The sequence below is a fragment of the Mobula hypostoma genome, chromosome 27 (genome assembly GCF_963921235.1).
Source record: "Mobula hypostoma chromosome 27, sMobHyp1.1, whole genome shotgun sequence".
In the NCBI taxonomy this organism is placed as follows: Eukaryota; Metazoa; Chordata; class Chondrichthyes; order Myliobatiformes; family Myliobatidae; genus Mobula; species Mobula hypostoma.
In genome coordinates this window covers 26365471-26437559 of record NC_086123.1, presented here as the reverse complement: position 1 = coordinate 26437559, position 72089 = coordinate 26365471, and the positions used below count along the sequence as shown (strand labels likewise).

Below are 72089 nucleotides of genomic sequence, written 5' to 3'. Positions count from 1 at the left end.
TCTGGTCTTAACTTGTTTTTAATTTGACTCAGAACAATTCTTAACAAAATCTTTATTATGTGACTCATAAGACTGATTGTTCTATAATTTTCACAGTCAATAGTTCTAGGAATTTTTAGCAGAGTTATAAATACTGATTTCAATAGATTGTTAGGCAATACACCAGACTCATATATGCCATTAAACAGTTCAAAAAGAATATCTATGCCCTGATCTTCTAGGGCTTGTATCATTTCCACTGAAATTTCATCAGGTCCAGTGGCTTTACCATGTTTCATGCTTTTCATTGCTTTAGTTATTGCTTCTCTGGTAATAGTTGGGCCAAAATTAAGGTGCTTGTGGGTTCCCCTCTATTATCCTCAAACAGCTGCTGTATATACTGAATCCACCTCTCACATACTTTATCTGGGTCTGTTAGTATGGATCTGTTTGCTGATCTTATGCATCCTGTAGAGGAGGTTTTCTTAATTCCAGTAATTTCCTTAATTTTCTTGTGCATTTCTTTGTTGTTGTTGATATGGCCTTCTACTTCATTGCATTTTTGATTCAGCCATTCTTCCTTTCCAATATTGCACAATTGTCTGGTCTGTCTGTCTAGCTCTCTGCATTAGATTTCATTATTCTTCACTAACCTTCTTCATTCCATCAGTTCCAAAATTTCTTGGATTATCCACCCCTTGTTGGTGTGTTGGATTTCTTGTACTGGGATTATCTCCTCTGCTGATTGCTGTATAGCATATTTAAATCTGTCCCAAATAGGTGTTGTTTTGTTATCGTTGAGGTGTTCTTCTACAGCTGTCTTGTATTGTTGCTTAAGTATGCTATCATTTTAAGTCTCCCAACATATACTTTTTTCTGTTTTTTCCTCGTTTCAGTTTCTTTAATTTTGTTTTAATGGTAGCTATTACTGGATGGTGATCTGAACCACAGTCTGCTCCTGGGTAGGCTTTAGAATTTGTGATATTATTTCCAAGGCATTCATTGATGGTAATGGAATCTATTTGATTCCTTGTTCTATCTCTAGGACTAATCCAAGTACACAATCTACTTGGATGGTTTTTATACCAAGTATTGGTGATAACTTGGTTGTTTCTGACACACCAATCAGTAAACCTTTCTCCATTTTCATTTTTCTCCCCTAATCCAAAAGGTCCTATGACGTTATCAACCCTTTCCTGTCCAACTTTGGCGTTAAAATCTCCCATGACTAGTTTTATATCCTGAGATTTACATTGCGCATAAGCACTGTCGAGATCTTCATAAAACTTGTTGATATCTTCTTCATCCGCATCATTTGTTGGCACATAGGCTTGGATTATGCAAATGTTAAAAGGGTTACCCCTTAATTTAACTAAAAGCAGCCAGTCGGATATTGCCCAATATCCCATAAGACATTTTGATACTTGTTTGTTTAAAATAATTCCAACTCCATACATATGCTATTGACCTCCAGAATACATTATAGAGAACTATTCTTAGTGAATTTGCCACTGTCGGTCCATCTAATTTCTGACCGGTCTAAGATATCAACTTCCAACCTTCTCATTTCATTTAATGTGTGGTCCAACTTTCCTTTCTGGTAAAGTGTATGGATGTTCCATGTTGCTACCCTTGGCCTTTCCCTATTGCTTACAGTCTCTGGATGACGATCTGGTGTCACCTGCGGCACATAATGACCCCTACCGAGCGAGGTGTTGTTCTGTTGATTAGAATCAACCCCATTCACACTGTTGTCGGGTTTCCTTCTTTTGCTTCTGTCCATGATTGACTAGGCAGAAATTTCAACAGTGGTTTGCCATTGCCTTCTGTTGCCGCAGTGCTCATCTAACTAGAGCATTTCACCTCTACTGGTGTTCCCCGTTGGGAATCATAAAAGACAATCCTCCACCAAAGCTTGGAATCCTTCTGCCTGCTGCAGGAGACTTCAGTGATTTTAGGTGACACCACCACCATTGGTCTGGTTATTTTTCTGGCGCCAGACGCTCGCCATAGACAGAGCTCCTTCAGCGAGACAGGGTGCACCCGGACTTAAGTCTTACGTGAAGGCGGAGTTGTCTTGGGTGGGAAAAGCTATATAATCGCTTTTGGCATTTCCTGATATTTAGTCAGGACCCAACCACCCAATAAAAGTATATTCCAGTTAGAAACAAGGACAATAAGAGTGGCGAGAGCCACTTGTGGATAAGTAAGGAAATAAACGAAAGCATCAAATGAAAAGATCATTCATACAAAGTCACCTAGAGTAATGGGAAATTGGAAATTTGGGAAAACTTTAAAAGGTAACAAAGAAACACTTGGCAAGCAATAAGAAAAAAAAGGAAAATAGATTTCAAAAGGTAACTAGAACAAGATATAAAAACAGACAGTAAACATTTCTATAGTGATGGAAGGAGATGCTGGCAGGAATGAGAGCAGAGCAGCGATGATGTGAATTTCTGGGAAATATGAGGATGGTGGCGAAACATGGATGCCTGCCACTGTTCGGTTGGGGCCATAACAGGCCATTCATTTGTGAAGGACAAATAGAAGATCAGATTATTATTTAAAAGGTGAAAGACTGCAGCATGCTGTTGTGCAGGGGGGACTCGGAGCTTGTGCATGAAACTGAAAAAAGGCTAGTTTGAAGGTGCAACAGTTTATCAAGAAACCAAATAGAATGTTAGTCTTTATTGCAAGAAGAATTGAACTTAAGGGCAGGGACGTTATGCTGCAACTGTACAGGATACTAGTGTGCATTTCTAGTCTCCTTACTTGAGGGAAGATATATTGGCTTTGGATGGGTACAGTTCCCATACCAGGCAGTGATGCAGAGCCAGTGAAGATGCTCTCAATTGTGCCCCTGTAGTAAGTTCTTAGGATTTGGGGGGCCATGCTGAACTTCCTCAACTGTCTGAAATGAAAGAGGCGCTGTTGTGCCATTTTCACCACACAGCTGGTGTGTACAGTCCACGTGAGGTCCTCGGTGAAGTGGATGTTGAGGAACTTAAAGCTGTTCACCCTCCCAACCTCAGATTCATTGATGTCACTAGGGGTTAGCCCATCTCCATTCCTCCTGTAATCCACAACCAGCACCTTTGTTTTTGCAACATTGAGGGAGCTGTTGTTTTCTTGACACCACAGAGATGACTTCTTCCCTGTGGGACACCTTGTTATTGTTTGAGATTAGGCCAATCAATGTAGTATCATCAGCAAATTAGAGCTGTGGGTGGCAACACAGTCATGGGTATACAGGGAGTAAAGGAGGGGACTTAGTACACAGCCCCGAGGGGCTCCTGTATTGAGAGTCAGAGGGGTGGAGGTGAGGGAGACCACTTTTACCACCTGCGGCAATCTGACAGGAAGTCCAGGATCCAACTGTACAAGGCAGGGTCAAGGCCGAGGTCTCTGAGCTTCTTGCTGAGCCTGGATGGAATGCTGAACTGTCGTCCAAGAACAGCATTCTCACATAAGCATCCTTCTTCTCGAGATGTGTAAGGACAGTATGTAGAGCACTGGCCATTGCATCGTCTGTCAATCAGTTGTGTCAGTAAGCAACTTGTAGGGGGTCCAATTTGGATGGCAGCAACTGCACTCATTTCCCTTTCAACAACTAGTACATTTCTAGTGTCTTCCACAGTGAAGACTGATGCAAAATACACATTTACTTCATCTGACATCTCCTTGTCCCCCATTATCTAGCCTCATTTTCTAGCTGTCCTATATCCACTCACATCTCTCTTTTATTTTCTATATATGTGAAAAAGCGTTTTCTGTCCGCCTTGATATTGTTTGCTAGCTTACTTTCATATTTCATCTTTTCCCTCCTAATGATTCTTTTGTGGCTTTCAGTAGGTTTTTAAAAGCTTCCTAATCCTCTATCTTCCTGCTAATTTTTTCTTTGTTTATATGCCCTCTCTTTTACTATTACATTAGATTTGACTTCCCTTGCCAACCACAGTTGTACTGTTTTGCCATTTGAGTATTTCTTTGTTTTTGGAATGCACTATCCTACACCATCCTCATATTTCCCAGAAACTCATGCCATTGCTGCTCTGCTGTCATTCCTGCCAGCATGTCCTTCCAATATACTTTGGCCAACTACTCTCTCATACCACTATAGTTTCCTTTACCCCACTGAAACACTGTTACGTCAGACTCTACTTTCTCCCTATCAAATTTCAAGTTGAACTCAACCATATTGTGATTACTGACTCCTAAGGGTTCCTTTATCTTAAGCTCCCTAATCAGCTCCCGTTCATTGTATAATGCCCAATCCAGTAAAGCTGATCCCCTAGTAGACTCAACAACAAACTGCTCTAAAAAGCCATCTCATAGGCATTCATCAAGTTCCTTCTCTTGAGATCCATTAGCAACCTGATTTCCCCAATCTACCTGCACGTTAAAATCTCCCATGTCTATCAGAACATTGCCGTTTTGGCACATGTTATCTATTTCCCATTATAATCTGTAGTCCACAACCCTGCTACTGTTTGGAGGTCCACATATAACTACCATCTGGGTCCTTTTACCCTTGCAGTTTGTTAACTCAACCGTCAAGAATTCAACATCTTCCGATCCTATGTCATATCTTTCTAATGATTTGATGCTATTCTTTACCAGCAGAGCCATGCCACCCCCCTCTGCCTACCTTCCTATCCCTCTGATACAATGCATATCAGACATTCAGCTCCCAACTACAACCATCCTTCAGCCCCCATTCAGTGTTGCCTACAACATCATACGTGACCTTTCTTCATGCCCTGACCAATTAAGAATCTATCAACCTCCACCCTAAATCTATCTAAAGACTTGGCCTCCATGGATGCCCGTGGCAAAGATTTCCACAGAGACACCACTCTCTGGCTGAAGAAATTCCTCCTCATCTCTGTTCTAAAAGGACACCCCTCTGTTCTGAGGCTGTGTCCTCTGGTCTTAGGCCCTCCCACCATAGGAAACATACTCTCCACGTCCACTCCATCAAGGCCTTCCATCATTTGATAGGTTTCGTCCTTCTGAATTCTAGTGAATACAGGCCCAGAGCCATATGACAAAAATCTCTTCATATGACAAGCCATTCAATTTTGGAATCATTTTCATGTACCTTCTTTGAGTGGACTACTCACTAAAAGAACTCAGCAGATCAGAACATTCTTCACTTCTGACAGAAGATCTTGAACCTTAAACATTAATTAAATCTGCTTTCCTCTCTCACAGATTCTGCCTCACCTGTGGAATGTTTCTTACATTCACCTTTTTTTTCATCTCCTCGCAAAGATTATTTCTTTATTTATTGAGACACAGCGTCGAATAGGCCTTTCTGTCCCTTCGAGCTATGCCACTCAGCAATCCCTGATTTAACCCTAGCCTCATCACAGGACAATTCACAATGATCAATCATCCTTCTAGCCAGTACATCTTTGGACTGTGGGTGGAAACCGGAGCACCCGGAGAAAAACCACACAATGCATGGGAAGGATGTTTGTACTCCTTCCATTGAAAAGCCTCCTCCTGTTCTTGAGGGGCAAAATGCCCTCCTCTTTTTGCTACAGTTTGACAGTTCTGGTCACCGAGTTATAGGAAAGATGTCAACAAAATAGAGAGAGTACAGAGAAGATTTACTAGAATGTTAGCTGGGTTTCATCTCCTAAGTTACAGAGAAAGGTTGAACAAGTTGGGTCTTTATTCTTTGGAGTGCAGAGGGTTGAGGGGGGACTTGATAGAGGTATTTAAGATTATGAGGGGGGTAGATAGAGTTGACGTGGATAGGCTTTTTCCATTGAGAGTGGGGGAGATTCAAACAAGAGGACATGAGTTGAGAGTTAAAGGACAAAAGTTTAGGGGTAAAATGAGGGGGAACTTCTTTACTCAGAGAGTGGTAGCTGTGTGGAACGAGCTTCCAGCAGAAGTGGTTGAGGCAGGTTCGATGTTGTCTTTTAAAGTTAAATTGGATAGCTATATGGACAGGAAAGGAATGGAGGGTCATGGGCTGAGTGCGGGTCGGTGGGACTAGGTGAGAGTAAGAGATCAGCATGGACTCGAGGGGTCGAGATGGCCTGTTTCCGTGCTGTAATTGTTATATGGTTGTATGGTTATACATAACAATGGAGACTCAGAGGCTGAATTATCTTCTGCTTTCCCCATGTCCCAGGCACTTGCGTTATTACTTACTGTTATATTTTCCCTATAGCAGTTGCCAATCAATCGACAATGATATTATTTCATTGTAAGTAATGATGTGTTTGTTTTTGCCTGTATTTATAGTAACAACACGGAAGACTGGAACATTGGAACTGCGAGTTGCTGGTCTCCCGCTCTCACTGTCGCCGGAGTTATCTCTCTCCCTTGCTGATGAACGGGAGCCTGCCTGAGATAGTGAAGTGCTGGGTTATGGACTGTAGTTTTTCATGGACTCTAGATCAAGGTCTCTTTAGGTGTTTTTGCTATTGCTAGTCTTTGACTACAAGTACCTCAGGTCAAGAATGATGAGTTCAGAGAAAGACATAAAGATACAGAAGGCGCTGACGTGGAGGACTATGAACAACATGAAGGAAATCTGGAAGTTGAACCTGACCAGAGGGCTTAAAAAGAGGATTTTCATAGCAGTCGTAGAGTCCATTCTCATGTATGGATGCGAGACGTGGATACTCACCAAGGCTATGAGAAAGTCTCTGGATGGTTGCTATACACAAATGCTCTGGATGGCTCGACGCGAATTGGCAACAACACATGACGGACGTCGAGCTCCATGACGACCTACCGATGCTCGCCACTAAAATCGAGGCGAGAAGACGCAACTAGCGGGGCACTGTCTATGCCACCCTGAGCGACCCGCCAGCCTAGTCATCATATGGGAGCCCAAGCACGGGAGGATGAACCCTGGGCGCCCTCCCAAGACTATGGTCAACATGCTCCTAGAAGACAGCGGCGTGGCTAATGTAGATGAACTGAACACACTGATGAGGGAGAGGGAGAAGTGGAGAGTCCGTCATCGTGTCCGACGCAGGCCCCCTAGGCCTGAGTCGACGCAGTAGTAGTGGTAGTAGTGCTATGCTAGTATGTTGGGCAGGGGGTGCTGCTTCTCCTGATGCAAGTAGGGGGAAGGCTTTTGTTCCTGTTTGTGCGTGGGAGGGGGGAGGGAATGCTTTGGGGTTCTGATGTTACTGTCATTCATTCTTTGGGGTTTCTTGTTTCATGGATGTCTGTGATGAGCAAGAATTTCAGGTTGTATACTGTATATATTCTCCAATATTAAATCGAACCATTCAGCACTTTAACCAGTATTGTTTCAGGGTTACACAGGACAGTATTAAATCCAGCAAGCAGATTGATGCAAGTGGAGTAATTCAGACATCCCACCTCTCCTGGAAGTTCCGGGAGTCTCCTGCATATTAATAGTGGTTCCCTGATGCCCGCAAATTATATACAATGTCACGGAAATCAATTTTTTTTTGAGAGCAAGCGAGTGAGAGAAAGCAAGAGAGAGCGTGAGAGCGACCACGAGAGAGAGAGAGCACGCAAGCCAGAGAGCGAGAGAGAAAGCAAGTGAGAGCGTGCGAGAGAGAGAACGAGCAACCACGAGAGAGAGAGAAAGCGAGAGCGCGCCATGAGAGAGTCGTCCAAAAAAAGAAAACGTAAAACGTACGTCACCCCAGACTACACTAAAGTGTATCCCTGCCTAATAGGGGTCAAAAATAATAACAGTATTGCTCGGCACTGTTTGCAACAGTAACTTTTCTAATGCCCATGGTGGGTTAAGACTGTAAAAGACATATTGAGGTGAGTTTAACAGGTGTCATTCGTTCATTAGCATAGCTAACGTTATTTAAACTAGCTGGCTAGCTGCTAAGGAGCTACTCTATTGCAGACATCCCACCTCTCCCGGAAGTTCCGGGAGTCTCCCGCAAATTGATAGTGCTACCTCCCTGAAATGAGTTTTTGCAGGGTGGGATGTCTGGTAATTATTAGCCTGAGGGTTCACACCTCTCTCTCTCAGTCTATCAAATCAAACAGAATACTGTTGCTTGAACATAGACCACAAATTCTTCTTGCAAAAATCACGGTTTTAGGCCTTTGAGAAATACACCAGTATTAAATCTCTGGAACCCTTACTATCTTCCACCATATCAGACCTGACAAAACTCAGCTCTGCCCTAATGGCTCCACAACCTTCAGAAGACATGCTGTGCAGTTCAGTAAATTGCCGGTAAACATCTCTCTCTGCCTGGTGTTTACATGCTTCCCCAGTGCGGGTAGATTCCACTGACTCATTTCAAGTGCAGTGTGATTTGAACAAAATGATTTTTGGAATGACCTGCCTGAAAATTGAAAAGTCGCTGAATGTGGGAAATTGTGTGAATTAGGCTGTGAATGGGCCAGTTACTTGGAGCTGTGGGTGGCTTATTTGTGGAGGATTTGCAAAAATCAGTGTTTACTGTATGAATTATGGTCCATTTCATATTTAACCAACCACAGAGCTGTGTAGTGATTTTGTAAAAATTAAAGGGGTGATTTGAGTTCCTTCCATACAAATTAATGGGGCAGGAGTGGAATTAAAATCAAGAAGGTTATTTTACCAGCCACTCCTCACTCCACCACATGCTTTCTGGGACTTTGCAGGGCAGCCTAGGTGCCTGAAGTAGCCAGTCTTCCCTAATCCATCGAAACCACTATCCCTCACACCCCACTATAAATTAGCCATATAATAGCTCTCCAAGTCCACTCTACCAAGGCCTATCATTCAGTAAATTTCAATGAGATCTCCCTCATTCTTCTAAATTCCAGCAAGTAAAGGCCCAGAGCCATCAATTGCTCCTCATACGAAAAGCCTTTCATTCCCAGTCATTCCCGCGAACCTCCTCTGAACCCTCTCCAATGTCAGCACATCCTTTCTTAAATAAGGGGTACAAAATGACCCACAACACTTCAAGTGAGACCTCATCAGTACCTTTTAAAGCCTTGGCATTACATCCTTGCTTTTACGTTCTAGTCCTCTCGAAATGAATACTAACATTGTATTTGCCTTCCTCACCATTGACTCAACTTGCAAATTAATCTGTAGGGAATCCTGCACAATAACCCCCAAGTCCCTTTGCGCCTTGGATTTTTGAATTTTCTCCCCTTTTTAGAAAATACTCAATACTTTTATTCCTTCCACCAAAGTACTTCTTGACGCTGTATTCTTCCATTTGCCATTTCTTTGCGCATTCCTAATCTGTCCAAGTCCTACAGCACGCTCCCCCCCCACCGACCCTGCTTCTTCAACACGACCTCCACCTCCACCTTTCTTCGTATTGTCTGCAAAACTGGCCACAAAATATTCCGTCTGACCCAGATTAAACTGACCTGCTACCTGTTCGTAATCTTTCCTTTTACACTTTGGCCCATGTGGTATTATTTTTTTTTCCCCTCACTGACCTTCCTTTCCCGTCAAATACTTTTCTCCCCCCGTGGGGCAGTGAAAACACGCTGCCCATTAATCTGTGCCAACCCTCTTCTTCACCCTGGTAGTGGAATCTTCAACAGGCATCCACTGTCGGCTTGTCCTTGAGTTTTCACACTCTGCAGTCATTAGTCTGAACCAAAGTGTCCAGGTTGTGGGCCAGATGCTTGCCATTTCCTGCCAGCATGAGATATTTACTGTATACTAGAATGTGCACGAGAGGAATACATTGATACATGGGACAAGCTGGTAGGATGTTGTACCTGGCAGGACATCACTCAACAAGTATTGCCTATAGTCCTGAGCAGAATATTTTATTCATTTTCTCCTTCAGCCAAAAGAACACAAGTACTGTATCTTCAGAACGTAGAACACATGCAGCATTAATAGGACTTGGAACATTGGAGAGAGGGAACAGTACAGCTCAGGAATAGTCCTTTCCGCTCACTATGTCTGTGCTGACTATGATGACAATCTAAGCTCATCCCAACTGCCTGCTTATCATCTGCCCCCTCTATTCACTGCAACACACACCAAATCCTGAAGGAACTCCGCAGATCAGGCAGCATCTATGGAAATGGATGAACAGTCAATGTTTCGGGCCGAGACCCTTCTTCAGGACTGGAAAGGAAGTTCAAGGTTCATTGGAAATTTATTATTAAAGTACATATATGTCACCATATAGAACCCTGAGATTCATTTCCTGTGAGCATACTCAATAGATCTGTAATATAATAACCATCACAGAATCAATGAAAGACCACCCAACAGAGTGTTCAACCAGAGTGCAGAAGACAACAAACTGTGCAGATAGAAAAGAAGAAATAATAGTAATAAATAAATAAATAAATAAATAAATAATATTGAGAATGTGAGATGAAGAGTCCTTGAAAGCGAGCCCACTGGTCATGAAAACATTTCAATGATGGGGCAAGTGAAGTTCATTGAAGTTATCCTCTTTGATTGAAGGATCGTTGAGGGGTAGTAACTGTTCCTGAAGCTGATGGTGTGAGTCGTGAGGCTCTTGTACCTTCTTCCTGATGGCACCAGTGAGAAGGGAGCTTGTGCTGGGTGGTGGGGTTCCTGATGATGGATGCTGCTTTCCTGCAACAGCATTTCATATAAATGTGCTCAATGGTTGGGAGGGTTTCATCTGTGATGGAAGTTGGAAGGATGCCAGGATAAAAAGGTGGGGGGGGGGGAGGGAAGGAGGATAGTTAGATTAGATTAGATTATGAGGACACTCAGTCCTTGTTTATTGTCATTTAGAAATGCATGCATTAAAAAATGATACAATGTTCCTCCAGAATGATATCACAAGAAAACACAGGACAAACCAAGAGTAAAACTGACAAAACCACATAATTATAACATATAGTTACAACAGTGCAAAGCAATACCGTAATTTGATAAAGAGCAGATCATGGGCACGGTAAAAAAAAGTCTCAAAGTCCCGATAGACTCATCATCTCACGCAGACGGTAGAAGGGAGAAACTCTCCCTGCCATGAACCTCCAAGCGCCACCAACTCGCCGATGCAGCACCATTGGAAGCACCCGACCGCAGTGGACTCTGAGTCCATCCGAAAACTTCGAGCCTCCGACCAGCCCTCCGACACAGCCTCTTCGAGCACCGTCCTCTGCCGAGCGCTTCGACCCCACCCCAGCCACCGAGCAACAAGCAGAACCGAGGATTCGGGGCCTTCCCCTCTGGAGATTCTGGATCACACAGTAGCAGCAACAGCGAAACAGGCATTTCAGAAGTTTCACCAGATGTTCCTCCGTGCTCTCACATCCATCTCCATCAAGTCAGGATTGTGCACGGCATCCTACTTGACAAATAACAGACATCACCACTGGAGTGGCCGCTGCGAGCTGTGTCGCGCCGCCATCTTCTCCTCCTGCAAAAAGAAGGTGATAGGTGAAGCTGGGTGGGTAGAAAAGGTAAAGAGATGGAGAAAAAAGAAGCTGATAGGAGAAGAGAGTGGACCTTAGGAGAAAGAGAAGAAGGAAAGGATCCAAGGGGAGGTGATAGGCAGTTAGAAGAGTTAAAAGACCAATGTGGGGAATAGAAGAATAGGGGAGGGCAAGGGAGAAATACTGGAAGGGGAAATCAATATTCATGCCATCAGGTTGGAGGCTACCCAGATAGAATACAATGGGTTGCTTCTCCATCCTGAGGGTGGTCACATCATAGCACAAGGGGAGGCCATGGACTGATACTGTCAGAACAGGAATGGGAATGGGAATTAAAATGTTTGTCCACCAGGCTGTTCAGGAATCTGTGTAAATGCCTGTTAGACATTGGCATTATATTTGCTTCACCCACCTTCCCTGGCAGTGACTTCCCAACACATACCACTCTCTGTGTAAAAAAATACTTACCTCATGCATCTCCTTTAAACTTACCATCTCTTACCATAAAATTCTGCCTTCTTGTATATGACATTTACATTCTGAGGAAAACTCTATCTACCCCATTTATGTCTCTCATAACATTATATACTTCTATCATGTCACCCCTCAGCTTTTGATGCTCCACAGAAATCAGTCCAAGTTTGTCCAGCATCTCCTTAGAGTTAATACCATCCAGTCCAGACAACATCCCAGCGAACATCTCCCAAGCCTCCATATCCTTCCCATAGCATTGCCAACAGAACTGCACGCAATTCTCCAAATGTACCCTAAGCAAAGTTTTATACAGATGAAAAATGACTTTCTATCTCTTATGGTTAATGCTCCACCAATAAACACAAGCATATTATGTACATTTTCTACCATCCTACTCATTTAAGGTGCTACTTTATGAGAGCTACAGGCTTGCACCTGAAGATTCCTCTATACACCAGTGCTCCTAAGGGTCCAGCCATATACTGCATATCTTTCTGTTACAAAAAACCTCCCAAAATCTATCATGTCACACCCATCTGGATTAAACTTCATCTGCCATTTCTCTGCCCAAATTTCTAACTGATCCATATCCTGAGGTATACTCTGATAACTTTTCATGCTGTCCTCAACTCTGCCAACTTGTGTGTCATCCACAAACTTACAATTTCATCTAAACCATTAGAAACAACCTAAGTTCCTGCACGAATACTTGCAGAACATCACTAATCACAGATGCCCAGTAAGAAAAACAGCTTTCCACCGCAATTCACTGTCTTCTAAGGCCAAACCAATTTTAGATCCAATTAACCAACTCACAGTGGATCCAATGGAACTCATATAAAGAAACAGCTTATCATATCAAATGCTTTATTAAAGTCCTTTAAGTAACATCCACTGCCCTTCCCTCTTCAATCAGCTTTGTCATTCCTCAAAGAATTTAATCGAATTGTGAGATCGGTCTCTCCCAATCAAGGGCATAATGACCAGTCCCAGTGAGTCCATTGTTTTCCAAATATGTGTAACTCTTATCCCTAAGGAACTCCTTCAATAATTTGCCTACCACTTATGTAAGGCTCACCAGACTATAATTTCCCATTTGTCTACTTTGCCCTTCTCAAACAGAGGAACACCATTGGCTATTTTCCAGTTTTTTGGCACTTTGCTAGTGGCTAAAAGAGATACAAAATCTACATCAAAACCCCAGTATTTCTGTTCCCTTGCTTCCTTCAGTATCCTGGGATATATCACACCATGCCCCAGTGACCTTAATGTTTATCAAGATGCTGTGCACTCCTATTTCTTAATATCAACATGTTTCTCCCTAATCTCATCACCATCCACCTCATTCTCCTGGTAACTGCCTATGTGAAGTACTCAGCAAATACATTACCCAATTCCTCTAATTCCTTGAATGGAATTATTCTCTGCCTAACCACCATTTTATCTTAATTTACATAAAAAACATGATTGTCAAGGATAATTAATGGCCCCTTTCAACCCTCCTAATTTCCTGTGTAAATCCTCTCCTTTGTCCTTTATACTCATCAAAGTTCTTGTCAGATTTCAGCTTCCTAAGTCTTGCAAGTGCTTCCTTTTCCCTTTTGACTAAACTTACAGTATCTCTTCTCATCCAAAATTCGTGAATCTTATCTTCCTTATTTTTGACCTTCACTGGTATATGCTGGCACTGAGCTCCAATCAACAGTCCTTTAAAAGACTCCCATTTGTCACATGTGGATTTGCCCTCAAACAACCACTTCCAATCTAGGTCCCTCAGACCCTACCTAATACCCTACCTGATTGGCAATTAAACTTTTCCCATTTTAGTATTTTGACCCATGGATCCATCTTATCTATCTTTAGCTATCTTACGACTTACAGAATTATGGTCACTATTCCCAAAATGCTTCCGCTGGCTATTGGGGAGCCCATTACAGTGACTGCACTTTTCTTATTCCTGTGTTCTACGCATTAGGTCTAGCTGGATGTATCCTCTATGATGTACTCTGTTAGTGCAGCCATGTCATTTTGCTCAATCAGCATTACAACCCGTCTCTCCTCACCTCTTCTATATCTCTCCCTGTAACATCTGAAACATCCATATGCTGGACATTGAGCTACCCGTTCTGTACTTCATTCCAATGAGTTTCTTTAATGACTGCAATATCATAACTCTAGTTACCATTCCAGGCTCTAAGCTCACATGGTTTACCCATTATACACTTTGCATTAAATACACTCAGTGACAACCTGACTGCATGTTCATTTCTTCTGCTGCTGTAGTCTGTTTATGTCATGATTTCTGTGTTGTGCATTCAGAGATGCTCTTCTGCACACCACATACTTATTTGAGTTACTGTTGCCTTCCTGCCAGCTTGAACCAGCCTGGCCATTCTCCCCTGACCTCTCTCATTTACAAGGTGTTTTTGTCCACAGAACTGCTGCTCCCCAGATTTTTTTTTTTGTTTTTCACACCATTCTCTGTAAACTCTAGAGACAATAGTGCGTGAAAATCCCAGGAGATCAGCAGTTTCTGGATACCCAACCCAGCCTGTCTAGGCATTAACAATCATTCCACGGTGAGAGACACCTAGATCCCTTTTTGTCCCCAATCTAAAGTTTGTTCTGAACAACAACTGAACCTCTTGACCACATCTGCATGGCTTTATGCATTTGAGTTGCTACCACATGATTGGCTGAGGTCATGTCCCTCTTCCCTCCGGGAGAAGGCTCAGGAACTTGAAGACTCGTACGGCCAGATTTGGGAACAGCTTCTTTCCAACTGTGATAAGACTGCTGAATGGATCCTGACCCGGATCTGGGCCGTACCCTCCAAATATCCGGACCTGCATCTCAGTTTTTTTTGTACTACCTTAAATTTTTATTTTTTCTATTTATGACTTATAATATAACTTTTTAATATTTTTAATATTTACTATCCATTTGTAATCTAGGGAGTGGGAAGCACAAAATCAAATATCGCTATGATGATTGTACGTTCTAGTATCAATTATTTGGCGATAATAAAGTATAAAGTATAACAAGTAGGTGTACAGGTATACCTAATAATGTGGCCACTGAGTGTTGGTGTGCTTAGACCAGGGGTGGCAAACCTTTTACATTCCATGTGTCAATTTTTTTCACTCATGAGTTCAGACGCGCCATACAACTCTTGTAGCCCCATTCAATTCTTGTAAAAATATGTTAATATAGAACCCGTGCATGGAAAAATTGATGCATGGAATGTAAAAGATTGGCCACCCCTGGCTTAGACCAACATTCATTATGCTAGTCATGACGTCCACTCTATCCATGCTTTCAAAATCTTATACACCTTTATCATGTTGCCTCTCATCCTCCGTCGCTCCAAAATGAAAAACCCCAGCTCTTTCATCATGAGACATGCTTTCTAATCCAGGCAGCATCCTGGAAAATCCGTTCCTCTCCCTCTCTCAAGTTTCCACATCCATCCTATAATGAGCTATAATAGAAAGAATCTAACCAGTCTTTTGGAGCTGTTAAACTACCTTCCAGCTCTTGAACTTAATTCCTCAACTAATGAGGGCCACCACACCATAGACCTTCTTAACCACCCTGTGAGCTTGTGTGACAGTGTTGAGGGATCTATGAATTTAGACTCCAAGATCCCTCTGCTCCTCCACATTGCCAAGAATTCTGTCATTAACCTTCCAAGGTGGATTACTTCACACTTTTCTGCATTGAACTCCTCTGCTACTTCTCTGCATTCTGACTATATACCACTGTAACCTATGAAAACCTCCTACACCTTCCACGAGGTCTCCAATATTTATGTCGTCAGCAAATTTACTAACCTAACTAACAATAGACATAGAAGTGTTACTAACAATAGATGCAGACCTGTCTACTACTTCCACGTGAAGCATAGCAGTCACCTCAGAGTCACAGGACTGGAATGGAAACAAGCCATGCTCAGGCTGAGGGACCAGTCAAGGAAAAGAAGTCTATGTGGATCACCCAGTACAACTTCCATTCCATCAGTTTGCTCATAAGAACATATATACATGGCACACGGCAACATTCCCCCAAGTAATGTTCATGGCTGATCTGACTGTAATCTGAAATCTGTATTTTGTACTACCTATGGTTACCTGTTGCTCATATGCTTATCAAGAATTGGCATTGGCAATCAAGAATTCTACCATGGTATTAAAAATATTCTAATAACATGCTTCCATCACACTTTGAGAAAGAGAATTGCAAACTTTCAAGGTAGAGAGAGGTAAAAGATTGCCCACATTCTTATCTTAAATTCGTCATTGTTAAATTGGTAGATACTGTTCCCTAATTCTAGATGTTCCCATAATAAGACACACATTTTCTGCATTCCCCTTAACAAGACTCCTTAGGACCAAACATATTTCAATCTGGTCACCTCTTGACTACAGCACTTACAAGGCTAGCCTATCCAATCTTCCTTCAAAATACATTCTGCTCAATATGAGTCTTGGTCTATTAAACCTTCAAAGCTATTTCCACTGCATTAACATCCTTCCTCAAATAAAGAGACTAACGCAGTGCATGATAAACTAGATGAGGTCTTACCAATACCCTGTGTAACTGGTGTAGATCAAAGTTGTCAAGGTACCAATTAACCTACCTCTCTGCAACTGTTTTCTCACTTTCCTAGTTCTGAAGGTTCATTCACCCGAAACCTGAACCCTGTTCCTCTTTGATTTTGCCTGACCTGTTGAGTGCTTCCATTATTTTCTGTTTGTGTTTGTAGGCTCAAATGCTTGAATATCCTGTATATCAAGATCAATGCACATAACTCCCAATTGTCTAAAAACCTCGCTCCTTTCATTTTACGTTCACCTGTCACAACTTTCACCCTACAGGACAGAGAAGGCTAGACTTCTGGATACTGGGTGAACCAATGGAAATGAGGTTAGTACAGGCAAGAAATATTGAGATCAAGGATCAGCCAATATCTTGTCAAATAGTGGAGCAAATGTCAGAGGAGTAGTGTGGCCCTCTACTACATTTATGATAATACATTCCCATGATGTTAGTGATCTTAATAATCATCACTGGCTTCTCATTTCCATCCAATCCACCACCTCTTCCTATCATACCTTTGGTGAATCTCTCCAGGCCTTGTTTTATTTCCTGTTTTTCCCTATGACTCTGATTTTCTTTACCTTTCCTATTTCACTGATACTTCATTTCTTTTGGTCCCCCTCTTGGAAATACTTTATTAACCCTTATGTCTCAATGTAGTATGTGCCATATCGTATGACAAGGGCAATCGCAGTCTTTCCATCACCATGATTGCTCTTGGCAAATCGTTCTACAGGGAGGTTTGTCATTGCCTTCTTCTGGGCAGTGTCTTAACGAGACGGGTGACCCCAGCCGTTATCAATACTCTTCAGAGATCGCCTACCTGGGGTCAGTGGTCGCATAACCACGAGTTGTGATATTCACCAGATACTCATACAACCATCCACACCATGCTCCTGTTAAGCAGGTGTTACATCTTGCCCAAGGGTGACCTAAAGTCTGGCAGAAGGAAGCAGCACCTTACACCTCCTTTGGTAAATACAGTATGTATCTCCACCCCGTCACCCTTCATTTCTCCTGTCTCTCTTAAAATCTCTCAAAACCCATCTCTATGATTGAATCTTCAGCGAGTTCTCTTTATTCTACAAGAAGAATAGGAATCTATTTTTATCTTGATAGGAGACATTAAAGACAGTATATTCCAACTGATAGAGAAATTAAATGAACCTTTCCTCAGTCTTTGTAGCACACAGGGTACGTATTTACATTAAATGAGTCCTGAAAACGCAAGTTGTTGTTAATATTTAGAACCTCAGCAGACTATTGAGTAAAACTTCTAAATCTAGTTTTAAATGCATCCAATCTGATTCCAGATTTCACCCTGAAGGTCTTTCAGTGTCAAGGCTTCTTAATCAGCATCTCTGTTACTATTACTTTTGTTGAGTTCGATGAATTGATTTTCCTATCTTCCAAGGTCTGAAAAAATCAACCAGGAGATGCTTAAGTTTTAGTTGTAAGAAAATGACCCCAGACGCCTTAAATGAATGCTGTTCTTTGTGAAGCCGTAAGCAGCCCGCAGATCATTCCTCAAATCTCTGAAGCAGTCAGGAAGATCGCATACAGCTGCTTAGAGCTCAGTGGCCAGAGGTGGACGGGCATGTGACAGGAAACATGTGTGCTACAGGTGGCAAATGGTCAAAGCCACATTCAGAGAGAGACAACAGCACAGCAGTTTTAACGTCTTAAAGGTTTTTGTTATATGCACCAGAGCATGTACATATATGTAAAGGTATGATGTAAAACTTGTAGCAGCATCACAGCCACATAGCATCGTAAAAGCAACGTTCATAAGAAAAACATAAATTATACACATTTTTAACAAGAAGGAGCATAATTAGAACAAACAGAAATTTAGTCCATTTAAGTGATTTTAGATCCTTAGTGATTTATAAGTGGGTGTTCCTTGCTCTGATCAGAGTTCAGTATGGTTCACAAATGCTGCAAGGGGTATGATTTAATATGATGTAACTGTTCATTACACAGCAGCTATAGTACTGTACAAAATTCTTGCACATATATATAGCTAGGGTGCCTAAGACTTTTGCACAGTACTGTAGCTGTTATATGCATTGAACTGAACAATTTCATAACATATCTGGATGATGCTAAACCTGACTCTGATATGGGTTTGTGGGCTGAGAGTGGGAAAGGAGAGGAGAATCATGGTTGGGAAAAAGGGAAGGGAGAGGGGAGGGAGTGGGAATCACCAGAGAGACATTGAGCTATATAATCTAGATAATGATCAATAAGCCAAATGTTTGGAATCAAATTACCTTGCTTGGTGTCTCAGGGCAGGGTCATGCCACTCCCCTCTCCCCCCCACCACTCAACACTCCTTCTCTGCTATCGGTCCCGCAGTCCTCCCATGGTGCTCCACCCCTGCCTTAGGCACCCTACCTACATACTTATGTGCCTAAGACTTTTACAGAGTGCTGTAGAGAGTCTCTGAAAAAGATGCAGGCAGTGGTTGTGGTATCGTGCTCACTTTGCCAGTTGTTCCCAATGTGGATAATATGCACATTACTAACACACCCCACTCCCCACTCCTAGTCCTTCAGGGGTCACGGTGAGGTTTCTCAAGTCTAAAGCAAATGCATCACCTTGTGTTTCAGACTGTGTCAACGCCTTAGATGGCTTTTCACAACCACTCATCTCCACGTCAAGCATCAAAACTCAGTAAAGTACTCAGCAAAGTGTGCAAGGAAAGAAAGATCCTCTGAGAGATCACCAAGCACAAATTTTAATTTAAATTTCAATCATGCTCATAAAGGGATGCTGTGATAATCATCTGATTGATGACTACATGTAGATCCAGGCAGATTGTGAGCTGCTAGAGAGATCCCAAGCCATTAAATACATATGGCAGCATGTCACCACTCTCCTTCTCGCTAGCTTAACTGCTGTGCTTTGCATCGTGACTACTTAAGGAACGCACAGCGCCTGAAAGAGAGAGAAGGTACACATGAGGTCACCAGCAGTGTAACTCCCCTTAAAAGCTCTTCAAAATTTCAATGATACCCGAATCCTTCCAAGCCTTCAGTAGATTATGCACAGGTGGGTTATTCTTAGTGAACAAAAACTGTTAGGCGGGAGAAATTGGAAAGTTGCCATCTTCCCTGTATTTGTGTAAACAACACCTTGGCAATATGATGAGTGACTTTTACTGGAAGGGTGTGGTGTGGCTTCACCAGGACTCTCGTTTCCATCTTTCTGCAGCGAACTGTGAAGGACCATCAGAAGGGTTTAAAGACATGAAGCAGACTGGAGCCAATTGTCTTGTTCTAATAGCTGGGTGCTGAGATACATCCTGGGGTGCGCTAGGACACATCATCAGTGATGTAACCTGGGGTCATCGGGCGTTTCGGGTCTTTCAACATCAGACACTCTCACCCAATGGCCCAGCCAGGGCTGATCAAGCCTAATGGCTCCTTTCTTTTCCAGGTCTATAATGCCAAGGAGAGAGCAAGTTATATCACATGGAGATTCTCCACGTTGAGTTTCAGATCTCCACAGAGTTATGAAAATTAATTTAAGTGGATGGAATATCAGGTTGGCTCTCCTCTGATTTAAAACTCTCACTGGCAGATTTTCTGTACATGCCGCAGCAGGTGGGTTTAATAACAACAATACTCCTGGCTGATACAGTACATTTTAATCTTACATTGTGTTTGAGGATATATGAATTGTTGTCAATACAATGCACCCAGGAGTACAGTGTGACCAGACGAATGAGTCTCTATAATATAAAAAGTACCAGTTATAAGACGTCCCCAGAGAATTTAATATGTCCAGGTGTATGACAGCCAGCATGTTAATGGGGAGGTGAGGAGGGAGCAGGAATGTGGTGTCAGTTTTTTTTTCTCATTATTCCTGTAAGAACAGGATTCCATTCCATTGTGTTTGTCTCAATTTAATAGCAGGACCAGATTGCTGACTTTGGAATCAATGTCTTAGTCACAGCGAAACAAAGAAGGATTGACTTACACCTCGGGGAAGATGGTTGCATTTACATTAACAAGGGTTACCATAAACACAAGCAAGTCTGCAGATGCCGGAAATCCAAAGCGACACACACAACATGTTGGAGGAACTCAGCAGGTCGGGCAGCATCTCTGGAAGTGAATAAACAGTCTTGGCTTCAGGCTGAGACCTTCTTCAGAATTGAGGAGGAAGGGAGAAGATTCCAGAATAAAAAAGATGGGAGGGGAGGTGGAGGTGCAGTAGGCTAGCTGGTAGGTGAAACCAGCTGGTCAAATGCTAGAGAAGAAGGAGTCTGATAGGATTGGAGAGCAGACTATAGGAAAAAGGGAAGGAGGAATGGACCCAGGGAAAAATAATAGGCAGGTGAGAAGAGGTAAAAGGTCAGAGTGGGGAACGGAGGTGCGGGCGGTGGTGAAATTTGTTTACCCTAAGGAGAAAGTTAATATTCATGCTATCAAGTTGGAGGCTAACCAGAAGGAATATATGGTGTTGCACTTCCACCCTGAGGGTGGCCTCATTTTGGTGCAAGAGGAGGCCATCTGTTGACACATCAGAATGGAAATGGGAATTGGAATTAAATTCTTTGGCCACCGGGAAGTCCCAGTTGTGGTGGATGCAGTGGAGCTGCTCAATGAGACTACTGTGTGAGTTTAGAAGTTAAGGAAGATTCCCACCAAATTCAGATCCCCGTTCTCACTTACTTTAGTTTCAATTATCCCCTTCCTTAACATCTGATCTCTTGCAACAGCCTTATTGAATCGGAACCTCGTGAGATTAAAGTCAAAAATCTGAAGTTGCTGGGAAATCAGAGGATGACCAGAGAAATTTCATTGGTGGGCTCAGAGAAATATCGATAAGATTAAGGAAAAAATTGGCATCGAGAATATATTGATTGAAGTCTGAAAGGTGATGGTCAGGTTAAGGGTTGATAAAAAAACATCTATTGCCAATAAAGGATTAAAATTAGGGATAATTGATATGAGGAAAGAAGACACGAGATCAGGAGAGCATGATGAGGTTGGAGAACAGAGGAAATAACAATTGACCCTGGAGGAACTTGGAAACATGGAAGAAATAGATGGAAGCCAGTGTAGTTTAGGAAGACATCTAGGGAAGCTTTAGAACCAATAAGAGATGAGTCAGTGAGAAGAGACCAGGAATATAGTTTGAAATTAGAGAGACGTTGACAGGTTGTACATTTCCTGTCCATCAAATAATGCTTGAAAGTTCATGCCTGTTACATCCACTCTTGAGGTGACAAACTTCCAGAGAGTAGGAAGGCCAGGCTGGATATCATTGCAGTCTGCTGATGGAACATGTGACCAGCCTTGGTGCCTCCTTGTGCCTCCTGTTCCAGTCACAAAAAAGGCCAGGCTGGGGACTGGAAGTAAGCCAGAAAGCAACTATGCTTCAACCCGCGTAAGGGGAATTTTCCAGCTGTTGATTTTACCTTTCACCTATATCACTAACGCATTCAGGAACTGACAGACTTCATCACACCCCTTCTCTTCTGTCAGGATTTCGAATGGCCCTCTTACCCAGCATTACTTCCCACAGCAGTGCAAATAAAATGCTGGAGGAACTCGGCAGGACAGACAGCATCTGTGGAAATGAATAAGCGGTTAACGTTTCAGGTCGAGACCCTTCTTCAGGACTGAAAAGGAAGGGGGAAGATGGCAGAATGAAAATGAGGGGAGGCAGGGGAAGGAGGATAGCTGGAAGGTGACAAGTGAAACTTGGTGGGTAGGAAAGATAAAGGGCTGGAGAAGAAGGAATCTGATAGAGGAGGAGAGTGAACCACAGGAGAAAGGGAAGGAGGAGAGGACCCAGGGGGAATCGACAGGTGAGGAGAGATGAAAGCCCAGAGTGGGGATTAGAAAAAGAGAAGAAGGGGGGAGGGAAATAAACTTTTTACCACAAGGAGAAATTGATAATCATGCCATCAGATTGGAGGTAATCCTGGCGGAATATAAGGTGTCACTGCTCCATCATGAGCGTGGCCTCATCTCAGCACAAGAGGAGACCATGTTGGAAGGGGAATGGGAATCAGAATCACTCTCTCATTACTCGAGACTTTTACGTCAAAACTTTCTTTGATCCCAAAGCATGTATTACAGCTAATCAACACTGCTTTCTCAGCTCCACTGGGATAAATAACCAATGCAGTGTTAGCACTCTGGAGAGTTGCTTATTTATTGGATATATTTTGCTCTATTTACATCTTAAATTCTTCTCTGAAATCACCATTACCAAACTGGTTACTTGAGTGCAGAGAGATGCATATTTTGAAAGCCACAGCATTCTGAAAACATGTCGGGTTAACAGATCTTTTTTTCCAGAGCATTCGGTCAAGTGTGCTCAGGCTGAATTAATGCTAGGAGACCTTTGTCCCACACGCCCTGCCATCTCGCATTCTTTAAAACTTATTGCAATGTCTGTACAGAGTAAGCCCTACAAGATTATCTGACTACAATTCAGAAGCCTTGCAAGTTGCTAATAGGAACGGGTGTAAAATAAATAGGTTATTGATTGGCACCAAGAGGAAACAGACCCTGTGTTTTCTGCAGTGACCTTGGCATCCGCTTGTTGTTTGTGCAAAATCCCCAGTCACTGCAGTTAACAACCCATTAGTGGTACATAGGGTGGCAGCTCCCTCCAACAATGTACCGATACCTGCTGCTGTTGGGGGAAATTGGTCTTAAATATTTCCTGGAGGATCTGGGAGTGACTGATAGCTTGTTACAATGTTAAGGCCAAAGCAATTAACAAACACACCAAATTCCTCATAATGACAAATGTACCTAGACTATCTTTTTTTTCTGAGTACTCTGTTGTGCTGATTGTACTTCTGGCATTTTCCTTACATGCTTCCTCAGTGACTTCATCCAATATTTCACCTGATCTTATTTAGAATGTACCTCTGCTCTTCCTCTGACATTTACACATTGGCCTAATCTCACTGAATCTCCTCCTTGTTTTTTGAGAAAGTTTATTACTCCCCCCCGCCAATATCCCCAAAAATAAATCAGCATTTCTTTGCTTAGAAAATGATCCTACTCTCCCCAAGTTTCTTTCCTCTTTGGCACCCCACAACTAACACTACTTAATTACTGCCCTTAACACTACTGCTGTTTAGGGCAGCCAGGAAGGTCCTCCTTACAGTTATAGAGGATTCTTCATTGCTGTTTCCATAACTATTTTGTTTTACCAGTCAGAGTTGTTAGCCCTGAGCTGAACCTCGAATCTGGAGAACTGGTGGATAATTCTTAGTCTATACTTCACCCTTTGACCTGATTGGCCTGGGTGACTGTACCAAGAGCCAAAGCATAAAGCCCTGACCGGGTCATTGAGACACGCAAACTGCCAAACAACAACAAGATTGTGGAGCTCTTGAAGGAATAACACTACAAGCTCTCCTTAATATCTGGGTGAGTCTGTCTATTACTTTCCCATCACTCCTAACTCACATTCTCCCTGGGATATTTTTGATTATGTGTTGTTACATGCTCAAGGAGATCTGTTTTTTTTTGTGAGAATGATGTAATGGTCTTTTGGAGGTCACCTGATGTGATTTTCCTGCCGATGTGAGGTCACGTGATGACATGTGACCCCGTGACTATATAAGGGTCGACTCAGGTGACGCAGTGGGGTTTTGAGTTTGTAGATTTCCAGGTAGAACGTGTTCTGCCTCCGTTTCTGTTGCGTGTTTGTTTTTGTGACGCAGTTTCATTTTTAAAACGGAAGGTGCGTTCTCTTACAAGATATTGTATTTGGACTGGAAATTTGTGGCTGGAAGTGCCAATTTACTCAATTCCAACAGTTTTGAAGGAAGAGTGAAGAATTCATCGAAGTGAAGGATTGAGAGAAGTCGGCATCGTTTGGCAGTTTAATAAAGAATCGACCTTATTGAGTCTTCATTGGAGAGAACCTGCATCGAGATAACTCTTGCAATAGCGCAATGAGTTCATGCACAAAGGCTCTCTCTCTCTAAAAGGAATTTAAAGTCAGTCGATTTAAACTGTTTATTGTCAGCATCGGGAATCCTGTGGACGGAACCAGCAGTAAAGGTGCGTCGGTGAAGAAACCTTTCTCCAGAGAAGTCTCTCCCAATTGAATGTGTAAAATTGTTGGACTTTCGAAGTTATCGCTTTAAGAACTATATCTGACAGTATCGCTTTAAGAACTGTTTTCGCATTTAACGCTTTAAGAACCAGAGCCGAGTGGAGTTGATGAGCGGCTGCGTATCTGTTTAACCTCCGGTTAAAGTTTTCCTTTGTTTTTTTTTCCCTTATCGTTTATATGTGGTTAATAAATGTTTGGTTGTTTTCATAAAACCTGTCTCGATTAATATTCATTGTTGCCGGTTACGTAACAGTGTTCTGTTGCATTTTGGATTACAGAGCAAAGCCATTTTCCTCATTGCTTTTCGAAAATATTTTGATAAAGTATTCTCTGATTCACATTCCTCTGCCTCATTCCCTGTTAAGGGTTTATATATCAAATATTATTTAACTTTAAAACAAAGACTTGCTTTGCTGATGTCATGGCACAATCTGTATCAAGAACTATATAACCAAATGTTCTGGTTACTGAACACGAGTGTGCCAGGGATTAATTTGGGGAAATGGACCATTAACATCTAGATTAATTGGAACACAAGAAGGGCCATTTTCATCTTCACTCAGTCGGCTGTGGAACAGATTGCCTTCCGGTTATAGAACCTGATTGATTTTCATTTTCATTTTGTGCCCGTAACACATGTGGGCATTCAACAGTTTCTTAAACACTGTTTGCAGTTTACCACTGGAAGTTCTTTTCGAGAAAGCCCAGAAGAATGGGGTTGCGTCAGTTGTGTTGACAAAGGCAGGAAATAACTGGGGAAATCTGGCAGGCATGACAATGGGCAACAGAGGAAATATTTAAGGACCTCAGGCAGAATAAACCAAGTAAGTTTTGGAAAATTAAAATCCAATACATTCCTTTCTTGTGTTGTGTAAAGCAGATGGGAATAAAATAAATCCAATAAGGTACGGGAAAGCATTTGTAAAAAATATTTATCAAATCTTAAACTGGAAAATCCTGTATAAATTAGATATAATAAGATTGGGGAGTAGTTTAAACATCTTCCCTGCACTTAGCCGAGAAAGATCATTTAACGAGGTTGAAATGATGTACTTTCCTGTGTCATTGAAGAATGTTAATACAGAACATTAACAATCTAAATACAGTAACTCCTCAGAAATGGGCAATGCATAAAGCTCCTGACTTCTGGCTACAGATGTCTGCAATAAAGAATTCCCGCTCCAAAGAACACACTGCCCAAGAGTTGGTGCAGTCCTCCAGGAAATAGGCATCAGAAGGAAATTTTGAAAAGGTAAATACAGGCACTGATATAAACTCAACAAAACTTGCCCATACTAGGTCTGCAGAAGTCAGACAACAAATGTTGCTTTGCTGAGAGTGGTAGTAGCCTGCCATCTGCTGATCAACTCATGAGGTGATGAAGTCCTCCTTATTGAGTGCTATTTGTATAACCAAAGCTGACCTGCAGAGAACAGACATTGCGTGTTTGAGGCAAACTTCTCTTTTTTTTTCCACCAAATTACCTTCACTTTACTTTAAAATAAACCTCAACTTCTCGTGATAAATTTCCAGCTCATAGAAAAGAAATAGAATCTGCTGAGGTCATCTATTGTGGACAACAGTGAAATTATTTAAGAAACCAAGTTCGAGAAAAAAACTGTTGCGTGAACTTGTTCAAGAAGTTCCAGAATTAATGCTCTCATAGTGAAGGTAATTTCACATTATTGACTTAGTGCCCCTACCATCTCAAAAGCTCTCAAACCTATAAAAAAAATTAGAAGATGAAAGATGTTTTCCCAATTTTACAAGTCACAGAGAAGTCTTGACGAAGGGCCTCAACCTGAAACATTAACTGTCTGTTCAATTCTGTACATGCTGCTGACCTGCTGAGTTCACCAGCATCTTGTGTGCGTTGTTTTGCATTTCTAGCATCGGTAGAATCTCTTGTGTTTACAGTATTGTTAATCCAATCAGTCTTGGCTGAATTCTACCTCAGACCTCAAAGAGGAAGTTCCAGGGTGTTTTGTTCCTTCATTCATTATTTGCCATGTCATATCATGGACTCTCCATGATTATGATTGTTCTTGCCAAATGTTTTTTAAGAAGTGGTTTGCCATTGCCTTCTTCTGGGCAGTGTCTTTACAAGATGGGTGTCCCCAGCCATAATCAATACTTTTCAGAGACTGTCTGCCTGGCATCAGTGGTGGCATAGCCAGGACTTGTGATCTGCACCAGCTATCTGTACAACCATCCACCACTTACTCCCGTGGCTCTGATGGGGGGCTAGGCAGGTGCTACACCTTGCCCAAGGGTGATCTGCAGAGTAGAAGAGGGAAGGAGTGCCTTACACCTCCTTTAGTAGAGCTATAGCTTCACACTGCCACACTTCAGGGTGTTTGAGTTATAAATATTCTTTGTCACACCTGAGAAAGAGAGAATACAAGTCAGTGCCCCCAAAATACAAAACAAGCTAACCTGTTTTTCTCTTGAAAGCTCTTCAACCTGGATTATTAACTCTGTTTCTTTCCCCAAAGATACTGTCTGACCATTTGAGAGTTTCCAGCATGTTTTGCTTTTATTTCAGACTTTCAGCATCTGCAGTTGATGCGGGTCTGATTTTTGATTTTCATTTATCAACAGAATCTTTGTATCCTTTTTGAAGACAGTCTATAAATTTCCTAAGTAAAAACAAAATAAATTAAAAGCCAGTGAAGTTCTTACTTATCACTTCTTTGCTTGACATACTTGCTGATTGTGGCTATTTGATACTTGGAATGAGATGCGTTGATCCAAAATTATTTTAATTGGTAAACTTACTCACAGCCCATTATGCAATTAACATTTAAGAGCGGCAATGAAAGTCCCTCCATTGTTGGTGGTGTTCAGAGCTTCCTTCATCGTGCCAGGAGATTACTTTCAGTTTTCACTACTGTTAGCCATGCAAGTCCCCGATGGAGACTCAGGAATACTGTCACACTCAGATGTAGAGGGATTCTTCATTGCTGTTTCCGTAACCATTTTGTTTTACCAGTTTTGTCTACAGCTGAACCCCTGAACCTGGAGGACTGGTGGACCACTCTGAGTTTGTCCTCTACCCTTTGACCTGTTTGGCATGGGTGACCCTACCAGGAGCCAAAGCATAAAGCCCTGACTCCAGCCAACATAGCTCTCCAGGTCATTGAGGCACACAAGCCTCCGAACCCTGCCACGAGGCTGTGGTCCTCTTGGAGACCCAATAGGTAAAAATGGGATCATATTTATGGTCCTCCTTAGATTCCTTTCAATTGTCCCGTGATCAGGGTAAGACGAAATTGGGGAATTGCTGGGCATGACGTTCTAAGGGCCTATTTCATGCTGTATCTTAATAAATAAAATAAAATAATAACTCAGCTGGTCAAGCAGCATCTGTAGGAGGAAAGGAATTGATTAGTCCTGATGCAGCGTTCCCACTTGAAATGTCAACAGTTTCTTCCCTCGCACTGATGTTACTTGACTAGTTGAGCAGATTGCTTGTTTCAGCTGCAGTATTGTGTAAACGTCTTCTGCATATATATCGCTCGGGTGTCTCTGACTTTTGTACATTAAAGTGTTACTGAATAACACTTCTTGCTACTGAGTTAATACACAGCTATGTATTCTTATTTCTGTTTCCCTACCACCTTTCTATTTTAGCCAATATACAGTACTGTGCAAAAGCCTTAGTGTGTGTGTATATACATATACGAATGCTTCAAAAAAATGTAGCTGTGAAGAAACATCGTGTGGACCCATCGCTTTCTTGTCCTTCTGAATACCAATGGAGCAGCTTTCCGATGGAACATCAGCAGGGATGAATTCCTAGACAAATCTTTATAAACACATGTTTGTCAGAGTCCCTCAGGATATCAGATATTCCACGGAGGTCAACCTATAATGAGCTCCACTCCAAGGAAGAGTCGGTAAATTTGATTGGGATGACAGGACATCAAGGAAAAGATAGATATCACTATTTCCTTTCCAAAGGCAAAAGGATAAGCTCTAATACTGATAGGGTTATACCTTGCATCTAGCCCTGCTATGTACCGTCTGGATATACTTTACGATGCATTGAAAAGGGTGCATTGCAATGCATTTAATGTTTTACCACATGGATCCAACAACAGAACTGACACCACAGAATGAAGTTATACACATATTTTTTTAATGTTAAATGAAGACCTTCAGCGGTTCTCACACCAAGAAGCAGACACTCAGCTGGAGTCCTGGCTGTTGACTGCCTTTCAGACCCAGACATCATCCATGCTTTTTGGAAGTGATCTCCACGCTGAATTCAAAGAAACCAGGAGGCCTCCGGTTGACCTACAGCTCATCTCGCGGCGCCTTCAATGGGTAGTTTTGGAACTCCTTCGGGACATCCTCTCCCTTGGCTGATTTTTTATAGAACCCCAATGATTCGAGGAGAGCAGAAATCTCATCAGTTGTCATATCCTTCACGGGCAGCCTCTGTGAGAGGGAGAACCAGGAGTGGCTGAGAACACAATAGGCAATGACTGAGGCGACAACCATTAGACTTAGCAACAACAGGCAGCCAATCAGAACAGTTACTTTTAATGCAACACACATAAAAGTTGCTGGTGAACGCAGCAGGCCAGGCAGCATCTCTAGGAAGAGGTACAGTCGATGTTTCGGGCCGAGACCCTTCGTCAGGACTAACTGAAAGAAGAGCTAGTAAGAGATTTGTAAGAGGGAGGGGGAGGGGGAGATCCAAAATGATAGGAGAAGACAGGAGGGGGAGGGATGCAGCCAAGAGCTGGACAGTTGATTGGTAAAAGGGATATGAGAGGATCATGGGACAGGAGGCCTAGGGAGAAAGAAAAGGGGGGGGGACCCAGAGGATGGGCAAGGGGTGTAGTGAGAGGGACAGAGGGAGAAAAAGGAGAGAGAGAAAAAGAATGTGTGTATATAAATAAATAACGGATGGGGTACGAGGGGGAGTTGGGGCATTAGCAGAAGTTTGAGAAGTCAATGTTCATGCCATCAGGTTGGAGGCTACCCAGACGGAATATAACACCTTATATTCCGTCTGGGTAGCCTCCAACCTGATGGCATGAACATTGATTTCTCTAACTTCTGTTAATGCCCCACCTCCCCCTCGTACCCCATCCGTTATTTATTTATATACACACATTCTTTTTCTTTTTCTCTCTCTCCTTTTTCTCCCTCTGTCCCTCTCACTACACCCCTTGCCCATCCTCTGGGATTCCCCCCTCCCCCTTGCTTTCTCCCTAGGCTTCCTGTCCCATGATCCTCTCATATTCCTTTTGCCAATCACCTGTCCAGCTCTTGGCTCCATCTTTCCCCCTCCTGTCTTCTCCTATCATTTTGGATCTCCCCCTCCCCCTCCCTCTTACAAATCTCTTACTAGCTCTTCTTTCAGTTAGTCCTGACGAAGGTTCTCGGCCCGAAACATCGACTGTACCTCTTCCTAGAGATGTTGCCTGGCCTGCTGCGTTCACCAGCAACTTTGATGAGTGTTGCTTGAATTTCCAGCATCTGCGGATTTCCTCGTGTTTGCGAATTACTTTTAATGAATAACACCAGTTTTTAGACACAGATTTTGAAAAGTCAAGTTGTTAATTAACCAGCAAAGGCTAAAGCAGCTGAGATTGTTCTTCAGAGAACAGGGAAGAATTGAAAGTCAATTCAATTGAAGCATAAACTGAGAATGCTCCTGAAAACTAACTACTACATCGACTCAGGCCTAAGGAGCTGGCGTCGGGCAAAGGCCTGAAAACTAAAATACGCCACATTCCTTTTGTAGGATGTGATAAACAGAGAGAAAAGGACAAATTAAATGAGATGCTGGAAAGAGTAAAAACAAACTTCTGGCAGAACCCAAATGGTCAGGCAGCATCTGCAGAGGCAGAGGGATAGATTCTACATTCCACGCTTCACTGAGTTACTCCAGCAGTTTGCTTTCTGCTGTAGATCCCAACATTTGGAATCTTCTGTTTCTCTCTGTTCCTAGAGAGCATTTGTAAAAGTTATAAATGAACTCCTAATCTGGAAAAAGTAACTGGATAAATTGGAATCAAGAGTTGATGGTAAGATTGGGAAACGGTGTTTAGACCTTTCCTCTACCTGACAGACCAGATTTTCTCTCTTTCCCACTTCAACCTTAAATATGGATTCTCTTTCTCTTTCCACAGATGCTGCCTAACCTTTTGAGCGTTTCTACCAATTATTTGCTTTTGTTTTGGCTTTTCAGCATCTGCAGTCTTGTATCTGAATTTCTAAGCAGATGGTTAGGTATTTGGAGCTATTTTAACCGTTTAATATCATTACTGAAAGTCCACCTCAACTCCAACTCTGTTTTCATGGATGTTTTGCAAAGAAAAAGCATTTCAGGATGTATATTGTATACATTTCTCTGACATTGAATTGAACCTTTGAATATCACCTTTTGTTCCCATATCTCTACAAATGGTGAGAATATATTAACTTTATTGTACAAGACAATAATACTTAAACTTAGGGAAGAAATAAAAATGGCTAACTTTACTTCTATAGATGTGTGGTGCAGAGTATATTAACTGGCTGCAACACAGCCTGGTATGGAAACACCAATGCGCTTGAATGGAAAATCCTACAAAAAAATAGTGGATACGGCCCAGTCTATCATGGGTTAAGCCCTCTCCACAATTGAGCACATCCACACAAAAGGCTGTCACATAAGAAAGCAACATTCATCATCAGAGGTTCCCTCCCCCACGCAGCACATGGTCTCTACTTTCTGCTGCGTCAGGAAGAAGGTACAAAAGCCTCAGAACTCACATTACCAGGTGCAGGAACAGTTGTTACCTCTCAACCATTAGGCTCTTGAAACAAAACTGATAACTTCACTTGTCCCATCATTGAAATGTTCCCACAACCTATGGACTCACTTTCAAGGACTCTTCATTTCATGTTATTGATATTTATTAATTATTTATTATTATTATTATTATATTTACACAATTTGTTGTCTTCTTCACTCTGGTTGAATGCTCAAGTTAAGTGGTTTTTCATTGATTGTGTTATGGTTATTATTCTATAGATTTATTGAGTATGCCCAGAAGAAAATGAATCTGTGGGTTGTATATGGTGACATATATGTATTTTAATAACAACATTTACTTTGAACTTTGAATTTTGTACTCTTAGTGTGGTCTCATCAATACCTCAATTAATTAAAGAGTCTCTTTCCTCTTTTCTCCCATGCTAAAACAATTCCTTCCTTAGTGATTTGCCATTTCTGCAAGATACATCCATATGACTTGTGCAGAGAGACACCTAAGTACCTCCAATACTGATAATCCCAATGTCTCACCTGAGAGAATACTCCATACTGTTCCGGACAAAGTGGCTACCTTCAAATTTAGTCTCAAAAATATGCAACATAGAAGCAGGCCTCCTGGCCCACTGAGTCTCTACTGACTGTCATGCACCCAAATAAGACCATAAGATATAGGAGCAGAATTAGGCCATTTGGCCCTTCGAGTCTGCTCCACCATTTCTTCATGGCTGATCCATTTTCCCTCTCAGTCACAGTCTCCTGTCTTCTCTCCCTATCCCTTTATGCCCTGACTAATCAATATGTGAATCAGATTATTCATTCTCCCTACATTTCCACCAGATTGTACCTCTCACCTGAACACTTAGGGGCAATTTGGAATGACAACTGTAACCTTTAGGACGTGGAAGGAATCCCGAACACCTGAGAGAAGCCAATGTGGGCACAAGAAGCATGTTCAATCTCCACTCAAGTAGTACAAGACGTCAGTATTGAGCCCAAGCACTGAAACTATGATTCAACAGCTATGCCAACCCCACCTTTCTCCACATTATACTCCATTTCCCTTCTCCTTGTGGATTCAATTACCTTTTTACCTACTCCTTGCAATCTCCTTTTCCAAAGAGCTTTTATTGTCAGTAAATTTTCATGTCCTTTGCCCATTCTCCTCATTACCACTCAGTGTTTTCTACTACTTATAGGAGGAGAAAGACCCCAGAGTTTGATTGTGGTATCATTTTAAATGTTGTGTGTAAATCCAGACAGAGACTAACCTTAACAATTTCACCCTTCAGGTTATGGAAGAGGAGCTGAGGTTCCTGGTTCTGTTGCAAGTCATACTTCAGATTATGACTAAAGGATAGAGTTAAGGAAACCAGATCTGAACATAGGACAAATTTTTGACAAGTCACTGCAACTGGGCCTTAGAGATTAAATCTGACTATACAGTTAAGTGAAGTTAGCAAAGCCTAGACAGCAGGTGAGAGCTGGGAAGGAAAGCAATCCTGAGGACAAAATGGTAGGAAGAATTAATTTCTATGTACTAGTGTTTGGGTAGAGGCACTTCACCCTAATAGAGTGATACTGCGGAGAAATAATTCTTTGGACCTATCAAGTTATGCTGACAATCAAGAACAGATTTTTACATTAATTTAAACTTAGCCCCTTTATTCTCCACACACTCCCATCGAAAAGAAGGAAATATATACAAACACGTTTGTACATTTCTAGGAATATATATATTTCATGACTGTTCTTGGTAATTTTTTCTACAGAAGCGTTTTTCCTTTGTCTTTTTCTGTGCGGTGGCTTTACAAGACAGGTGACCCTAGCCATTATCGATACTTTTCAGAGATTGTCTGCCTGGCGTCAGTGGTCGCATAACCAGGACTTGTGATGTGCACCAGTTGCTCATACGACCATCCACCACCTGCTCCCATGGCTTCACGTGACCCTGACCCTGAGGAGGCAGGGGGAGGGGTGCTAAGCAGGTGCTACACCTTGCCCAAGGGTGACCTGTAGGCTGGCGGAGGGAAGGAGCACCTTACACCTCCTTTGGTAAAGACGTATCTCCACCCCCACCACCCAACTAAGCCACACATTTTTGGAATATGAAGGAAACTAGAACATCCATGGGAAACTGACACAGCCGCAGAGAGAATGTGCAAACCCCATACCAGGGTGAATTGAATCCTGGAAGTCAGCAGTGAACACAAGTCAGAGGAGTTTTACTCGCTGAACCACCGACAAGTTGGCAAGTAAGAGGTCTGTACTTATTTGAACAATGCCTCATCTTCCATTGAGGTCCTTTGCAACCTTGGGTGGTCATCATGTCTGTGATGACAGAAAATTTGTGAGGGAGAGTTCTTAAAGTGGAAAAGCCGTTCCACTGGGACAGCCCCACTCTCTCGATCTCAGAAGTCCGGGACCAGTGGTACGAGCAAGCATCACAAACTGGGGTCTTCCTTGGTTGCAGTGGATGACCATGATGCCTTCTGTGCCTTGTCATTCCCTTCACTCTCCACTGAGTGTAGCAGGACTACCTTCATGGACGTTGGATCTCACTGTGGATCCCATTCACCCAGTCCACCAGAGCTGAAGCTGACTTCCCATGCTAGGACAGGTATGTTCCTATCTCACCAAGATATGATGTCCGCTAGCTACCCTCACCTGGTTTAGCCCACCCGTCGAAGCGGTGTACCAGGGCGTGGTCTCTGTCGCATGCGAACAGCTACCTGGAGCCACAGGTGAGAGCTGAGTGTCTAGTGGGGACCAAAGGTGAGTGAACTGCCCCAGAATGGACACAACACATCTCTTCACCAGAGGTGCTACCCCTCCCTGGACTCTCCATACACCCCAACAACTTTGAGTGCTCAATATCAAATATCAAATTTCTGGGAATTCACTTTCTCTGTTGTATTAGAAATAGCCAGGTCACTGTAGATGAACTTTCTGTAACAGATACTCTGTTTTCCTCTTCCTGCTGACACTGTCTTATCTATTGGGGATTCCGGACTTCTCTAACCTGCATTTGTAACTCTCACGTGTCCCTTTGCTTGTTTGCCCTCTCTCTTTAAGTACCCTCATTAATCTATTAACCTGATGGTTTCAGCAACAGATTGTCAACACAGCAATCCTGACCTTATCTTATCAGGGAATCTTAATTTTTCCTTCCTCAAATCTCCTAAAAATAAATTATTTTCTCACTTTCCCAGATCTGATCGTGGGTACTTGACCTGAGCTATTACTTCTTCCTCTTCCCACCGACAGTGCCTGACCTACTGGCTGTCTCCAGCATCTTTTGCTTGTATGTCAGAATTCCAGGGAATTATTGATGACTCAGGGGCTGAATCTCACCTAACTTAATGTAGCTATCTACATAATGCAGGAGAAAAAATGATTCATTAAAGACTGGCATATCTTGAGCACTGAATGCTCAGTGCATCAAATAAAGCTGGTGTGGAAAATTTAGTTCCTTTGCTATATATTTCCAAAGCTCTTTCGATTCAATTCCTGAATTGTCCTTCTAAATTAAAAAAAAATGTAATTGGAACTTGCTTATTTAAAAACCAGTGAATTGTATAGAGTACTGAATTGATCCACTTGACCTGAAACAGGAGTGTGTGGGCCATGGCAGTCAAAGCTCACTCTGGGCATGGCACCTGATGATGATGGCTACACAAAAGTCTAAGGCACATACAGTATACAGTATATAGCTAGGGGGCCTAGGACCTTTGCACAGTACTGTACTTGTCATCATGGAGCAGTGAGCGAGTTTGTCAATCTGGCGGGAGTAAAGGATGCTGGGAATGATGAGGGTGGAGCATTGTGGGAAGGGTGTGGGACAGATGGCACAGAAGGATTTCTGGGGCAGGGGGTTGGTGCAGGTGCAAATGCACCCAGCCCTGAGACACCAGGCAAGGTCATTTGATTCCAAACAATTGGTTTATTGAATATCATCTGGTGCTTCCCTCTCCCTTCCCATTTTTCCAACCATGATTCCCCTCTCCCTGACCCCTTCCCACTATCAATCCACAATAGAGACCCATATCAGAATCAAGTTTATCATCACTCACATATACATAGTTTTTTTTTGTGTGGCAGCAGTACAGTGCAATATATAAAATTACTATGAAACTATGCAAAAGCCTTAGGGGCCCTAGCTATATATATGTGCCTAAGACTTTTGCACGGTACTGTAGCTCCGCTGATATTCTGAGGTTTTTGATGAAGAGGGTTTGCTAAATAAAATAGGTTCTACACAATATTATTAATAGAGCATGCTAGAGATGATAGAGATTATCAGGGCAGTGAATAGGGACAGTCTCAGACAACAGGATGTGGCCTGCAAATTAGAGGCAGGGGAGAATTTCTTCACACACAAGGTAGTAGAACTGGAGGATTCTACTCACAAAAATACCCTGTCTCAGCTGATATAAGATCAGGGAACGGCAGACTTTTGTTGGACTAGGATATAAAAAGAATTTGGGACCGTGGAAGCTGTTTGGACTTCTGCTACACAAGCAGGCTAAGGGAGCTTCTCTTCCTTCATTGCTTCTGATGTCTCAGAACCCTTTTAAAGCATATCCTCTGCTGAAATTTGGAAAACAGGGCACCTAAAAAGCTCTCCCAAAAATTGAAGAGGAGGGGGCTAAGAGCACGTGTTAAAATTGTCCCTTCTACTATTAGAGTGACAAACCTCACGAAGGGTCTCAGCCTGAAACGTCGACTGCACCTCTTCCTAGAGATGCTGCCTGGCCTGCTGCGTTCACCAGCAACTTTGATGTGTGTAACCTCACATTAACCCCAGTTTTCTTCTGTCTGTTTATACAATGATTACTATAATGGACGACAAAGGGACACAGAGTGACGAATGATATTACTGAAGTTTTCAGCAAATAATTCCTACTTTGGAGGCTTGGTACCTGGATAATTAGCTGCTGTGAGTTCCTGAGGTGCATGAGAGAATGGTGCCACTGTTACTTTGAAAAAGGATCCAGTGCTTTTCCAGCATCTATGATGAATAAATTCTTCTCAGACTTCCAGCCGGGTCCAGATATTGATTATAACCAACGTTTTGAAGACAAGTTCTGCCATCTTCATCAGGGATGATGTCTGGGCATGCTAAATCAGTGGTATTTATACCCCTGTATTCTGTCCCTCCTGATTGGTTATCCTCGTCCAATCAGGTTTCTGCTCTCCCACCTCGTTTACAGTCGATTTTCAGTTCTTAGTTAGAGCGAGACTTTCAACCTTGTTAAAATTCTTTTCCTCTAGTTTTATTTCAATGGCTTCTTTTACCAGGTGGTCCCAAAAGCCCCTGGCGTGGCACACCAGTTTTGTGCTACTGAAGTCAATCCTATGGCCATTGTGAATGCCATGTTCTGCTACTGCTGATCTCTCCGTGTAACCTAAATGAATACACCTTGATGAGAGTTTCCACCGTGTTCTGTCTGGCCAATATATGCCGCTCCGCATTCACAGGGAATCCTGTAAACACCCATTGACCTAAGTCCCAGGTCATCTTTGACTTGCATGAGCTGTGATTTGGGCTTCCTTACAGGTTTGCGGATGGTATTAATCTGGTATTTCTTCAGAATCCTGGTGATCCTTCCAGAAATCATAGCAATATAAGGAAGTCTTTTTATATAAGGAAACCTATTACAATTTTTTGAGGAAATTACCAGTAGGCTAGACAAGGGAGATGCAGTGGATGTTGTATATTTGGATTTTCAGAAGGCCTTTGACAAGGTGCCACACATGAGGCTGCTTAGCAAGATAAGAGCCCATGGAATTACAGGAAAGTTACATATGTGGATAGAGCGTTTGCTGATTGTCAGGAAACAGAGAGTGGGAATAAAGGGATCTTATTCTGGTTGGCTGCCGGTTACCAGTGGTGTTCCGCAGGGAACAGTGTTGGGGCCGCTTCTTTTTACATTGTACATCAACGATTTAGATTATGGAATAGGTGGCTTTGTGGCTAAGTTTGCTGACGATACGAAGATAGGTGGAGGGGCCGGTAGTGCTGAGGAAACTGAGAGTCTGCAGAGAGACTTGGATAGATTGGAAGAATGGGCAGAGAAGTAGCAAATGAAGTACAATGTTGGAAAGTGTATGGTTATGCACTTCGGCAGAAATAATAAACGGGCAGACTATTATTTAAATGGGGAAAGAATCCAAAGTTCTGAGATTCAACGGGACTTGGGAGTCCTCGTACAGGATGCCCTTAAAGTTAACCTCCAGGTTGAGTCGGTATTGAAGAAGGCGAATGCAATGTTGGCATTCATTTCTAGAGGAATAGAGTATAGGAGCAGGGATGTGATGTTGAGGCTCTATAAGGCGCTGGTGAGACCTCACTTGGAGTACTGTGGGCAGTTTTGGTCTCCTTATTTAAGAAAGGATGTGCTGACGTTGGAGAAGGTACAGAGGAGATTCACTAGAATGATTCCGGGAATGAGAGGGTTAACATATGAGGAACATTTGTCCGCTCTTGGACTGTATTCCTTGGAGTGTAGAAGAATGAGGGGAGACCTCATAGAAACATTTCGAATGTTAAAAGGCATGGACAGAGTGGATGTGGCAAAGTTGTTTCCCATGATGGGGGGGTCTAGTACGAGAGGGCATGACTTCAGGATTGAAGGGCGCCCTTTCAGAGCAGAAATGTGAAATAATTTTTTTAGTCAGAGGGTGGTGAATCTATGGAATTTGTTGCCATGGGCAGCAGTGGAGGCCAAGTCATTGGGTGTATTTAAGGCAGAGATTGATAGGTATCTGAGTAGCCAGGGCATCAAAGGTTATGGTGAGAAGGCGGAGCAGTGGGACTAAATAGGATAAAATGGATCAGCTCATGATAAAATGGCAGAGCAGACTCGATGGGCCGAATGGCTGACTTCTGTTCTTTTGTCTTATGGTCTTATGGTGTAAGTCAGGTGGTAGCAACAAGTTCCTCCCCATCGTTAGGTTTCCTGTTTTTTTCGTTGATCTTTTTAAGGGCCAGATTGGTTTTCTTCACCTTGTGGCCGATCTGAAGGAACATCATGCACAATAGTTTTATTTCCTGGGGAAACTCTCTGAATCCGAAATTGTTTTAGTATGGTTAATCAAAGTAGAAAGAACCTTTCTACGTTGGGAAGTATGATGGTGACTGTTATTGTTGAGGAATAAGTCTGTGTGAGTGGGCTTCTGATAGATGCCATGTCCGAGGCTACCATTTGGTTTCCATCGTATTATAATGTCCAGAAACAGGAGGCAACCATTCTTCTCCATTGCCATTAAATGTTTGGATGTATGCTGTTCAGATGGTTGTGGAACTGTTAGAGGGCCTGGAGTCCATGTGGCCACACTACAAAGGTGTCACTGACATATCTGAAAAGCTGTTTTTGTAATAAAACCTTTTATAAGATTTGCACTTTTTAACTCATGTATTTTTCCCACTCACTGGCAGAAAGCCGTATAGCAGCTAAACTAACGGTTTATCACCTTTCTCATTTTTCATTGGCTAAGTATTAGCACATTGCCCTTGTGGTGTAATTGTTTTAATTACATAGCCTATTAACTAATTCATTTCTATCTAAGGAATTTTCCTTATGTTATTATAGAAGTGATATAGTTTTCAGAGGAGTGATCTTGGCTTCTCTATTCCTTTGCATTCATAAACCTCTCAGTATTGATTCTCAGCTCTTTATGTAGTTTGCTCGATATCTTTGTTTGCACTCTACAATAAACTGAAATTTTGGTATTAAGACTGCTTGTCACTCCTGACTCCTGGAAGAACACTAAGGATCAGGAACTAAACAGAGACCCAACATGACAGATTGTCTTTTTCTTACAGTCATTCAAAAGGATACTACAATGCCAGTCGATCCAAGAGGAACTGGTACAATCCTGGCATCTTCTTAATGGATCATCCAACTAAACTGGGAGCCTGCAAAATAAAATCAGAGTGGAACATTTTACAGCATTCACAGAATTCAGCGAGGTCTTTATCCTCCATGGGGTTAGAGTCATAATGTAGTACAGACAGAAACTTGTCCCTCTGTTCAAATCGTCCATGTCAAACAAGATGTCTGCCTAGATTAGTCCTACTTACCCATGTTTGACCAAGAGTACAACTGGGCAGAATTCTGGTCTGCTTCAGTTAGACCAGAGTTGAATGCCATAGTGGTTATTATGGTTATAGTATTAGTTATCATTATTATGTACAGACTATTACTTCCTAAACCTTTTCTATCCATGTATCTGTCTAATTAGAGCTGATTGGAGCAGCTGATGTTTAAGGATATCTTTGCTGTGCAAAACACTTATTAACCGACTTTGTAATAGATTTCCCTTTTCTATTTTAGTAGGAGTCAATAGCCGGTGCAACAACACATGTTGAGAATATTGCAACCAATGTCTGATGCACTATTATCTCAGGCCAGCCCCGTAGTGCAGTAGTTAGCACAACGCTTTACCGTACAGGCGACCTTGGGTTCAATTCCCAGTGCTGCCTGTAAGGAGTTTGCACGTTCTCCCCGTGACCATGTGGGTTTCCTCCGGGTGCTCCGGTTTCCTCCCACAGTCCAAACACCTACCGGTTGGTAGGTTAATCGGTCATTGTTAATTTGTCCCATAATTAGGCTCCGGTTAAATTGGGGGTGTTGCTGGATGGTGTGCCTCAAAGGGCTGGAAGGGATTACTCCACACTGTATCTCAATCAATCAGTAAATGTACCAAACCAATCCTTTTTGTACCTTTATAAATGCTGGTCTACAAGTCTTATATATGCACCATGTATTTCTTTCACTCTGCCAGTGTCATTTTTCTCAATTCCTCACCCCATGGTGAATGCTTTAACACATTGTAACCTCACCTGAAGCTTTGCCAAACATGTTAGAGTTGCCCCCACCCTTTTTCATATCCGTATCACCTTTAATTTCCCTTATGTACTGTTAGTCTCATGTTTAGACCTGTCTCCTTAATACTCTAAAATTTAAAGGGGATCCCATCCTCTTTTATGTCATGGAGCCTCAGCATCAACTGAGGGGTCCGGAGACCCAGGAGCCCTGATCCCAGTATACCTCCCAGTAACCTGTTCTACCATATGGTGCATCTCTGTGTGAGGAGGTCATTACTGAGTACGTCCTAGACCTGCCATTTCTGAAGCTAAGCTGCTTCCAGTTCCCCTGTTACTGCTGTTGTTTTTTTTCTCATCTATCTAGCACCAAACATCAGCCCTGTATCTATCCTCTGTACTGCCACAGGCTCCGGAACTGTGTGTGGAACTGCAGGTGGGGAGGACTGGTTTGCTTCAGTGTGACGTGGAAGATTCAAATACCAGAATATTGATTATCTTATATAACTATTCATTATTACTATTAACAGGCAATTATTTAACAGAGTGGGACAGGGGATAAAGGTCCAGGATATTCACACAGTGAATGACCAGCATGGAGAATGGTTCCCACATTCGAGTGAGGGCCAATTCCCCAGAACTGAAACACGACAAGCAATGGCACATCATCTGCCTCCCTCATGCCTGTTCTGTGTATTTGATATCTTGTATTTATATTGATTCAACATTCTTGTTCATTTAAATAATTAGCTTTGCATTATATGTAAAAATATGTTAATTGCATGTGTCATCACGCTACTGTGTGATACATGCGTGCCTCATTTAAAGTAGAAGATGAAGTTGCACTCGTATTCCCAGACCCCGTGTTTCCCTTTAAATGAGATTAATGTTTTGAAGTTACAAAACATAATACTAACCTATTGCATTATCTCAGTTGTTTAACAAGTTGAGAATACTGACTGGAATCTTGCTCTTTTCTCCATTTACGACCTCATTTTGACAGCTTTAATGTGTTCACAACAATTGGAATACATCACGACTTGCCCTGACCAAAACTAGGATCAAATCAAAAGCTTTCTTCATCGTGGATTATTTTCTGTTATCAAAATCCCCTCTGATCTTTTCCAAATGCAAACCACAGAGCCCCCCATCTCAAATCTCACCATGGGTCCTCCCGCCTGCAAGTTACAACTAACACCAGAGCTGTAGAGATGATCTTCTAACCAAGAAACTTGGCTTGCATGCTGACAGTGAAAGGGAAGATGGTTGATTCATCTCCTCCAATCCGACCTCCTCAATTTCACAGCACCCTCCACCTTTTGGAACAACAAGTGTCCTGCATCTTGCCCACCATCTCTCCACGCGTTCTTCCCTTCCCAGCCATGGAAAACACAAGAGGTCCTGCAGATGCTGGAAACCTTAGGCAACACACTAAGAGCTGGAGAAACTCAGCAAGAGTTTGGTAGCATCTATGAAGTGGAATAAGCAATCAACATTTCAGGCTGAGATTCTTCATCAGATCTCCTGAGGGTCTTGGCCAGAAATTTTAACCATTTATTCCCCTCCATAGATGTTGCCCTGATCGCTGAGTTCCTCCACCACCTTGCACGTATTCCTAAGCAATAGGATACAACTCAGCCCCTCACCCGCACCCACCCCCCGTCGAGAAAGAGTGGACACTTACCACCAGTGTGGCTTGGGCTATCTCTATTTCATTCCAATCTCCATTTTCAGTTGCGTTCTGGCCAACAACCTGGTGTAGAGTCAGTGCCAGAACACACAAGAGCAGTGCCTGCACCATCTGTCCGAAGTGAGTCCTGAGGCAATGTACGTAGCAAATTCTAGGTTCGTACGAGCTCAGGGCGAAACCACTGGCGGGAGGGAGGAGACCCACACGGCACCAGATGAAGAAGATCTTAATTGCTGAGTTTAAGTCAAAGAACGTAGCAAGGAAATATTCTCAGTTCCCAGTACATTCGGAGTGAGGGACCCTTTCAGTATTGGCTTGCCCTGTCTCCAACGCTGTCCACCTGCAGTATGGTGGTTTGTTCCTGTCGCACCTGTGTAACAGGTGATAATTTTAATCTCTTTCTCAGGGAACTCTGGCTTGTGCAACACGTCAGCACTACAACTGCTGTCTGGGGAACTCAAAGCTAGCCAGCCATGCTACTTGAATGGTCTTTTAGGGAAAAGTGAATACTTTACACTGCAGGGGGCAGGGGCTGATGAAGCTGCAGAGAGTTGAAGGACTCCGGGTGTTGTTGGGCAGAGGAAGTCAGTAACAGGGTCAAACCAGCCTGAGCACCAAGCTACAAGTTAAAGTGAGCTGCACTGAAGTAAAGCCTGATTACCAGTCTAAGAACAATCCAGAAATTCCAAGCTTGCCATTGTACATACAAGGGGAAGGTGGATCTGAACACAGCTCTCGTCGCACAGAAGGAGCTGAAGCTTAACAGGGCAAAGGGCTTACCTCACTCTCTGTACGGTGGGGGAAAGGCAGATGAGGAATAGTTTAGAATATGGGCAGCATGGGTCGGCACGACATTGTGGGCTGAAGGGCCACTGCACAGGATCAGGGTTGTAAACTCAGCCAACTCCGTCAGGGGCACCAGCCTCCCCAGCATTGAGAACATCTTCAAAAAGGTGATGCCTCAAAAAGGCAGCGTCCATCATGAAGATCTCCCACCACGTGGGACATGTCCTCTTCTCCACTACCATAATACAGGAGCCTGAAGACATGTGGACAATGTTTTAGGAATAACTCCTTCCACTCCACCATCAGATTTCGGAATGGACCATGAACCCATGTATACTATCTCACTACTTCTGCTCTCTTTTTGCAATACATATTTTTTTAAATATGAGGCTCTTTTTCTAAGTTATAGCACATTTTATGTACTGCTGCTGAAAAACAACAAATTTCACAACATATATCAGTGATAATAACCCCACTGAGGGTCCTGGCGAAGGGTCTCGGCCCGAAACGTCGACTGTACCTCCTCCTAGAGATGCTGCCTGGCCTGCTGCGTTCACCAGCAACTTTGATGTGTGTTGCTTGGGCTGTACTGTGTTCTAGGTTTTGTGCTTTAATAGGCCCTTTACCTGTGCTGCACCAGTCCAGGGCTCACTACATTGGGTTCACAGGCAGCAGCAGAATAAAACCGCAAAAACTTACCAACCCATATGCAAACTCCACACGGTTCTTTCTCCTTCTGCCCTTTACCTCCTTCACCCTCCCTGTCAGCTTCTAACTTCATCCCCTCTTCCCCCACTCACACACCTTCCCCCTCACCTGGTCTTTCCTATCACCTACCAACTTGTACACCTTCCTTCCCATTCCCCACCCTCTTATTCTCACTTCTGCCCCCTTTCTTTCCATTTCTGATGAAGGGTCTCTGCCCAACGTGTGTTCCCGTGTGTTCCCCTTCATAGATGTCACCAGAATTTTATGTGTGTTAGTCAAGCACCTGAGGGAAGTGGCCTTCCAAACTCTCTCCGGATTTGGCTGATAGAAATGGAGGTGGACTAGACAGGCTAATGGCCTGTTTCTGTTATAGTATTCTCTGACTGTGTTGGTATTGGTTTTTATTATAAGCTGTACCAAGATACAGTGAAAAGCTTGTCTTGCATACTGCTCATAGAGATCAAGTTATAACACCGTGCATTGGGGTAGAATAAAGTAAACCAATAACAATGCAAAATAAAATACAAAAGCCGCTGTAAAAGTATAGGGCAGGTAAACCAGTGATCCCCAACCACCGGGCCGCAAAGCGTGTGCTACCGGGCCGCAAGGAAACGATATGAGTCAGCTGCGCCTTTCCTCATTCCCTGTCACTTGAACATAGGGTTGCCAACTGTCCTGTATTTGCCGGGACATCCCGTATATTGGGCTAAATTGGTTTGTCCCATATGGGACTGCCCTTGTCCTGTATTTCCCCCGCTAAGGTAGAGCATTCCTACAAAACCTTTCGTGCCAAAATGGCGTAAAGTGAAGAAGCAATTACCATTAATTTATATGGGAAACATTTTTGAGCATTCCCTGACCCAAAAAATAACCTACCAAATCAGACCAAATAGCACATAAAACCTAAAATAACACTAACATATAGTAAAAGCAAGAATGATATGATAAATACACAGCCTATATAAAGTAGAAATAATGTATGTACAGTGTAGTCAGGAAGATTAAGCCTAAACCGATTTGTGGAAAAAAAATCGCCACGTACACACATGCGTACGTCACGCATGCGCACACAGGTGCCCGCGCAAGGCGTCATGGTCATGGTAGTCTTTCTCGGGGTAAACGCAAGTGTCCCGTATTTGACTGCTACTTTTGTCCCTAATTTGGGAGTGAGAAAGTTGGCAACCCTAACTGTAAAAGACATGTTGAGGTGAGTTTAACCCTACTTGAACACCCCCCACCCACCCACCCCCAGTCGGCCGGTCTGCAAGAATATTGTCAATATTAAACCGGTCCGCGGTGCAAAAAAAGGTTGGGGACCGCTGAGATAAACGATAAAGTGCAAGATTATAACCAGGAAGATCTTGAGGCCTAGAGTTCATCTTATCGGATAAGAAGTATGTTCAATGTTCAACGTATATTTATTATCAAAATACTGTACATATATGTTACATATACATCCCTTAGATTCATTATCTTTTGAGCATACCCAACAAATCATTAGAATAAAACCATAGCAGAATCAATGAAAGACCGCCTATCTGGGGCGTTCAACTAGAGTGCAGAGTCCTGTACCTTCTTCCTGCTGGCAGCACCGAGAAGAGAGCATATCATGGGTGGTGGGGGTCTCTGATGATGGATGCTGCTTTCTTTCGACAGTGTTTTGTGTAAATGTGCTCAATGATGGGAAGGTTTTACTCGTGATGGATTGGGCCATATCCACAACTTTTCTGTGGGATTTTCCGTTCAAGGGCATTGATGTTTCCATACCAGGCTGTGATGCAGCCAGTCAACATGCTCTCCACTACACATCTATAGAAGTTTGCTAAAGTTTAGGTGTCACGCCAAATCTTTGCAAACTCCTCAGGAAGTTGAGGTGCTACATTGTTTTTTTCATGATTGCACTTACGTCCTGGGCCCAGGTCAGATCCTCCAAAATAATAACACCAAGGAATTCAGAGTTGCTGACCCTCTCCAACCCTGACCCTCCAATAAGGACTGGCTCGTGGACCTTTGATTCCCTTCTCCTGAAGTCAATAATCAGCTCCTTAGCCTTGCTGGCATTGAATAAAGGGTTGTTATTATGACACCACTCAGCCTGATTTTCAATCTCTCTCCTATATGTTGATTCATCACCACCTTTGATTAGGCCTACGACAGCCTCGAAAGCAACAGGACAGAAGCTGTCCTTGAGCAAATGCAAAAAGTGCCAGAAGAACTCAGCAAGTCAGGCAGCATTTATGGAAGAGTGGAGGTTTCAGGCCAAGACCTTTCATCAAGACTGGCCTTGAGCTTGGTGGTAAGCGCTTTCAGGCATTTGTATCTTGTACTCGATGGGAGAGGGAAGAAGAGGGAATGCCCAGGGTGATCTCTGTTTATACAGTCTGCTTTACTGAGGCAGCAAGAAGTATTCAGAGTCCATAGAGAGGAGACGGGTACCTGTGGTATAGGATGTCCACAACTCTCTGCAGTGTTTTTGCAGTCACGTGCAGAACAGTTGCAATGCAAGCCACGTTAAAGATTTACTCTATTGTACTTTTAAACATGGAAACATACAGTGATAAACATGCTCACAGCTCACTAACCCTAACCTATACTGTACACCTTTGGACTGTGAGAGGAAACCAGAGCACTCGGAGAAATCACACCAAATCACGGGGAGAACGTACAACCTCCTTACAGGCAATGATCCTTACGGGTGATCGCTAGCGCTATAAAGTGACTGTGCTAAATGCTTCAGTACCATGTTGCCCAAGTGATGCATCTGGAAAGAAAGCTTTCCATGGTCACCAATAATAATTGGTAAGAATCAAATTGATAAGAATTGGTAATTGGTAACTACTCTACCTAGTTTAGCATCAGCAGAACATTCAGTGAGAGCAGTCAAATGCGCAATGGCAAATGTTCCATCTAAAAATTTTTTACAGCTGCACAGACTAACCATTGCTCTGAGCAGGAAATTTTTACACGGACTGTAAACTGCTCAGCACTTTAAGTGTTTAATGAATGTTTTAAATGAAAATTGAAAAATCACACATTGTTAATTTTATTTATTAACTGAAGGGTATAATGAAAGATAGTACAACAAGGAAAATCTTTCACGTTTCGTAAACGTCCAGCTGCATCCAATTCCAGCTGCATGGCAACAAAGGCTATGTGTGCGGGGGCATTGCAGTTACAGTGTGGCGGCGCAGCTCATAGGGAACAGTGCTTCAGCTTCAAGGTGGAGTTGCTTGACCCTTCTTTAATCAGGCACAGAACCCACCTCTCTCCCATCCTATTCCCAATGGGAATCTGGCTGCCCAGAGACTGAGAATAAAGCAGTGGAAAGTGACACTGGCTTACAGCTGCTTTGGATCCGCTCTCACCTCTGTTTTGAGAGTACAGTGAGATTACAGTGAGTGGTGTGAGGGGTAGTATAGCGGTTAGTGTGAGGCTATTGCAGCATAGGTAACCCAGGTTCAATTCTGCTGCTTCCGTGAGGAGTTTGTACACTCTCCATGCGACCGTGTAGGTTCCCTTTGGGTGCTCCAGTTTTCTTCCACACTTCAAAAGACGTACAGGTTAGTGGATTAATTGGTCACGTCAGTGTAATTAATCCATTGGGCTGGAAGGGCCTGTTACTCTCTAAATTAAAAAAAATAAAATCTCTGCCATGCCTTCAGCACAGGTGTCATGTAGGAAAGTGATCATGCACAGCATGATCCAACAGGCAGCAGTGGGCTGCCGAAACCGAGGTCACGTTGATCCTGGCAGATTCTGAGTCCTCCCCAATTTCACAAAAAGTAAATGGCAAGTATTCAATCAACGGCTTTGATTCATATTAGATCGAACTCTGTTAAACATGGTCAGGTGATTCAGACCCTCGGTGCCCACAGCTAGGGAGCAGTGAGTTCCCAACATCTGCATTCCTGCTCGATCTGTGGTCGCACTGTGATGCCCCTTCCCTTTCAAAATGTCTGTCAGTTCAAGAGGAATCGAGAATAAAAGTTGAAAAAAATAACATTAATTCCAGGGAGTGAACACAGTCATTTGACATTAAATAATTAATGGAACTCACATTTTTAAGGTGTACTGTGTAATAATGCAATATTAATTACAATTTCTCAGTGAAATATTAACATCATTCCAGCTTCTAATCCCAGGAGTAGGTTACAGAATACAATCGTATTGAAGGATTTGAATAGTTCAAGCCAAAAGATAACAGAATCTGGCTCGAGATTGCAATCTGGAATTGATCACCACGGTGGCATAGTGGTTAGCACAATAGCTTACAGTACAGGTGACCCGGGTTCAATTCCCACCGCTGCCTGTAAGTAGTTTGCACATTCTCCCTGTATCCGCGTGGGTTTCCTCCGGGTGCTCCGGTTTCCTCCCACACTCCAGTTGGTAGGTTAATTGTCACTGCGCATTGTAAATTGTCCCACGATTAGGCCAGGATTAAATCGAGGGATTGCTGGGTGGTGCAGCTCGAAGGGCCGGAAGGGCCAACTCCTAAATAAATAAATACAACAGTTGACTGAAGAATAATAAATATTATGGAGTAAGTTCAAGGCTGGACACTAACCAATGAACTTCAATGTTCGGTGTGTGAAATAGATCTGTGAGACTGACTTTTAGATGGGAGTCACTCTGACCAAGATCAGATTTGGTGTTACTCTGTTGTTACAATACTGATTCTCTGTATTCACACCTAGAAATTCTATTCTTGATTCCCAGACAAACTTTATTCTGCAGAGATTTGGATTTGAGCTTCCACCTTTTCGACCTGGCAGTTGATATTTTGAACGAGCTGCAGTGACCTTTCTGAATGACAAATTACTATTATTTCCTATATTAGTGTGATGTGCTGTATCTCATTATGGGAAGTGTTTAATATGGGTGGTGGGGTGGAGATGGGTCTCTGCCAAAGAAAGTTCAAGGCACCCCTTCCCTCTGCTAGCCTGCAGGTCACCCTTGGGAAAGGTGTAGCACCTGCCTAAACCCCACCCCCTCCCTCCCATATCAGGGTCATGTGAAGCCATGGGAGCAGGTGGTGGATGGTCGTATGAGCAGCTGGTGCATATCACAAGTCCTGGTTCTGCAACCAACCACGCCATGTAGACAATCTCTGAAGAGTATCAATAATGGCAGGGGTCATCCATCTTGTAAAGGCACTGCCCAGGAGAAGACAATGGCAAACCACTTCTGTAGAGAAATTTGCCAAGAACAATCATGGTGATGGAAAGACCATGATCACCCACGTCATGTGACATGGCACATAACTAATGAAAGAGATGTTTAATGAATTTAAAATACAATCTATTTCAGACAAGACCAGGCATATCTTCCTGCATTCACATGAGTATCAATAAAGGTATTATTGCTTTCCCTCTTTACTCTGAATCCTATGGGGTTCCTCCTGCACATTAACTGAGGACACAGCCTCGTGTTCCTCTATGTCCGTGACATGCTTTCCACCTCACTGCCTCATCTCTGACTAACTCTCTCACTAACCAGGAAAGTCCCTTGAAGTCAGTTTTGGGAATTCTGAAGCATGGGTCTCCGGATTCTGTCACAAAACTCTGCTCTTCACCCTGACTCTGCCATTCTTCCTCGAACCATCTGAAAAGGAAGAAGACTTCATGAAACTTGGTGGCATACAGATTCCCGAGCTTGGCTTTGAATTTCTCTTTCAGGTCACTTTTTTTCACCTCCTTATCGTCACTCAATGTTGTCCTCAGATCATCTCCATCCATGCCATTGCCACTCCAGAATGGTCCGACACAAGACCAGCTGGATCCTCGTCCTACTTTCAGCTTCCTACGTGCTGACACCATCCTGTTCACGTCCCCCACCAAACCCTATCTCTCCTGCTACCAGACCTACACAAGATCCCACTAAAGCAGGGGTTCCCAACCTCTCTTATGCCAATGAGTCTCACCAGGAGGTCTGTGGACCCCAGGTTGGAAACCCCTCCACTAAAGCAAAGCCTCTATTTTAAGTTTCTCATCTTTCTTTTCAAACTCCTCCAAGGTCTTTCCCTTCTTCATTATTGTCACCCCTCCAGATGAGATATCTGCCTCATATTCCCACTTACTTAGTTTCACCTATCACTTATCGTCCTTCCCCTCCATACAACTTCTTATTCTGGTTTCATCCCCTTCCCTTACTGATCTCGATAAAGGGCCTCCACCCATATATACATATAAAAGAATGTGGAAGGTTAAAGCCAGAGTAATCCTGGTTGTAATAGGAGCACCTAGAGTTATGACTCCAAGACTGGGAGAGTGGCTCCAACAAATACTCGGAACATAATCTGAGACCTCAGTCCAGAAGAGCGTGCTACTAAGAACACTAAGGATACTACGTCAAACCTTCAAGCTCCCAGGACTCAGGTAGAGGACCCGAGATTGAGGGAAAAATTCTCACGCACACCACCCATAAGGGATGAGAGAAAAAAAAATGATAATTATATATACACCTTTCCCTCTCCCTCATTCTCTCTCTCTTTCTAAACTCTTCCCCAAGGTTACTGTTTCCACAAGTCACTGTACCTTCAGCTGTCCAAGCCTTGAGCTTCAGAGTTCTCCCAAACTTCTTTATTTCTTGACCTGTCTTTCCTTCTGTCAGATGTTGCTTAAATAACACCAGTTTGATCAGCCAGCAGTTATTTGTCCTTAAGTCTGTTTATCTGGCTTGCTACCAATTTTGTTTGCTTGTTAACATACATATCTACGAGGGGTTACGTAGCCACTTCCACTCTGTGTTTGTGGAACCTGAGGCTGCTTGTTAAAGAGCAATTTCGGCACAACAAAGATGCCATATAAATGAGTGTTGCTCTGGTTGGATATCGACCCCTGCTGACGCATATTTTCTCACATCTTTCCCAGTAAGAAGAGCCATTCCTGTGCTACTAGTGATTTTTGAAACGTCAAACTTTGCTGATTTACTTTCTGGGATGTATCAAGCTACTGGAGCTCTCAGACTCCATTTTATCCCTCATGAAAACTTCCAGCGACTTCCACAAGGTGGTGCTGTCTGCTCAAAAAAACCAAGCAGGACCTGCGATGAGCGCAGGCCAGCAGAAGGGGGCAACCAGTTGTGACTCCCAAACAATCCAACTGTCGTGTATTTAATATTTCAGTGGTATTTGAGTAATCTAGTATAAGTTTAAGCATTCTTGTTTAATCAAATAATTCAATATGAGTTATATATATAAATACATGAATTGCTACCACATGACATATGCAAGTCTCACTTAAAGTAAACTCTAAGTTAGACCTGCATTCTGGACTCCCTTGTCTTCCTTTGAATTAGCTTAATGTTTTGAAGTTTCAAAACATAACACCAACCTTAATTGTCACCTATAATCATGATATGCCACTGCTCAATAGGAGTCAGATTTAGATCCAGATTCACTCATCTGACCACCAGAGCAACAAATGTGCAAAAAGTAACCCCCTAGAACTCTCTCAGGTCTACTTACGGAGCCTTGGCACTATTAAGTCCTCTGAAACATTTTATCACACACTATTTTCTGAGTGCAGACAGGGTAAAGTTCCAGTTCTTTACTTCCAGCCTCTGCCTTTCCAGGATTCTGCATCTTGAGAGAAAAATCTCACTAATTCCTTCAGAACTCTGAAAGGCCTGGATAGAGCGGAGATAGAGAAGATGTTTTCATTAATAGGAGGATCCGAGGCACAGACTCAAAATAAAAGGATGGCCCTGTGAAACTGAGATGAAGCAGTATTTCTTCAGGTAGAGAGAAGTGGACTTCATTACCACAGAGGAATGTAGGGGCCAAGTCATTGAGTGCTTATGTTCAAAGTAAATCTGTTATCAAAATATATATATGTCACCAAATACGATGCTGAGATTTATTTTCTTCAGGCATTCACAGCAGAACAAAGAAGCACAATAGATTCAATGAAAAACTACACATAAAGACTGACAAGTTATGCAAGTGCGAAAAGAAACAGGTGTTAATTAATTTATTCGGACCAGGAACGAAGAGCCCCTGAAAATGAGTCCATGAGGGCTTCCCAACCTTTTTCATAGGGACCTTCTTTATAGGGAATGGGAACGTTGACTCAGACCATGAGAGGCCTGCGTCGGGCATTTTCATGCCTCACAAGATGCAGATTGAAAGTCTGTGTGGGGCGCCACTCCTCACACAGACACTAGAGCAATGTGCGGTTAAGTGCCTTGCTCAAGGACACAAACACGCTGCCACAGCCGAGGCTCGAACTAGCGACCTTCAGATCACTAGACGAACGCCTTAACCACTTGGCCATGTGCCCAGCTTTTTATGCCATGGACCAATGCCATTAAGCAAGGGGTCCATGGACCCAGGTGGGGAACTCCTGCCATAGGTTGTAGTTAGTGATCAGTTCAGTGTCGTGGTAAGTGAAGGGGATTCAGGAGCCTGATATTTATCAAGAGCAGATCTTGTAGTGTTGTCAGTGACCCCTCCCAACAATCTCTTCGACACCCTACCATCAGGCAGGAGGTACAATAGCAATAGGCCAATGACAGCTACAATGGGAAGCAGGCTCTTCCCCCGGACCGTGAGACTACTGAACTCCCTGCCACCACCCAGATCTCATCACGTATGAAACTCCAGGAGCGTGATACTGTTTACTTTTTAAACTTGTGTCAAATAGGCACCATCATATCATCGTGTGCCATGACATCAAAGGTGCACCTTATTATTTGTTAATTTATTTGTGATAGTATTACTTTTTATGGTGTGTGTGTGTGTGTGTGTGTGTGTGTGTGTGTGTGTGTGTGTGTGTGAGCTCTATGTACTGTGTTATGCACCTTGGTATGGCAGAACGTTATCTCGTTTGGCGGTGTACATGTGTACAGTTGAATGGCAATGAACTGAACTTGAACTTGTTGAAAGGTGATAACTGTGGCTGACCTAATGGCGTGGGACCAAAGGCTCCTGAACCTTCTTCCTGATGGTAGCAGTGTGAGGTGACCATGGCCAGAATGGAGGGGCTCCTTAGCGATGGATGCCACTTTCTAGTGACAGCACTCCTTGTAGATGTGCTCAGTGGCAGGGAGGCCTTTCCCTGTGATGAACTCCCACTGCTTTTTGTGGGCTTTTCTGTTCTTGGGCACTGGTGTTGCCAAACCAGGCAGTGGAGCAACCAGTAAGTAAGCATGCAGGTACAGCAGGCAGTGAAGAAAGCTAATGGCATGTTGGCCTTCATAACAAGGGGAATTGAGTATAGGAGCAAAGAGGTCCTTCTGCAGTTGTACAGGGCCCTGGTGAGACCACACCTGGAGTACTGTGTGCATTTTTGGTCTCCAAATTTGAGGAAGGACATTCTTGCTATTGAGGGAGTGCAGTGTAGGTACACCAGGTTAATTCCAGGGATGGCACGACTGTCATATGTTGAAAGATTGGAGCGACTGGGCTTGTATACACTAGAATTTAGAAGAATGAGAGGGGATCTGATTGAAACGTATAAGATTATTAAGGGATTGGACACGCTAGAGGCAGGAAGCATGTTCCCGTTGTTGGGGGAGTCCAGAACCAGAGGCCAAAGTTTATGAATAAGGGGTAGACAATTTGGAACAGAATTGAGGAAAAACTTTTTCACACAGAGGGTTGTGGATCTGTGGAATGCTCTGCCTCAGAAGGTAGTGGAGGCCAATTCTCTGGATTCTTTCAAGAAAGAGTTAGAAAGAGCTCTTAAAGATAGCGGAGTGAAGGGATATGGGGAGAGGGCAGGAAAAGGGTACTGATTGTGGATGATCAGCCATGATCACAGTAAATGGTGGTGCTGACTCGAAGGGCTGAATGGCCTACTCCTGCACCTATTGTCTATTGTCAGTCAGGATACTCTCCACTGTGCATCTATAGAACCTTGTCCAAGTTTTAGATGACACACCAAATCTGTGCAACCTTCTAAAAAAGTAGAGATCGTGCCACGCTTTCTTTGAAATGGTATCTACCTGTACGTATTGGCTCTGGGACAGATCCTCTGATGTGCTACTGCGCAGGAATTTAAAGTGACTGACCCTCTCCACCTCTCCCGAATGAGCATTGGCTCATGGAACTCCAATTCCTTCCTCCTGGAGTCAATAATCAGCTCTTCGGTTTTACTGATGTTGAGTGAGAGGTTGCTGTTCTAGCACCACCTAACCGGATTTGCAACCTCCTTCCCGCATGCCCACTCGTTACCACCTCTGATTCGGCCAACAACAGCGGGGTCGCCAGCGAATTTGGATACGGCTTTGGAGCTGTACTTAGCCACACCATCGTAAGTCAAGCAGGGGGCTAAGCACGCAGCCTTGTGCTGATGGAGATTGTGGAGGAGATGTTGCCAATCCAAACTGACCGGGGCCTGTAAGTGAGAAAATCGAGGATCCAGTTACACAAGGAGGCAACGAGGCCAAGGTCTTGGAGCTTAATAACTAGTGTTGCCAGGATGACAGTGTTAAAAGCTGCAGTCAATGAATAGAATCCTGATGTATGTATCTTCACTGTCCAGGTGTTCCAGAGATGAGTGGAGAACCAAAATGAAATGGTATCTGTTTTAAACCTATTGTTGAAAGTCATTCCTCATGCAGGGACTGATATAATTCATGACCAGCCTCTCAAAGAGCTTCATGATGGATGCATGCTCTACTGGATAATGGTCATTGAGGTAGGGTGACCATATTCTTTTTGGCTATGATTGAAGTCTGTTTGAAGCTGATGGGTACCTCAGGCTGCCAAAGTGAGAGCTTGAAGATTCCAGTAAACACTCCAGCCAGTTCATCAGTTCAAGTCTTTAGTCCTCAGCCAAGTGCACCTTCTGGGCCAGAATGCTTTCATGGGTTCACACTCCTGAAAGATGTTCTCACGTTGAACTCACATTGTCATTGGCAGCTTTGGAAGTTCGTGAAGGTGCTTGTCAGTCAAAGTGAGCATAATATTCACTGAGCTCTTCTGGGAGGGAAAACCTGCTGTCATCTGTGTTGTTTGGTTTTGTTTTGTAGCAGGGGACTGTATTCAAACACTGCCACCAGCTGTTGAACAGCCTTCAGTGTTTCACGTTTGGTAGGGAACTGCCATTTCAAGTTTAAGCTTTGTGTTATCTGACTCTACGTATGTAGAACAAAACGAAAAATGCTCCCGTGGACCCACAAACCATTTATCACACTAAGCACATAAAGCAGAATATTACCACAATTAAGTAAATAAAATATAATTTAAATTGCCTGCAGTGCGCAGTACAGGTAAAGAGTAAACATCTCACTCCTCCAGTGACGAGACCTCAGTGGTGGCAGGGTATTCATTAGTCTCACAGCCTGGGTGAAGAAGCTGTTACCCAGTGCAGCAATCCTAGTCCTGATGCTCCTCTACCTCCTTCCTGATGGTTGTGAGTTAAAGAGATTGTGGGATGGGTGGTCGGGATCCTCAACAGTACTTCAGGCCGTTCATCTACAATGTTCCCGATAAGCTTTTACTCAGATGGTTTTCCAAAGGGCATACCTACACCTCTTGTACTTTCCTAGGCCACCTGACTTGAACACCACCTTTTTAGCACTGGATTTCTGGATTCATCCAGGGATTCTGGTTAGGGAAGATTCTGAATGATTTTGTGAGTCACTCCAATCCACGAGTGTCTTTATGAAGTCCAAAACAACCATGGTATAGTCTTTCAGATCCTCTGATGGGTGCCCGAACACAGCCTAGTCCACTGACTCAAAGTAATCCCACAGCCACTCTTCTCTCTCCTGTGACCACCTCCCTACCTCTGGTGACTTGCACTTTAACCTCTGCTGGTATGAACGTAGAAGAAGAATAGTCAGATGACCAGATTTTCCAGAATACGGTCTAGGGAAGGCAGAGATTGATAGGTGCTTGATTGGAAAGGGAGAAGGCAAGGCAAAGGGGTTGAATAAAATTCAGCTGGCAGAGCAGACTCAATGGGCCGGATAGCCTATTATACAGTTCTTATGTCTTAAAGTCCAACTATTCTTTCCAGAACTGCAAACTTCGTGACTGAGTCCTTCAAACTTCCAAGCACTTTTTAACTTCTGACTGTTGTGCTAAGTGTTTAACTTCTGCACTCATTGAAAGCCAGTCACGAGGACGGTCACTGCATGTATCACAAAATCCGGAGCAGGGACTTGAGGTCAGAAACCTGGCAGGGATGATAACATCTACACTCCACAGCTGGGAAAGTTCTAGTGCAGAACAGGGCTGGGCCTTGGCTTTGCCTCAGCTGGAATGAACTGTCTGACTGTCTTCCCCTTCCAGGATTCATCAGCATGACAGAAGTGGGAAAAAATCCTTTCAGAGTCCTGGAGCATGCTTTGTTCTCCAGTGGACCTGAACTGTGGTTGGCAGCTTGTCGGGGAGGAGAAGAGCTCAACCCTCCGCTGCCTTTCAACTGTACCCAGTTATGGGGAAGGCTTTGGGAGTAAACCCTGAAGGAAAATCTGGGGCAGGCATCCCTAAGGCAGTACTACGTTGAGTTCAACGCTGACTGCCAATTCCTGTGACGTTGTTGGTGCCAAACTCCGCCGTTCCTCAGGGTTCATCAGTTGCCTGAAGATGGGGAACCTGCTACATGGATAACAGCTTGCTCTCAATACTGTCCTGGCTTGCATATCTAGACAACTAGGAGGCCTACAAAATTCATTTTCAAAATTCATAGCAACTTTTATGTCTTTGCACTGTACTGTTGCCACAGATCAACCAATTTCCATAGAACCATAGAACCATAGAACCATAGAAACTACAGCACAGAAACAGGCCTTTTGGCCCTTCTTGGCTGTGCCGAACCATTTTCTGCCTAGTCCCACTGACCTGCACACGGACCATATCCCTCCATACACCTCCCATCCATGTATCTGTCCAATTTATTCTTAAATGTTAAAAAAGAACCCGCATTTACCACCTCATCTGGCAGCTCATTCCATACTCCCACCACTCTCTGTGTGAAGAAGCCCCCCCTAATGTTCCCTTTAAACCTTTCCCCCCTCACCCTTAACCCATGTCCTCTGGTTTTTTTCTCCCCTTGCCTCAGTGGAAAAAGCCTGCTTGCATTCACTCTATCTATTCCCATCATAATTTTATATACCTTTATCAAATCACCCCTCATTCTTCTACGCTCCAGGGAATAAAGTTCTAACCTATTCAACCTTTCTCTGTAACTGAGTTTCTCAAGTCCCGGCAACATCCTTGTAAACCTTCTCTGCACTCTTTCAACCTTATTTATATCCTTCCTGTAATTTGGTGACCAAAACTGAACACAATACTCCAGATTCGACCTCACCAATGCCTTATACAACCTCATCATAACATTCCAGCTCTTATACTCAATACTTTGATTAATAAAGGCCAATGTACCAAAAGCTCTCTTTACGACCCTATCTACTTGTGACGCCACTTTTAGGGAATTTTGTATCTGTATTCCCAGATCCCTCTGTTCCACTGCACTCCTCAGTGCCTTACCATTAACCCTGTATGTTCTACCTTGGTTTGTCCTTCCAACGTGCAATACCTCACACTTGTCTGTATTAAACTCCATCTGCCATTTTTCAGCCCATTTTTCCAGCTGGTCCAAGTCCCTCTGCAGGCTCTGAAAACCTTCCTCACTGTCTACTACACCTCCAATCTTTGTATCATCAGCAAATTTGCTGATCCAATTTACCACATTATCATCCAGATCATTGATATAGATGACAAATAACAATGGACCCAGCACTGATCCCTGTGGCACACCACTAGTCACAGGCCTCCACTCAGAGAAGCAATTCTCTACCACCACTCTTTGGCTTCTTCCATTGAGCCAATGTCTAATCCAATTTACCACCTCTCTATGCATACCAAGCGACTGAATTTTCCTAACTAACCTCCCATGCGGGTCATATTTCATGTCATATAAGTCAGCGATATTAAATCTGATATTGATGCTGTACAACTTAGTGAATCAAACAGAGCTCCTGCGTATGGGCAGTGCATCTGAGAGAGAGAGAACAACCTGTATCCCAGTAACTACCAGGACGGTGAATTATGTATGATCAGCGACTGCACCTGTACAATATGCGCACACAGGCCAAACCAAATCGCCAACTGGCCATTTCTCCCCACAGGAGGAATGTCTGCAGAAGCCGGAAATCCAGAACCACACACACACAAAATGGTGGAGGAACTCGGGCAGCACCTATGGAAATGAATAAGCAGTCGCCGTTTTGGGCGGAGGCCCTCAGGACTGAGAAGGAAGGGGGAAGACGCCTGAATAAGAAGGCGGGGGGAGGGAGGGAAGGAGGTGATAGGTGAAATCAGGTGGGTGGGAAAGGTAGAGGGCTGGAGAGGAAGGAATCTGAGAGGAGAGGAGGGTGGACCATGGGAGAAAGGAAAGGAGGAGGGGAGCCGGGGGAAGTGATAGGTAGGTGAGAAGAGGTAAGAGACTAGAATGGGGAATAGAAGATGAAAGGAGGGAGAGTGATATGTTTTTTTTACAAAAAGGAGAAATTGAATTCAAGCCATTAGGTAGGGGGACTCCCCATACATCCCTCCACAGATGTTGATTGACAAGCTCCAAAAAGAATCAAAGAGTATCAGATTCATACAGCAAAGCGATGTAAAAGTAGAATTTCAGCCACATCTTAGTCACAAAGGGCTGAATGGCCTAGTTGTATGTCTATTTCTTAACATCTAAGCCCTATAGGACCACTTTCCCTTGAAGCGCTACGCCCAGCAGCTCCTTCGCTGACTGGCACCTCCAGCTCCCGGGCTGACTGGCACATTCAGCTCCCCTAGAGCATTGTTCTGAGGAACCTCCAAATGGCCACTGGCTCATGTGAATGGCAGCTGGCGATTTGCTCGCCTGAGTCTTTTTCTCACATCTTCCATGCATTTGCAGACCCCGGTGGAAGGGGGCATAGTCCTTATCTTGTTAAAGCCCGTGCTGTGAGGGCGGACGTGGTTACACCACACGGTGATCGTTTCTGATTCCGGTAACTTGGCTGACGATCAGAACCAAAAGCGGGGGGCAGCCAAAATGATTGTGTGAAGTCTGGGTTGGCATGGCTCTCAAGACCTACTTGTTCCCCCCGTTCATCTCTCAGTAACATCAGTAAGGGAAACCATTTCTCACTGACACAGAAGGGGGCTCTTTGTTCCATAGGGTCCAGATTGGATCGCTGAAAAATCCACAACCCACCCCCACCGCCTCCCCACAACTTTTATTTCCAGAAAATCAGTTGTCTCTCTTGCCACCTCCACCGGGAGAAACTTACAATAGGGAAGATTAGCTTTATTTTTCACGCATACAGTATATGCATCGTTTGAGTCCAATCAAGTCAGCGAGTATTACACCGGGGGCAGAGCGCAAGTGTTGCCACATTTCCAACACCAATGCAGCTCGCCCACAGACTTACCAACCCCAACCGTACATCTTCGGAATGTGGCAACAACGTGCACAGTCCCTCCGGACAAGGAATCGAAACCCCGAATGGCGATCGCTGCGCAACAGTGCAGTCAAAAACCCAGGATCAAGCCCAGAGCTGCGGGACACGGCCACTCTACCCGACCGGAATACCGATCACGTTTCTGTTTGTAGAAGCTAGCAATTCGCGAGTTAGCTCCCATTATCTAGTGTTAGCAACATTGCTTAATTTGCTGGAACATGTTCTGATATTAATTGAAAGGAACTAAAGAAATGCAGATTTCCTCTATAATGCATCTGAACCCAGGAATCTCGGATGGGTGAAACAGGGTGAAAGTTCCTCTTCCTTACACATACGCGAAGTACAATTAAGAAGCACTGAATATTGACACTGATTCACAGTAATCATTTCTTTTTTTTTAGGTTTGTTTGAACAGCAGAGGAAACCTCTGGTAAAACACTAAGTTGCAGCGAATAGCAGGAGTCTGGTGTAATCAGAAAAATGGACAGTAGAGGGCAGCATTGTGTCAGATTGTCTGGGCTGCAGGAGTTTTCAGAAAGAAAGCCAGACTTCAAACTCTTCCTAGAAGCCATTCTTTTTCCATTTCTTTCTTTGTTTGTTGGTAGAAGATTTCAATAAATCAGCAGCAATAACTGAAGGCGGAAGTTGGTAAGTCTCCATGTCCAGCCTCCATGTTCTACGATGACTTTCATCTGTCCCTCATCTGGAGAGACGACAGCTGCTGGAAGATGCTTCCCATGAATCAGCATTTTCCAATGAAGGGTTTGCTCTTTACGTACTTGAAACTAGACAATTAACACTTAAAACTAGACAATCAACACTTAAAACAGTGGGAGCACTGGGGATATCTGATTGGATCCCTCAATATCACTAGGACTGTGAGAACAGCAGAGAGGATCATTGGGGTGTATCCCTGCCATCCATCAGAGACATTTATCAGGAGCATTGCATACGCAGAGCCCTTAGTATTATGAAGGATCCCACCCATCCATCCAGCATCTTCTTTGACTTCCTACCATCAGGCAGGAGACTCCGATGCATAAAGACAAAAACAGTCACAGTGGGAAACATTTCTTCTCTCAAGCCATTTGGCGTCTGAACACCCTGCTGCATTGCATTTGAATTATCACTGGATAATTTGCACTGTACCCTACGATGTTTAATTTATGCATTTTACTTTGTTTATTTATGCACGTTTCATTTGTAGATTTAATTCTTACTTTCCTAAGTTACTGTGCTTTACAGCCTGGTCCGGAGTTAGTCCTGACGAAGGGTCTCAGCCTGAAACGTCGACTGTACCTCTTCCTAGAGATGCTGCCTGGCCTGCTGCGTTCACCAGCAACTTTGATGTGTGTTGCATAAACTTGACTTGACTTGAGTCATAAAGCACAGAGACAGGCCCTTCAGCACAGCCACTCCATGCTGAGCAAGACTATACGATCACAAGGTATAGGAGCAAAATTAGGCCTTGAGGCCAATCAAGTCTTCTCCGCCATTTCATCATGACTGGTCCAAATTTCCTCTCTGCAACAATCTCCTGCCTTCTTCTCGTATCTCTTCTTGCCCTAACCAATCAAGCATCTATCAACCTCTCCCTTAAGTATACATAAAGACTTGGCTTCTGCAGCTGCCTGTGGCAACGAATTTCACAGATTCACCATCCTCTGGCTAAAGAAATTCCTCCTCATCTGCATTCCAAAAGGACGCCCCTCTATTCTCAGGCTGTGTCCTCCGGTCTTAAACTCTCCCTCCATAGGAAACATCTTCTCCACATCCATGCTACCAAGGCCTTTCACCATTCGATAAGTTTCAATGGGGGTCATCCATCATTCTTCTGAATTCCAATGATTACAGTCCCAAAGCAATGAAATGCTCTTCATATGACAAGCCAATCCTGGAATCATTTTCATGAACTTCCTTTGAATCCTCTCCAGTTTCAGCACATCCTTTCTAAGAAAAGGGGCCCAACACTGCTCACAATACTCCAAGTGAGACCTCACCAGTGCTTTATAAAGTCTCAACATTACATCCTTGCTTTTGTATTCTAGTCCCCTTGAAATGAATGCTTCATTGCATTTGCCTTCCTCAACAAAGACTCAACCTGCAAATTAACCTTTAGGGAATTCTGCACAAGCACTCCTAAGTCCCTTGGTGTCTCAGTTTTTTGTATTTTCTCTTCATTTAGAAAATAGGCAACCCTTCCATTTTTTCTACCCATGTGCATGACCACACACTTCCTGACACTGTATTCCACCTGCCATTTCCTGCCCAGTCTCCAAGTCCTTCTGGAGCTTTTCTACTTTCTTGAAACTACCTGCCCCTCCACCTGTCTTCATATGGTCTGCAAACTTTGCAACAAAGCCATCAATTCTATCATCCAAGTCACTGACAAAAATGCAAAAAGAATCGGTCTCAACACAGTCCCCTGTGGAACACCACCAGTCACCGGCAGCCAGCCAGAAAAGGCTCCCTTTATCCCCTCTCTTTGCCTCCTGCCAATCAGCCACGCTTTATCCATGCTAGAATCTTTCCTGTAATGACATGGTGCCCATCCTGCCTATATCTAATGCATAAGCAACCCGACAATTGTGGCAAAGCTGAATCCCAAATTACCATGGGTTAAATGTCCTGTCAAAGGGTCTTAGCCGAAACATCGACTGCTTATTCCATGCCATGGGGCACCACGGTGGTATAATAGTTAGCACAACGCTATTACCAGTCAGGGCCAGTTTTGACAGTCTCTGTAAGGAGTTTGTATGTTCTTCACCGTGTCCGGGTAGATTTCCTCCGGGTTCTCCAGTTTCCTCCCACAGTCCATAGATGTACCAATTAATTGGTCATTGTAAATTATCCCGTGATTAGGCTACGGTTAAATAGGTGGGTTGCTGGGTGGTGGGGTCCATTGGAGGACCTGTTCCACACTGCGTCTCTAAACAAATAAAATGATTAATTAAGTTGATGCGGCCTGACCTGCCAAGTTCCTGAGTTAAATGGAGATTTGTCCTCCAACGCCTCATGTATTCCACAGACGGTAACAGAACGGGGCTGGTGCTTAATGGCTGAAGTGTCCTGTTCGCCAGCTTACCCTGGTTCATGTTCATTAACTCAAGAAGAGCAGAAGTAAAACTGTGTTTTCTCGTTTCCGCACATCGTAAGTTGCTCCGAGAGATTACATTAAATAAGTTACACTCCATTCAGCCGACACTTCCAAAGTAAACAGTTGCATTTTAGAATATGTACCACGCAATGAGATATCTCGTTCTTGGAAAGCCAGCGCCCCCTTCACTTGTGTCTTGCGGGGGAGCAAGCCATTGACAGAGTTGTCCAGTGTGTGAGAGAGACACACTGATGTCCCAGTTTTAAACCTGTTTACAGACCCCACCGTTGTTGGTTGGATCTCAAGCAGAGCGCAGGAAAGAGCAGGTATCCGAGGGGCAGGGTGATGAGATAACCAAATGTCAGCAAAGCAAACGTGGTAGCATAATGGTTAGCTCCATGCTTTACAGTGCAGGCGACCCAGCTTCAATTCCTGCTGCTCTCTGTGAGAAATCTATACATTCTCCCCGTGACCATGTGGGTTTCCTCCGGGTGCTCTGGTTTCCTCCCACAGTCCAAAGACGTACCGGTTGGTAAGTTAATTGGTCACTGTAAATTGCCCCGTGATATTATTATTATTATTAGTTGCCTGTTACGCCACTGGTGCTTGGGGCAACTATGAAGGTCATCTATCTCTGCCGGTCCTTGGCCACATAGGAGGTATCTTCATTGCTGTTTCTGTAATAATTTATTTTTGACCAGTTGGGGTTGCTCGCCCTGAGCTGAGCCCCCAGACGTGGAGCACTGGTGGACCACTCGTAGTCTGGCCTCGACCCTTTGACCTGTTTGCCGTAGGTGACCCTACCAAGAGATAAGCGCAAAGCCCTGACTTCGGGTCATTGAGGCACACAAGTTCCCAAATCCTACGACAAAGTTGTGGTCCTCTTGGGGGTGTCCCATGATTAGGCTAGTGCTGTGCGCCGCAAGTCAAAGAGCCGGAAGTGCCTATCTGCTCTGGCTGAACCTCAATAAATAAATAGAGTTAAAACAGATCTGGCCATTGACTTCAGGAATCTGGCAAAGTACAAGGCCCTCTCTGTATTAGTGGTACTGAGTTGGAGGCGGTCGAAAGCTTTCAAGATCCTCAGTTTAAAGGTAACCGGTCACTGTCCTAGCTCCACCATGGGAGCACAAGAGTACCTCTGCTTCCTCAGAAGGCTATGAAAATTTGCCATGTCCCTGATAGCTGTCACCAGTTTTCATGATGCACCAAAGAAAACATCTGGATGCATATCATTGCTCAGCCCAGCGAATGCTCTGCCAAAAACCACAAGAAGTTGCAGAGCTGTCAACACAACTTGGCCCATCCTAGAAACAAGCCTCACCTCCACTGACTCTGACTATCCTTCCCACTGCCTTGGGTAACGCAGCCAACATAATCAAGGAGCCTTCCCATTCCCATCTGTCTCTTTTCTCCCCCTCCTATTGGGCAGAAGATACAAAAGCAGGAGAACACATACCATAAGGATTAAGACAGCTTCTAGTCCACTGATAAAAAAAACTGTTGAATGGACCTCCTATATGATAAACTCTTCAATCTCTCGATCTACCTCTACACTGCCCTTGTCTTTTATTTGTCCACTCCCATTACTTTTCCTCTGTAACTATAACACTATAATCTACGTTTTTTTTGTTCTGCCTTGATGTCCTTGTGAGTGAAATGCTCTGTCTGGACTGCATGCAGACAAAAGCTTTTCTCCGTACTTGTGGCATTAATAAACCAATTAACAGTTACTAGGGGTACGTGGGTTGTCCAGGGTGGGGTAGCACCTCTGATGAAGGGTCTTGTCGTGTCCATTCTTACCTTCGGACCCCATCCGACACTCAGCTCTCACCTCCGTTCCAAGTAGCTGTTTGCTTGCCAGATACTGGTAAACTGTTTCGACCGGTGTGCTAAACCAGTTGAGGGTAGCTGGCGGGTCTCATACCCCAGTGAAATAGGGGCATGCCTGCCCCAGCATGTGAAGTCAGTTCTGGAGGACAGGGCGGATGAGATCAACAGCGAAGTGGCCAGCAAGACGGCTCTGCAACGCTTTGTGGAGATCGAGGGGCATGACGAGCCACAGAAGTCATGCTCATCTGCTACAACCAAGGAAGACCCCAGTTATGACGACTACTCGTACCACCAGACCCAGACTTCCGAGGTCAAGAGTGGAACTGCCCCAGTGCAGTGCCTTTTCCATGTTACAGCCTCTCCTGCACAGATCTCCTGTCGCTGTCGGCCATGGTGGACAACCACCAACAGTTACCTAGAAAGCTATGACAGGAAGCTGAGCACGCATAGAGTACTAGTGTGGAGAAAGTGCTCAGGAGAAGCGTCAGATGGACTTGGCACAAAGTAAGAACTGAGAGAAGTGATTAAAAGAGGAACAATCACTCCTGTATTTCATCAACGCAGGCCTTAGAGACCAAGGGTTGCCATCATGTTGTATTGTTTGGCGTAGGCTCTCTCCTGGGAGTCGGGCATGCGAAAGCCATTATGTTCAACGCTAGTGAGTCCACGAAGTCCATAAATGAAGCTCCCCTTCATTGGCCTGGCACCTGTGATCTGATGGAGGCAGCTTCACAGCCCGTCACCGGGTTCCAGGGAGGTCTCATTGATGAGAGATGACATTGATCGAGATACGAAGAGAACGCATTGGTTCTGTCACGGTAGGGTGAATCCTGCCTGGGATGGGTGGGGTTGAGGATTAATGGTCAATGCCCGCAAGGCAGAGCTCTGTCTGTCCAGTGTGTGAGCCCAGCTGGTCGCCCAGGCAGCTTGGCTTGAAGAAGCCACTAACTGAGTGGAACAGTCCCGGAGCAAATTGTCAGCTTTAATCCCATTTCCCACTGGGCCATTCAGTACGGAAGCGGGTGTGTTTACATAGACAAGAATAGATTGATGAGAACTCCTACCAGCAGCAGGATGAGAACCAGAGAACTGCCAACTTGCCATGTAACAGCTGTAGTTTCACTTTTCAACCTCCTGTCCCACAAAACAGCTCAGCTTGCTCCTACTGGCTCAGACTTCTACATTTAATAACTAACTTACTTACTTACTCACTACCCATTAACACTGCTGGTGTTTGGGGTGGCAATGAAGGTCCTCCATCTCCATCTGTATTGAAGGATTCTTCATTGCTGTTTCTGTAACATTTTGTCTTTGAGCAGCCAAACAAAATAGCCCTGAAGTGAACCACTCTTGATCTGGTCCCTACCCTTTGATCTGTTTGGCATGGGTGATCCCACTAAGAGCCAAAGCATAAAGCTGACATAGCTCATCAGATCATTGAGGCACACAAGCCTCCAAGCCCTATGACAAGATTGTGCTCTTTTTGGAGGATTTAATATACTTTAGAAACTCCCCCACACAGGTTTCCTGTCATCATCGGATTTGACAGACAACCACCAACAGTTTCCTACAAATTGGAACTATGACAGGAAGCTGAGCATGCATAGAGTACTGGAGTAGAGGAAGGTCTTAGAAAAAGAGTCATAGAGACTTGGCACAAAATAGGAACTGAGAAAAATGATTTTAAAAAAGGAACAAACGCTTCTGCTTTTCATCAATACAGGCAAGAGAAAAAAAATCGCTCAGCTCTGTACCATAATCACAAGCGCCCTCCAGGTTCTCAGCCAATGGAATGCAGCAATAGTTGGAACATGGACCAATGAGAGAAAAGTATCAATGCTGCTAAGCAACAAGATGGCAGAGAGTTTGTCAGGATGAAAAAAGCTAGGGTGCATAATCTCCTTGCTACCTGGGTTTGCCTTCCTGGTCACATGCTCTTTACTTTTGCCTTTGACATTTTCTACCTCTTTTGCTTGTTTCATCCCTTCCAGCCTGATTTCCCGAGCAAAATGCTGGAGGAACTCAGCAAGTCAGGCAGCATCTGTGGAGGGGAATAAACGGTTGCTGTTTCAGGCCAAGACCTTGATCAACCTGATCACCTGCTTGTCACTAGCCCTAACGCCTGCAGCAAATCTTCCTCCATTCCCCTTTCTCAAGCACCTTCTCAGTTGCCCCACACCTGCGTCATTATAGGAAGGATGTAGAAGCTTTACAGAGGGTGTAGCGAACACTTACCAGCATGCTGCCTTGATTGGACAGCATATTTTATGAGGATGGGCTAAGCAAGCTCGGGCTTTTCTCTTTGAAGTGAAAGAATGAGGATGACTTAATAGAGATGACAAGATGATAAGAGGCACAGATTCAGTGGACAGCCGGAGACATTTCCCCAGGGCAGAAATGACATAATTTAAGGTGACTGGAGGAAGGTATAGGAGGGGCAGGGGAAGATGCAGTCTTTAAGTTTTCTGATGATAAAATCATTGTTAGAAGATTCTCAGATGGTGATGGGAGGGTGTACAGGAGCGAGATATACCAGCTAGTTGAGTGGTGATGTAGCAACAACCTTGCACTCAAAAATCTGATTGCGGTCTTCAGAAAGGCTAAGATGAGGGAACACACTCCAGTCCTCACAGAGGGACCAGAAGTTGAAATGGTGAGCAATTTCAAGTTCTTGGGCACCAATATCTCTGAGGACCTAAGTTGGTCACAACACATTGATGCAGCTACAAAGGAGGCATGACAGCGGCTATATTTTAATAGGAGTGAGAGATTTGGTTTGACACCTAAAACACTCGGAAACTTCTATAGATGTGCTGTGGAGAGCATCCTGACTGGCTGCATCACCTTCTGGTTTGGGGGTGGTGGGAGGTTACCGCAAGGATTGAAGTAAGTTGTAGAAAGTTGTAAAATTACTCTGCTCCATCATGGGTACTGGCCTCTGTACTTTCCAAGACACCTTCAAGGAGCATTGCCTCAGGAACGCAGCATCCATCATTAAGGACCCCCACCACCCAGGATATACCCTCTTCTCATTGCTACCATCAGGAAGGAGGTACAGAAGCCTGAAGGCACTCACTTAGTGACTCAGGAACAGCTTCTTCCCCTCTGCCATTTGATTTCTAGATGGATGTTGAACCCATAAACACTACCTTACTACATTTTTTTTCCTGTTTTTGCAATACTTATTTTAAATTAACTGTTTTATATATATGTATATATATCTACTGTAAATCATTATTTTTTCCTACATTTATCATGCATGGTACTGCTGCTTCAAAGTTACCAAATAACACAACATATGCCAGTGATATTAAAACCAATTCTGATTCTGATGTCAGAAGTAAGTTTTTCTCACACAGAGTGACATGTGGATGATTGAGAAATGGAGGACGATGTCAGAGGGTTAGATTGATCTTGGATTAGGTTAAAAGATCGGCAAAGTATTGTGGACTGAAGGTCCTGTCCTAGTTCTAATGGTCTATGTTATCTTCTTGCCTCTCTCTAACCTTTATTTGCTTTCTGTGCCTGTTTCTTCTGTTCTTTTTCTCTTTCTTTGTCTGTTTCAGCCCTTTCCAGCACAGACAATAATAACAGTGTCTGCCGGCCATGAAATCTGTTTTGAATATAAATGTCATAATTAACATTCCTCCTGCTGGAAGAAAAGCTCGAATTGCATTGAGTTACATTTTTATACTCCACAGATATTACTGGTATGCCATTTCTCTGTGGTGAAGCTCGTAGTCAAAAATAAAATAACCAAATTGCAAACACGAGAAAGTCTGCGGATGCTGGAAATCCAAGGCAACACACTCCACATGCTGGAGGAACTCAGTAGGTCGGGCAGCATCTGTAGAGATGAATAAACCGCCGACATTTCAGGGTGAGATGCTTCTTCAGGACTGAGAAGGAAGGGGGAAGACACTAGGATAAAAAGGTAGGGGAGGGGAAAGAGACGAGCTGGAAGGTGATAGGTGAAGCCAGACGGGTGGGAAAGGCAAAGGGCTGGAGAGGAAGAAATCTGATAGGAGGGAAGAGTGGACCATAGGAGTAGGGAGGGGACCCAGACAGAAGTAATGTGTAGCTGAGAAGAGGGAAGAGGGCAGAGTAGGGAATAGTGGAATGGGGAGGATTTGTTAACTGGAAGGAGAAACCAATACTTTGATATTCGTACTATCAGGTTGGTGGTTTCCCAGACAGAATATAAGGTGTTGCCCCACAACCCTGAGGGTGGCCTCACCTTGGCACAAGATAGAAAGGGAATGGGAATCAGAGTTAAACTGTTTGGCCACTGGGAAGTCCTGCTTGCGACGGATTGTGTGGAGGCGCTTGATGAGGTAGTCCCCTAATTTACGAGGTGTCTCACCAGTGTAGAGGAGGCTGCAATAGCAGCACCGGACGCAATAGGTGACCCCAGCAGATTCACAGGTGAGGTGTATCCACGCCTGGAAGGACAGGTTGAGGCCCCGAATGGAGGTGAGGGAGGAGGTGTAGCAAATTGCTGATTGGAAAAAGGCTGTTTCCTGATGAGAATAGAGTCTATTACATTGTGGCATAAGATGTGTCAGATGCTCCTACCATGGGGACAAGAACACCAGTCTTATAAACACTAAGTTTTGAAATTCACTGCCTGTGACACCACTTTCAATGAATTATGAGCCAGTGTTCCCAGATAGGTACACGGATGGGAGGGGTATGGAGGTCTATGGTCCCGGTGCAGGTCAATGGGAGTAGGCAGTTCAAATGGTTCAACATGGAATATATGGGTCCCAAGCCCACATTGGGTAAACCTTGAAGGCCATTCTGTACAAGGGTTTTCTTTAGCCTCCATTTTAGGAACTTCATTGCCTTTTGCACTATCTAAATTGAATAAACAAATTTTCAACCCTATAGTTAAACATACATTGCGAATATGGTTTCAATTTCGTAACTTTTTTGGCCTGAATGAATTTATGTTATCAAGTCCTATTATATCTAATTTTTTTTTCCAACCTTCGGTAATGGACCAAGTCTTCTTGATATGGAAAATGAAAGGCATAATATGTTTTTACGATTTAATTTTGGATTTATGTCTTTTGAGCAGTTATCTGAGAAATTTGATTTGCCTAGATTCCACTTTTTTAGATACTTAAAAATATGAGATTTTTAAAATATTGCGTTGCCTACCTTTCTGACTTCCAATCCTTCTGGCACTCTTGATAAAATTTTAGGCTTTAATCCTTTGCAGAAGGGATTAATAGCAATAATTTATGATATAATTATGAAATTACAGCCAGATATATCTGACAAAATTAAAAATGAATGGGAAAGGGAACTTCAACTTTCCCTACCGACAGAGAAATGGGATAAAATTTTTCAATTAGTTAGTACTTCTTCTATATGTGCTAAATATACTTTAATACAATTTAAAGTAGTCCACAGAGCTCATATGTCCAAAGATAAACTAGCTCATTTTTATTCCCATATAAACCCTACTTGTGATAGATGTCACTCTGAAGTGGCTTCTTTAACTCATATGTTTTGGTCCTGTCCACGTTTGGAAAAATATTGGAAAGACATTTTTGATATTATTTCAACAGTTCTATGCTTTGATTTAAAACCCCATCCTATTACGGCAATCTTTGGATTGCCAATGGTAGAACATAGATCTTTGTCTTCTTCAGCCTGTCGAATGATAGCTTTTGTTACTTTAATGGCGAGAAGATCTATTTTGTTGAACTGGAAGGAAACTAATCCTCCAACTACATTCAATGGTTTTCTCAAACCATATTAAGTTTAAATTTGGAAAAAATTAGAAGTGATATTTTTGACCTTTCGGTTAAAATTGAAGAAACTTGGAAACCTTTTATGCAACATTTTCATATGATGTAATCTGACCTTTCCGAATCTTTTTTCCTAAACTTAAATTATATGAGGAGAGGAGCGGAGTTAACAACGTTATTGAACATGTCCAATATCAGCTGTTGGTCTAGCCCTGTTTTGTTTTTTTTTCTTGGGTTTTTTTTTCTTTTTTTTCTTTTGGGGTTTTTTTTGTTTATATATATTTTTTTCTTTTTATTTCTTTTTTAATGTTTAATCTCATTATGAGTTTGGAAGTCTTTTATATCTATGTTACTTAAAATTCATTTTATATATGTTGATGAACATTTTTCCAATCTCTGTGTACCAACTTTGTTATTGAGTCTGTAATTTTGAAAAATTAATATAAAGATTTAAAAAGAAAGGAATAGATGGGCCAAAAGCCCTGTTTCTGTGCTGTACTTCTCTATGACTCTATATGAATATTCTTTTCGTGGCTGGGAATCGAACTTTGATAGCTCTCCTGTGTTCTGCTTTATTTTTGAAATATTAAAAGGCAATTGTTCTCATTTTCTTCCCACTTTGGTTGTTTATTGAAGTAGGAATTTTGCAGCAATCGGTAATTATTATTATAAATAAGTAATTATTTATTATTGTCACATATTCTGCGATCTCTCTCTCCCTCGATGCTGTTGGAGGACGGTTCCGGAGTCCTGGGTCTTGGGCAAGGTTTAATCGACGTGGTTTGTGGATTGTACTCTGTAGTTCATGTTATGATGTGTTTCTGGTTGCTTTTGTTGTTATTTTGGGCGATTTTGATCAGGGCAGCCTGCAGATAATGATTGAAACAGTGCTAGATTGAACATGAACTGAGAAGAACTGAATGTGCCTGGACCCTTGTGATTTTGTGTTTGTATTCTGTCTTATTTGCTTGTTTTTTTTGTCATTTGCAAAATTTGGTTTTCTTCCTACCAGGCGGTGGAGTGTCCAGGGTTTGATTTTGTAACAGGCTGCATTGATCAGACCCAAATGACCCAAATAATTCGAGTGTCGAAGAGATGCAGTAATTAGCGTACAAGCACAACAAAGTAACTTCAGCCTAATTTATTATCATAAAACAGAAAGCCCAACTAAACCACACAAAATACTATGTAGCAAGTTACAAAGATATCAAGGCTCACGATTCGTAGGGTCCACTTGATTGCTGCTGTCGTCAGGGACTTGATTGTCACTGATGTCGGGGGAACTCTGAATTCCATCTCACAAAATCACTCTGGGTCCTTCATAGACAACGATCAATCAAAATTCCTTGGTATGTCCCAAGAACAGAACAAAGGCTGCCTCAATAAATTGACGTTCTATACACAATCATAGCGAGACACACAGAGACAGACAAACTATTTGGTCTCTCAGTCGCCTGCCACTGTGCCTGAGGCCAGAAAGAATCCAGCCACTACCAGCAAACATTTAACAAACCTGAAGTGTTTAACTTGTGCAGCCACCTTACATGCTGCGAGCTCACAGGGAGTTGAAGTATCACTTGGAACTGATCAGACTTCCATCTGATATTTTCACAAAATTTAATACACCACAACACAGATGTTTTTCTTTGAATGGGTTCCATAGTTTTCTTTGTTTCGTGGCTGTCTGTGGGAAGACAAACCTCAGGGTTATATATGGCACCCATACGTCAATAATAAATGTACTTTGAATCTTGAATCTTGATGTAGCAAAAATGTTTTGTTCGCACGCCTTCCAGTCAGATCATGCCTTACACTTGCGTTAAGGATGAAGGGGATAAAGAGAAGACAGGACAGAGTGCTGTAGCTATAGAGAAAGTGCAATGCAACTTAATGAATTAAGTCCAAGGACACTGATCAGATAGATGGAGAGATCAGGAGTTCAGCTGCATGAGAGGTCAATTCAGGTCTGATAACTGCGGGACAGAGTCTGGAGTTACGTGTCTGTAAGCTTTTGTAACTTCTGGCCAGTGAAGGAGTGAGGATGAAGGCTGACAGCTACCCTCCTCCCCCCCAACCAGGTCAGTGAGTCAACGAGACTGGAGTTCAAAGCCTAGTTTTGAGGGTCCCATCACCAGCGAGTCCAGAGCTCAGGGCCTGGTGTTTGGGTCCTCAATCAGCATCATTGCCGAGTCCTGGGTCGACACTGGAGGTGAAGCCTTGGGAGGGAGGAACGTGACGTGTTTTGCTGTTGTTGCCTGGTAATTTCTGATTTGTTGTGTCCTGTGTTGTTCTGCCAAGCTTTCTGGTTATGTGTTCTAACTCCAAAACATAAAAACTAATTGCAGGAAAAAGACAGGACCCCAAGAGATGCGAGTCTTAGGTTGTTCTTTACTTTAAGCGAGGCGCACCGGTATTACGAGGTATCGTCATGACGAATGCAATTCACATAATCTGTACATACAACCTGTAATGAATTATTTAAATGAACAAGAATGCGTAATCAAACAGTATGTTTACACTATTACTCAAATATTAAATACACAACAGTGAGCATGCTATGTTGAGATCAGAATATGTGGTGACATCAGAATTTCTGTTGGCACGTGGCCAAGTGGTTAAGGAGTTCGTCTAGTGAACTGAAGGTCGCTAGTTCGAGCCTTGGCTGAGGCAGCGTGTTGTGTCCTTGAGCAAGGCACTTA

The 72089-nt window shown here is 43.3% G+C and overlaps 1 protein-coding gene across 1 annotated transcript; it reads right to left on the bottom strand.

Moving 5' to 3' along the window:
* Positions 1-28610: 28610 nt before the first annotated feature.
* Positions 28611-41916, bottom strand: selenoe (selenoprotein e). Its single transcript, XM_063034368.1, has 4 exons — positions 41800-41916; positions 39130-39206; positions 32557-32635; positions 28611-28953 (listed from the first exon to the last, which is right to left on the bottom strand). The coding sequence occupies exons 1-4, from the start codon at positions 41914-41916 to the stop codon at positions 28810-28812; spliced, it is 417 nt and encodes a 138-aa protein (XP_062890438.1). The 3' UTR covers positions 28611-28809.
* Positions 41917-72089: the final 30173 nt, after the last annotated feature.